This window comes from Lactuca serriola, chromosome 8 (genome assembly GCF_051521515.1).
Source record: "Lactuca serriola cultivar US96UC23 chromosome 8, Lser_US96UC23_V15, whole genome shotgun sequence".
Classification (NCBI taxonomy): Eukaryota; Viridiplantae; Streptophyta; class Magnoliopsida; order Asterales; family Asteraceae; genus Lactuca; species Lactuca serriola.
In genome coordinates, this window is record NC_136415.1 from 49,041,719 (window position 1) to 49,113,807 (window position 72,089).

At 37.7% G+C, this 72,089-nt stretch overlaps 3 protein-coding genes and 1 long non-coding RNA gene across 20 annotated transcripts; 3 read left to right on the plus strand and 1 right to left on the minus strand.

The window, feature by feature from the left end:
* The first annotated feature begins 4,170 nt into the window (after positions 1-4,170).
* On the plus strand, positions 4,171-8,037 carry LOC145069044 (uncharacterized). Its single transcript, XR_013689245.1, has 5 exons — positions 4,171-4,584; positions 4,704-4,801; positions 5,147-5,239; positions 5,325-5,367; positions 7,611-8,037. It is a non-coding gene; the product is annotated as an uncharacterized LOC145069044 (long non-coding RNA).
* Positions 8,038-37,296: 29,259 nt separating this feature from the next.
* LOC145070405 (putative late blight resistance protein homolog R1B-16) lies at positions 37,297-45,502 on the plus strand. 16 transcript variants are annotated; one of them, XR_013689933.1, is made up of 11 exons: positions 37,302-37,537; positions 38,163-40,629; positions 41,383-42,078; positions 42,347-42,514; positions 42,600-42,700; positions 43,136-43,208; positions 43,310-43,835; positions 43,987-44,250; positions 44,385-44,480; positions 44,578-44,660; positions 45,218-45,502. XR_013689933.1 is itself a non-coding variant. In XM_079017350.1 (3 exons), the coding sequence occupies exons 2-3, from the start codon at positions 38,172-38,174 to the stop codon at positions 45,220-45,222; spliced, it is 2,463 nt and encodes an 820-aa protein (XP_078873476.1). In that variant the 5' UTR covers positions 37,297-37,537; positions 38,163-38,171; the 3' UTR covers positions 45,223-45,502. The 16 variants fall into 16 exon arrangements, 1 of the variants encoding a protein (XP_078873476.1); XR_013689934.1 differs by having other exon boundaries at positions 44,578-44,651; XR_013689925.1 differs by lacking the exon at positions 45,218-45,502 and adding an exon at positions 37,931-38,056 and having other exon boundaries at positions 44,578-44,783.
* Positions 45,503-47,355: 1,853 nt separating this feature from the next.
* LOC145066874 (uncharacterized) lies at positions 47,356-48,511 on the plus strand. Its single transcript, XM_079014126.1, has 3 exons — positions 47,356-47,624; positions 47,737-47,881; positions 48,206-48,511. The coding sequence occupies exons 1-3, from the start codon at positions 47,356-47,358 to the stop codon at positions 48,509-48,511; spliced, it is 720 nt and encodes a 239-aa protein (XP_078870252.1).
* A 401-nt stretch (positions 48,512-48,912) lies between these two features.
* On the minus strand, positions 48,913-53,158 carry LOC145066287 (putative late blight resistance protein homolog R1A-10). Of its 2 annotated transcripts, none has more exons than XM_079013499.1 (3): positions 53,030-53,158; positions 49,401-51,839; positions 48,913-49,199 (listed from the first exon to the last, which is right to left on the minus strand). In XM_079013499.1, exon 2 carries the CDS (start codon positions 51,825-51,827, stop codon positions 49,434-49,436), a length of 2,394 nt encoding a protein of 797 aa, XP_078869625.1. In that variant the 5' UTR covers positions 51,828-51,839; positions 53,030-53,158; the 3' UTR covers positions 48,913-49,199; positions 49,401-49,433. The 2 variants fall into 2 exon arrangements, with proteins under 2 accessions (XP_078869625.1, XP_078869626.1); XM_079013500.1 differs by having other exon boundaries at positions 49,401-51,836; positions 53,030-53,152.
* Positions 53,159-72,089: the final 18,931 nt, after the last annotated feature.

Genomic DNA, 72,089 nt, shown 5'->3' on the forward strand with positions numbered 1-72,089 from the left:
TTACCAACATTGACTAACTGAACTTATTGGTAGCAAAACAAGTTGGTACCAAATTTGCTCACAAGGCATGCAAGAGGCTTAGGGTTCGATTTTTGCTCTTTAGGGACAGCGGAGGCTGAGAGAATGAAGGTTGGGGCAAACATAAGGTCTTTATATATGGTTCAAACCCTAAAATATAGGGTTTGCAACTGGACAGGTTACGCCCAACGTACATTAGGGTACGCCAAGCATACACAAGGTTTCCCCCCGCTTCACACCTCAACCATATACGCCGTGCGTACTCTATGTATGCCCATCGTACGAATCTTCTCCAAAATAAAGCATAAAGCACTTAAATAAACCAAAGGGAAAATACATGGCGACTCGGGTATTACACTATCATCTGATGGTGAGCTCTTTTCCGATCCCAAATTATATCGAAGTCTTGGTAGTGTACTCCAATATCTAACATTTACTCGTCCTGATATTGCTTATGCAGTTCAACAGTTCTGCCTATTCATGCATGATCATCGTGTTCCTCACTTCATTGCTCTTAAGCGTATTCTCCGCTACCTTAAAGGTACGCTGACACACTTTCTCTCCATTCGAATGTCCTCTGTCGACCGTTTGGTTTCTTAGTCTGATGTTGATTGGGACAATTATCCTACTACATTCCGGTCCATCTCTCGGTTCTGCGTTTATCTTGGTGCTAATATTGTCTCCTGGTATTCCAAACGGAACCATGCTGTCTCTCATTCTAGTCTTGAAGCTGAGTACCGGGGGTAGCTAATACGAAAACTAAAACTGCTAGGATTCAGAATCTTCTTCTTGGGTTATTCTAACAGATATCTTGTGTCATTGTAGTCTTTTGTGACAATGTCAGTGCCATGCATCTTTCATCTGACGCTGTTCAGCACCAAATAATCAAGCATGTGGAAATTGATTTACATTTTGTTAGGGAACGTGTTGCGATTGGACATGTGTGTGTTCTTCATGTTCCATCCGCTTATCAGTATGCAAATATATTTACCAAGGGTCTACCTACTCAACTGTTTCTTGAGTTTAGACATAGTTTGAACATTCGACAACCTCCTGCTCAAACTACGGGGGTGTGTTAAATAATAGACTTGTTAGGTTGTTATATTTAGTGGTGTATAGTGTAGGGGGTCTTTTGTAACTTGTATATATATATATATATATATATATATATATATATATATATATATATATATAGCTAATACACACGTAAACCCTACTCAAGGGGTTTCCACAATACTCAACAATCATGTACCACAACACATCCGTTTGCCACTTGACACCATTAACACTTATCTCTTCCGGCGACAGAAATTCTCCCTCAACGCTTTTGCTTTTGTTGTATCTCTATTCTCACGTCTCGCTACTCTATGGAAATAATTTGATTGAACATATGTGAAAGTTAGACTATCTAGATTAACTCGTTGAGAAATCCATGTCGAACATGGCTTGCAAGTGTCTGCATCATTAATGGAGAATATAGTTGATCAAGTTTCTTTTTGGTGCTAAAAAGGGTAAATTGTCAAAGATTTTTTTTGTTAAATGAATGTTTCGACATTCATCTATGTGGGTTTAGTTGGGATGAAAGTGTTATACACCTTCTTTGCCACTTTTTTTTTACTTTGTATGTTGATGCTTTAAGACAGATAGAAGTTGAATCAATTGGGAATTGTCTATTTTTCTTAAATCTTATACAAATGACAGGAAGGACGCAATGGAGATAGTTGTGCAACAAATCACATAAGAATATTGTTTCTAGTATCTACTTTATCACTTTCCCCTTTTCCATGGTCTAATTTTTGTCCTTTGTATACATGAAATCTCATAAGATGTTTGGTATCTAGTTTTTGCCTTGTTTTTGTGCAACAAATCCTTTAAGAATTTTTGTTTCTGGTTTGTAGTTAGATTCAGTGAAGTCCATAACATCCACTTCCAAAGTGTTGTGTGGATGTGGTGTTTTGATTCGATCAGATTGCTTAGAGAAAAAAGGTTGGAGGTTGAAGATTACTAAAAGAAGTTGTCCGATTAGGTGACCATAGGGTTGATCGAAAGAGCAACAATGAAGGGCTGATCAAAATACAAAGTAGGAGGGATATGACCTTAAAGATAAATAATAATAAAATTATAAAGAAAATAATAAAAAATAAATGAGGGCATGTTAGTCATTTAACATGCTTTTAACGAACTTTTTTTAATAGAGTCAAACTGAAGAACCAAAACTGAAATCATTGAGAACCAGATGGATGTGACTTATTAACTTTCAAAAGTTGGACCAAAACTACGAATTTGACCAAACCATATGGACCATTTCTGTAATTTACTGTTTTATTTATGAATTATTACATTATTAATTAATTAAATTTCTTGCTACAATTTATTTGGAATTAATATTCAAATAATTCCTGATTCTACAAATATATATTTATATTTAAAAAAAAGTACAGTGACGTGTGTGTGTGTGTGTGTATATATATATATATATATATATATATATATATATATATATATATATATATATATAATTTAGGTTCCCTTAGGAACACTAAAGTTCCTAAGGGTTTGACGTAATTGGTCCTTCTATTTTGCCTATTAACCATTTTGGAATTGCCCGATTTTTTCTTGAAGTTGCAATTTCATCCCTTTTTATGTAATTTGTATTGGGTCGGTCATTCCTTCTCTGACCTTCTATTTCCCACGTAGGAGATAACACCGACAATATGTTAGCGGTTGAATCGTCTCTCTGCTGCCACCATCAGCATCTTCCGCCACCTCCATTTATCTCTTAACATCTCCTAATTATATTGGTTATGAATCAGACCCTAAGAACTTGAACATCGCCGACAGATTTTCCCCATCAACATAACCGACCGTGGGTAGATTGGAGCCGATTAGTTATAGTGTTCTTCTACTGTTTTCGCTTCCCATCTGTCTTCTTCTTCTTCTTCTTCTTTGTTCACCTATCAATTATTGTCCTTCCAATTTTGGGGTTATCACACCTCAATTCTGTTATTTGGGGGTTATATCATCGGAGAAATAGAGTCGATGTTGATTAGGCTAGATGTATCCTCCACCGATTCCATTCGATATTGGCAAGTGAGAGCAACAACGACTCACTGACTGCCTCCACCTTTGTTGGCCGTCTTCCACCACACCGGCAAAGAGGAAAGATATCGGAGACCTACGGTTGCAAGCGTTGGAGAGGGATCGGATCCATAGCGTTGTGCTTTCCGTAGTCATCGATTGCACCGATATTCCTTGGATCTCCGTCTATTGCTTCCACCTACATGGTCGTTCCTGTTGCAGGTTTGCGTTTCCTTTTTCTAGGGTTTATTTGTGTTCTCTGTTGGCACATGTGTGCCATTGGTCCTTACTTTCTCTTTTCACTGCTTGGGTCCTCGAACACCATAATTGGTGTGTGTATTACTATTAACAGTGGTTTCTTGAAGTGTTATTGAAAGATGTGATTGTAAACACTATAGAAAACCAGGTGACTACTGTAATTTTCAATAGGATATTTTCCAATTTTCAACATGTACAGAACATCCTTTGGATCCGTTATCTGCTGCTGAAATCAAAGTAGTTATAGCAAATGTTAGGGCGGCTGGAGCAACCCCTGAGGTATATATACCCGAAGAGTATTAAACTACTAATGAGATAATGATATAGTATGTAACATCCCGTTTATTTATTAAATAAATAAATAAACTAATGAATGTATAGTAGCCCTAAAATCAATAATTATACACTAAGGTGTTGGTCTCGAGGAGCTAATTGTCACAATTCTAGAGATTGGAGGTTAAAAGTGTAAGTTCTGGATTGGTTTTGTAAGTATTTATGAAGGCAGGGACTAAATGGTAACTTCTGGGACTTTATTTGAAGATATTTTGGAGGCAAAGGGGATGTTTTGTAAATATTGTACCTAGATTGCAATGGATTTTTAATGCTGGGGTTTAAAAGCAGGCTCGGCCCAACTACATGGGCAAGTTGGGCTTAGGCCAGGGTATCAAAAAACAGGGGCATACTTTTTATGTAGCAAGTAATATATATATATATATATATATATATATATATATATATATATATATATATATATATATATATATATATATATATATATGTAATTTTGGCCCAAAATTAAGCCCAAATACTCCAATCCAATAACAAACAACGATCGGCAACATTGGGCATCACCGATTCAACGATTCTTGACTCTTTAGCGCCAAGTTGAGAACGCAATCGTCAAATGAACACAATCGGATAGTGGGGAGATCGAGGAGTCGACCAACGTTCAAATTGGCTGAAGTATTTGTTGTGTGGTTTGATTTGCCGATTCTCGTTCCTTCCTCTCAATTTGTTATTCAATCTTCTCTAAAACTGATAGTCTATACATTCAATCGATCTTTCAACATCTGATTTTTGATTTCTAATTACTGAGTTCGAAGACAAAGATCGATTTCCTTTTCAACAATAACAAACGAAGGGACCCGAGAAATCAAACACAACCCGGTGACTAGAGACACAACCCGATTGCCGATTTCTATTCTTCATTCTCATTCACTCGATTTTTGGGTGAGTTTTCTTCAATTGATTGTGATTTTGCTAAACTAGTAAACTTTTAGCCATCAATCATCATTTCTTTATTCAGAATATGATTAATTGATTATTGTGATTTGTTGTTTGAGTTGTAGACTTGGAATTTTATATTGTTTTCAAATAGACAACGAAGTGAACGAATTCTATCAGTTTCTGAATTCTCTTCTCATCTTCTACTCTTCAACTGATTAGGGTAAGTTCTCTACTTTTCTTCAAATGAATTTTTTTTATTTCTTTTTGAACACCAAACCTGCTGGCTGCTGCATCAATCTATCACCACTAAATATGGTTTTACGGTTTGTTTTAGGAGTCAGGAATGTTTTTTCTTACCTATTGGATCACAATAAAAAAAAGTAATCTTTTGTTTCTGATACAAATTCGAGCATCAAATTCAGCTGTTGGTATATGAGATAGCTGTTGGTATATGAGATTTATGGTTTACTTCAAGTATAGTTTCTGATTACTATGGTTTGTTTATGATACAAATTTCTAAATTACTTTTCTAAAGTTTTGTTCTTGTTTCTGTGATGTGAATCAGGACTTGGAACTTGGAACTTGGGACTTGGGAGACTGATTTTTGTTTATTTTAAAATCTTGAAATCTATTGCTTTGTATTTTAGTCTCTTGAAAGGTATATATTTATTTCATTATAGTGTTATTAGTCAGTAGTTGTTGAAAATGGATTTGTAATACTGATTTTATGTTTTATTTTTCAGATAATCGACATCTTCAAAGTAAGGAATAAAAACGAAAACTTTGGTCAGTTTCTATCTTTCTTTGCTTAGCTTTTATAACTAGATTTATTATTTTTTTTTTCTTTGCTTAGCTTTTATAACTAGATTTGCTGATTTTTAAATATGTTTCCCCGAAAACAACCATCGGGGGCTCAAAATAGAAAACGAAAAAGAAAAGAACAAGAAGAGGCTATTCAATTAAGAGGGTCTTTAAATTAATATTTTGTTAGAAATCAAAATTCTAATGATCCAGTTCATAATTTTATTGTTCCACCTAGTACTTCCAATGATTCAGTTGATATTTCCAATGATTTTGAAAAAAATGATTTTTTTTTATAAAGATAAACCAAGTGATTTTAATAGCTTTGATCCTAGAGTATGGGATGATTTAGATTCAAAAACAAAAGATTTACTAATAGAAAAAGGGCCAAATAGAGAAGTTGATACCAACACAATTTTACCAAAAGATTCACTTGGTAGATATTTTTCTTTTGATTTTTTTTATTCGGAAATTAAGAAATGGTGATTCTTTTGATTGAAAATGGTTAGTGTATTTAAAAGAACTTGATAAAGTTTTTTTTGTTTTAGTTGTAAGTTGTTTAAAACCATTCAAACTAAAAGTAGTTTGGCAACCGAAAGAATTAAAGATTGGAAGCATCTTAGTGAAACATTAAAACAACATGAAAATAGTTCTGATCATATGGATAATTTAAGAACTTGGAATGAAACGCGAATTAGTTTAAATAAAAACGAAATAATTGACAAATAAATTCTAGAAATGATAAAAAAAAAAAAAGATACCGAACATTGGAAAGAAGTTATGGTTAGAATTATTTATGTTGTAAAATGTTTAGCAAAAACTAACTTGGCTTTTCGTGGTACCAATGAAAATTTTTATGAAAACTCAAATGACAATATTTAAGTGTAATTGAATCGATTGCGGAGTGGGATCCGGTAATGAAAGAACATTTCCGAATGATTCAAGACAAAGAAACACATAATCATTATCTTAGTCATAAAATTCAAAATGAATTAATTGAAATGTTAGCATCCGAGGTAAAATGTGCAATTATAAAAAAAATCAAAAAGGCAAAATATTTTTTTGTAATTCTTGATTGCACTCCGGATGCTAGTCACCAAGAACAAATGACTTTGATTATAAGATGTGTAGATTTGGAAAGTGTTCCATTAAAAGCTGAAGAGTTTTTTTAGAGTTTTTAATTGTAGAAGATACATCCGGTCTAGGTCTTTTTAATGTTTTGCAAGATGCCCTAAAATCTCTTGATTTGGATATTAATTATGTTCGTGGTCAAGGGTATGATAATGGGGCAAATATGAAAGGTAAACACCAAGGTGTTCAAAAACGATTGCTTGATATAAATAATAGAGCTTTTTATATGCCTTGTGGATGTCATAGTTTAAATTTGGTTTTGTGTGATATGACAAATTCTTGCCAAAAGGCAAAAGCCTTTTTTGGTACATGTCAAACGATTTATAATGTTTTTTCTAATTCAACCAAAAGATGGAGTGTTTTACTTGAGTTTATTGATGATCTAACACTTAAATCATTATCAGCTACTCGTTGAGAAAGTCATATTGAATGTATTAAAGCAATAAAAACACGATTTTATCAAATAAGAAAAGCTTTAAAAATTATCTAAAATAAGTGATAATGGACAAGTGTGTAGAGATGCTGATTCACTAGTAAATGGTGAGTTTTCTAGTTTTGAATTTATTTTAAGTTTAGTTATATGGTATGATATTTTGTACAAAATTAATTTGGTAAGAAAAAAGTTACAATCCAAAGAAATGCTTCTTGATGTTGTTGTAAAAAATTTAGAGGGGTTAATTAATTATTTTGAAGGATATAGGGAAAGTGAGTTTGACTTTGCTATTAGTGAAGCAAAAGAAATAGCAAATAGTGTTAAAGTTAAACCCGAATTTCCTCAAAAACGCAATTATAAAAGAAAAAAACATTTTGATGAAATTCCAAATACGAAAAGAGAACACCAATCTTCTCAAAAAGCATTTAAAAGGGATTATTTTTTTATTCTTGTTGATATGACTCTTGCTCAATTGAAAAGTAGATTTGAACAAATGAAATATTTTGAATCGATATTTGGTTTTTTGTTTGATGGTTCCAAATTATTTTCTTTAGTTGATGATGAATTAAAGAAATGTTGTTTAAATCTTGAGTCCAATTTGAAAAATGGTGAAGATTATGATATTGATGGAGATGGTTTATTCATTGAGTTAAAGATTTTGCAGAAAATGTTGTCGGATGAAACATACAAAAGTGGAATTCCTTGGACATATATTCAAATAATGGAGTATGCAAGAAGAATGAATATGTTCCCTAATGTGTTGGTTGCATATAGGATACAGTTGACGGTGCCGGTTACGGTTGCTTCCGCGGAAAAAAGTTTTTCAAAAGTGAAGCTTTTGAAATCATATCTCCGAAGTACCATGACTCAAGAAAGATTGAATGAATTAGCAATTTTAAGTATTGAAAGTGATTTTTAAAAAAATATTGATTATTGTAAAACAAGAGATGTTTTCGCTTCAAAAAAATGTGCGAAGACATCGTTTTAGGTGATTATTTTTATATTTTGTTTCATTATATGTTTTTGCTATTGTACAGTTCACATATAAGGGCATAATTTTTTTATCTCGCCCCGGGTAGTAAAAAATAATGGATCGGCCCTGTTTAAAAGGTAAATATGGGATTTATTTTGAAATGATTTCTGGATGGAGGGGCTGATCTTGACATTACGGCACTTAGTTTGCTAGGGCTCAGGTATATAGTCATACAAACCCTAACCCTAACTAAACCCTTTCCAGCCGTCACTCCTTATATCTCCCACCGGCCGTCACCCCCCTTCTTCACCTCCATCCGCCACCCAACTTTATGGTTTCGATCAGATAAGTCCAGCAAGCATGTCGTTTCCCCAACCGACGCCATCCTTCCTCCGCCACCGTGAGGTGGGTGGTCGTGTGCATTCCTGAGCAGGAGTCGTGTTTATGGGTTGTGTAGTCGGAAAACCGAGAAAAACCACCGCACCATGTGCCGCCATGTATGTGTATTTTAGTGAGTGTGTGAGAGTGTGAATTTGGTATTTTTCATTGTAACTTTGTAACCAGTGATTAGAATAATGAAAAGAAACCCTAACCACCACCGTGAAGTGGTGGCTGCCACCTCCTACTGCCACCAACCGCCGTGTCGGGTGGCGGTGTGATTATTTGTGTTTGGATCGCTTTTGGAGTGCTTGGACTCGATTGGACTAGAAACCTAACCGCCACCGTGAGCCGCTATTGACCACCACTACCCGAGGTGGTAGTGGGTGGTGCCCAACTAGTGAAACCCTAATGGGCCTAGAGAAACCATAATGGATCTAAAGACTTAGCTATTGGTCCAATTGGGTTGGGATTGGGTTGGGATTGGGTTGGAAACCCTAATTAGGGTTTAGAAAACCCTAATATTGGATTTATGGGCTTGGACTTAGCGGGACCCACATTTTGGGCCATTTGATTGGAATTGTGTGTTAAGCCCAATCACACCATATGATTTATTTAGAAGAGTGGTGGACTTAATGGATTAAGTCCTTAATGAGTTAAGTTAGAAACACTTAATCCTAATTGTCATTGTATATGAAACCCTAATTTCACTTGGGTTTATTGTTGGGCCTTGATGATTGGGTTATTGGTGGGCCATCCAAGAATAATCATATGGACTAGAATATTTAGATGGGCTTTAGGGTAAGGCCCATATGTGAGGGTTTGGGCCCAATTTGGAAAATTAGGCCATAGTTGGGCCATAATTGGGCCTTCATGGTTAGGAGATGTTGGGCCATTAGAAATGATAAATGTTTGGACTGGACTAAATGGTTAGGACTTAGAATAAGACCATGTAAAGGTTTGGGCTCAATTTGGAAAATTGGGCCATATGTTGGGCTTGGACTCATAGTTGACTTTTGGGCCTTTAGATTAGGCCTTGGGCTTGAATCAAGCTAAGATAGGGGTAAAGCAGTCTTTTACCCAAGCATCGACTTATGGTTATGTGTTAGAACCAAATTATTAATTGGGTGTTATTTTGATGTTGACAGATTCAGGAATCTGTTAGCCAGCAGCCACAGCTTTATCTGCGGGACTTTAGTAGTGCGAGGCGAGTCTCCTCATTGTTTATATGGGTCTAAGGCACCAATGTCGGCCCATTTAGTTTATGTATGATAGGAAGACCTAGGGGTTAGCCCTAGGCAATGTGTATGAAAGACCAGGAGGTGACTCCTGACACACTGTATGCTATTATGTATGAAAGATCAGGAGATGGCTCCTGGCACACTATATGTTGATTAGCTAAGTAGAGTAGTATGTATGCTAGTTGTCTTTGTGATGCTTGCATGTAAGACCAGGAGGTGGCTCTTGGCACTTGTCTGTGAGACCGAGGGGGTGGTACCCGGCTTGGCAAGAAAGACCACGTGGTGGCCCGTGGCATAATGGCAAGACTATGTTTGGCACATAACATCTTTACTGATTATGATATATGTATGGCAAATGGTTATGTATGACAATATGTTTATGCTATGTATTATGTGGTAGTGGTAGGGGTGAAATAGTCCCCGTAACCGGTTGAAATAAACCGGAGGCTAGGTCGGGCACCTAGATCTGCCTGGCAGGGTAGGTCGAGCACTCAGATATGCTTGACAGGGTAGGTCGGGAACCCATATATGCCTGACATGGTAGGCCGAGCACCCAGATATGCCTGGCAGTATGTGATTATGTGGTATGATGGGGGAACTCAATAAGATTCGTGCTTACGGCTTACATTTTTGGTTGCAGGTACTTTGTTTTCAAAGGAAAGGAGCCGGCTCGATCGCAGCACATCACACTATGTTTCCGCACATGAGATCTTTAGGATTCTACTCTGATATGGTTTTATGATAATATGTTTTGATGATTGACACTTTGGTTTTGACATGAGATGTTATTATGGATGTTTTCTTATACTGTTGGTTTATATTAACTTATTTAAAAATGAAAATTTTGGTCTTGAATTTTGGTATGTTACATAGTAACTGTGATGAAACTTGTAAAATTCCTACTTCTTTTTTCAGATGCTAGATGGCATGCGATTCGTGAAGGTGGTTCTATCAGCACCAGATAAAACCGTTGTGGCACTTGCAGATGCATACTTCGTCCCACCTTTCCAACCATCATTGTTACCTAGAAGCAAAGGAGGAGTTGTATATATAATGAAACGTTATGACAATGGATTCATTTTCAAAAGAATAACGGTTGCGAGTGATGGAAAAATATGGGGTGGTTTCTTCATGGACAAAATATAGGTTCTTTAAACTTTAAATTATTTTACCACACTGCTTAAGCTTCATGGCTTCATTTCTCAGTTGATTTAGACTTTAAATCGCATCACCCAAAATTATGTTCAAGTATTTCATTAAGCTCTTGGAACCTTTTAATTTGCATCCATAACAAAGCTTTAATTTGCCTTCAATTGTTCATTATAAAAACTAATCTTTACATATTAAAAAGTAATTAACAATCTTCCGACCTATTTATGTATTTTTATGTTTTTAACATAATATAACTTAATGATATGCTATTAACAAATCCTTCAATAAAGGGTCTTCAAATTTTCACTGTCGAATAGATATTGTATATGCTTTGATAGGATCTAAACTAATATTTTCATTTTTTTTTGTAATCAAATTACATAAATTTTTTAATTTGGTAAAAATAGTTTGAAATATTTCAATTATGTTGTGTTTATGTACGTGCGTCTGTCTTTGTGTATTGGGGGTGGGGTTTGTATAATCAGTAAAAATATACAAGTGTGTTGCCTATAATTGGTAAAGAATATAATAAATTGCCTAAATTTGTATGAAAATTAAAGTAGGATTCTATTGTTTGCAATTTGTTTATATTGCCTATTTCTTTTTTTTTTAGAAAAAATCGATAATAGTTCATTTATTTATGATAGCATCATACTTTCGGGTTATTGCATCTTAATTTGATTTTCAATTTTTCTTAGGTAATTAAAAGAAATAAAAAACACTTTTGGGTAATTGCAAAAATATATTGCAATGCTAATAAACTACAGGTTCAGTAGCAACGGCTTCATATAACTATTCCTTTTCCACTGCTATGTTTTGATTTTTTTTTTTTCAATTTGCAGGTTTTCGTTGTAGACCATGTTGGATCCGATTTTACCTAGGAGTTTTGTTGCTTTCAGATTGTCATTTTGTTTCGGGTATGAAACTTGAACAAATTATGGTGTTCTTACCAATCTGATCATTATATGTTCTAAAAATTCTAATGTCTATGTTGATACTAGATAAAATGTACACATGTAAAATATGATTCTGATTTTATTACTACTTTGAATTTAGGTTATGGTTAACCATTTGGAATTGAACAAAAAAAATTGTACCTACGGTTCTAATTGCAACTCTACTTCTAAGAAATTAATGCCATCATATGCAATTTACTAATTATGGTTACCGTTCCTTCTCATATACTCCATCCTTCGATATTTTTAACTACGACTTGATTAATTACCAAAGTTATAATTCTCTCTTTTAAAAATTTGTTGTATCCTTGGTTTGTAGATTACCTCCAGAGTTTTAACTTATTTTATTGTTATGGCAGACTTCGTCCGTCGGATACCAAATTCTATTTTGTTCAACTTGAAGAGGAAGCTTTCCGACATGTTAGCATCTCCATGGACCGAGAAGAGGTTGAGGACTTCTATAAGGGTTATACGAAGTATGGAAAAGATTGAAATAAGGTTTGTGATGCATGCTCTTATAAATTTAAGTATTGGATGTTGTTATCCTTTTTAATTGCTATGCTAAAGTCCCATATAAAGGAAATTTAATTCTGTGAGTTCTTTCATACATAATAGTTCAGATTTATTTATGTTGAAGGTCAAAATTTGAAGATGAAGATCTCTCCAAAATTGAAGCATACAAGTTTTTTTTTTTTTTTTCAGCTAACACGAACCATCTATGGAATAAGAGTGTCGATTCAGATAGGTTTTCTACAAACTTCAAGTCTCACAAAATAGAGCATCTTACTTTCGTTTACTTATATCACATAAGGTTGATTAGTCAAAGTAGAAGAGTAGGATGTTATAATAAACAAATTGATTAAAGTAGATTGTTGTTTTTCGCACATAACATCAGAGTTCGTTTATTGGGATATAGTAAGCCTGGAGTTATTGCGTAACGCCCGCAGATCCGGGCGAGTCAATTTAGAGATAATAGAGGTCGAAAACGATTTTTCGACAAAAGATTATTTAGAATAAATAATCTTAATCAAGTTGTAGAATATGTTACAAGGTTTCCGTACATATAAAGAACGCCGAAATCCGAGTTCTAACGAAGAAGTTATGACCCATCGAAGTTTCACGACGGAACCGGCACGACACCGGGAAGCGTAAATAGTGAATTTACGATCGAGTGAGTTTTAAACTTAGCAATCTAAACGAAAGTCGTAGAATACGTTAAACCAAGAGCATCCATAAAAAGAATGCCCAAATCTGACTCCGTATGAGGAAGTTATGATTTTTCAAAGTTTCGGATTAGTAGTATACAGCCCGAAATTCGAATAACAGATCGAGCGGTTTTTAGCCGATACGACCTAAATGGGAATCGAAGATCTCGTTAAGATTAGCGCAACGAGAAAAAGATGGGTGAAAACGGACATCGGATGAAGAAGTTATGACAATCTAAGGAGGCGTTGTACGTTGGCAAGCTGCAAACCACCTTTTCAGTGCGTCAATTCCGAGGAGGCGCTGTACGTGGGTCGAACACCTTGGGGAAGACTCTGAGCCCCAATGAGCCCCTGCAACTAACATGGGCAGAGTTTCTGGTGCAATTCAAACGAAAGTACTGCTCAGCTCAAAATCAGCTCGAGCTAGAAAACCAATTCCTTACCTTAAAGAAAGGAAGCATGTTTATTGATGAATACACCCACAACTTCAAAGAGAAGTTGGAGTTCGCCTTGCGTCTTGTTCCGGATGACCTGACGAAAATCGACAAGTACACAAAAGGACTTCCATGGGAGTATGCAGTGCCAGTGCGTCAGGCACCTACTCTGGAAGCAGCTATCTGGGCTGCCAAATCTGTGGAGGACATGATTAAGGAAAGAGCTTCCAGCAAGGTTGAGGTTGGCGAAAAGAGGAAATTCGAAGGATTGGAAAGGCCCGATGAGAAGAGAAATTCCAATACAAGGAAGTTTAGAGGAGGAGGAGGAAGCGAAGAAAGATGGTGTGAAAATTGCAAAAAGAAACACACTGGAAAATGTGGTGAGGAGGTGACTTGTTTCAAGTGTGGGAAGCACGGACATTATGCCAATGAGTGTACATTCAACAAAAGGGTGTGTTACGGATGTAACGAGGAAGGGCACTTCAAGCATGACTGCCCAAAGAGAGAGGGGGCTACAAAGCCAAATGTGCCGCCAAAGCCAAAGGCGAGAGCATTTTAAATGATCCTTGACGAAGCAGATCACAATGCAAGGATCCAGGAGTGAAGGCTTGACATCAAGAGAACGATTTATGAAGTAGTCGTGTAGATAGTACCACATGATGTAGCCTATTAGAGGCATAGTCTAGGGTAAACTTGAACACCTATGTAATCATGTCAAGAAATGATAAAAACCTTCGTTTTGTTATCTGGTGTGTTAAACTGTTATGTGATTTTCTTGTATGGTGACTTGGAAAACTGCGAGACAATACTTGGGACGAGTATGAGTACGTGTGAATGGTAGTAGAGGCCTATACTACTGGAAGCACAGGACTCACGCTTGGATCAGGGAAGGTCACAAGGTTACCAAGAAGCTAGTAATTGATACCGTTTTATTCAAGAATGTCGTTACCAGCGTTTTGGTAATGACTAAGAAGATGATTGTTATTCCGACCCTAGCGGTCCTATCAAATTGAATCAGACTACGATAAGTATGTTAAGTAGTTCAGAGAACCAAGTCTGATGTAGCACCTAACTCAAGCCGGAAGAATTAATCAAAACAAACAGTAGAGGTATCGCGATAGTTTCTTGTAGCTAGGAATGCTACCTTTTAAAATTTGATTATATCGCATTAGAACATGAAGGAAGGTATAGCCTGTTTTGGAATTTAACTCTAAGAGACCTGAGTCTAAACGTGCATCACATGATGGTAGGTTATAATTTGGAGTCTAACCTGAGATAGAGAGCAGGTGCACGATCGAGTACTGCTTACAGTCAATAAGTCTAAGAGATAGACTTGAAGGAATATAGAAGTTATAATTATTACCTAGGATTGAGAGATGACGTATGGAGTCACTATACGAGCCCTGTTTCGTTGATGATTTCGGGACGTAATCATCCTAAAGGGGAGATAATTGTAATGCCCATAGATTCAGGCTAGTCAATTTAGAGATAATAGGGGTCGAAAACGACTTTTTGACAAAATATTATTTAGAATAAATAATCTTAATCAAGTTGTAGAATATGTTACAAGGTTTCCGTACATATAAAGAACGCCGAAATCCGAGTTACAACAAATAAGTTATGACCCGTCGAAGTTTCGCGATGGAACCGGCACGACACCGGGAAGCGTAAATAGTGAATTTACGATAAAGCGAGTTTTAGACTTAGCAATCTAAACAAAAGTCGTAGAATACGTATAACCGAGAGCATCCATAAAAAGAACGCCCAAATCTGACTCCGTATGAGGAAGTTATGATTTTTCAAAGTTTCGGATTAGTAGTATATAGCCCGAAATTCGAATAACAGATCGAGCGGTTTTTAGCCGACACAACCTAAATGGGAATCGAAGATCTCGTTAAGGTTAGCGTAACGAGAAAAATATGGGTGAAAACGGACGTTGGATGAAGAAGTTATGAGAATCTGACGGACCAATCCTGTCCCCGCCTGTTAATAATGTAACTTTTAAAATAAATTCAAAATTAGCCGATGGAGTCTAAAAAGAGTTTTAGATTACGTTCCTGCCTTCGCGTGGATATAAAGAACGTAAAAAACGGAGCTCGTATGCGAAAGATACGAATTTTAGAAGTTAAGTGCACAACTTGCAAAGTTGATCCATGAAATGATGACATGGCCGAACTCCCAGCCATCGGATGAACTCGCTTCGGATGGTGACACCTGGTGCGAGGGTTACGCCCAGCATAGCGTAGAGACGCCCAGCATCCGGAGTACGCCCCGCGTCGGAAAGAAGTACGCCTCGCGTACAGCTGTTCTACTTGGTCCGAGACGAAGCCACGATGCACCACCGAGACGTCGACACGTGCGAGACAGCTGGAGCTCCTATCCGAAGTTACGTCCCGCGTAACCTCCCTATGCCTAGCATACCACCGAGGCTTTGCGCCTATAAATAGGTTGCAAGGGCAGCCAACTTCCTCACTCCAAATCCACCTCTTTCTCTTACTACTTTCTCTCTCTAGCCCCTCTAAACCCTCCTAAACCCTAGATAAAATCCCTAGCACCCAAAGGAAGCCCCGAGGCTCTCGGAGTCCTGAGAAAAAGGGTCTTTTGGTTTCGAAACGCTGCTCCAAGCGAAGCCTAGTTTTCGATAAAACCCGTTGTAAGTGAGCTACGCCTATGAAATTTTTAATATAGCTTCTAATTATATATAGTAACATTATTAGGACCTTAAAATAATTATTTGGGCTATTATTATGAGTTATAGAGTGTTGTTTAACGCTTATATAATAATAATAATAATAATAATAATAATAATAATAATAATAATAATAATAATAATAATAATAATAATAATAATAATAATAATAATAATAATAGTTAGACTAATAAATTAGCCTCGGTGAATATTAAACTAAACCCTAGTGGTATTGATATTAGGTTTTATCGAGGAAAATTGTTTTAAGAGTAACGAAGTGCTGTCCGAGTGCCAACTCACCACCTTACCAGGTGAGTGCATGGTCCCTTTCATCTTACACATAGATATGAAGTATTTTAATATAAATTACGTGCTATGTGTGCATATTGTCTGAATACTTGCTGTCTATGCTGGTGAAAGATTTTTATACATGTTTTAAATGATATAAGTTGTATAAAGTATTTTATATCTACAAGATATGTTGGGTAAAACATGGGTAGATGAATGATGAGGAATAAAAGCTAAAATAGAGGAACATTAGTAGTATGGACCTAGTGCCCTATAGGTACACATTGGCAGCGATGGTACGAGTACCCTATAGATGAGCACTGGTAGCTACGCCACAACCCGTAGATGTTTTAGATCTACGGTAAGCGTCCTAGCAGCTGCGCTCTAAGGACAGTATCGGCAGCTGCGCCTAAAGGGAGCCTTATGACCATGACAGTAGTGTTTAAAGGTCAATACCGGCAGAAGCGCCTCATAGAAAAAGTCCCAATTCTGGCAGTTGCGCCTAAGTGATAATATTAGCAGATGCGCTTGACCACTATGCCATTGGCAACAATGGACTTCATGTTGTTTCCTTAGGATGATCCTTAGGAATGAATGAACAAGGGTTAGCTGATCCTTAGGGTAAATCCTTAAGAAGATAATGGGAATGGGTAATTGGGTTGATTGTTTGGTGTTTAAATATAATAATGATATTATTGTGGGTTGAAAACCTTATGTACTCACCAGGTCTCCCAACCTGACCCACTCAGTTTATTTTGTATCACAGGTGTCGATACGAAGTTACATTACACTGAGACATTAAAGGGATGTAGATCACTAGTATAAATGAATGTAAGTTCTGTTTATGCTTATGTTTCTGTATTAATGATGACATCCCAAATGATTTAAAATGAATAAAAATACATTTATTCGGAAACACTTTGATAATGAAATTATCATGTTTTTCTGGGAACAAATTCCGCAACGTTTTTATTAAAAGAGATACTCTGAATTTTATAAAGCATAAACAAAATCGGTCTTTTTTGACCGTAAAAATGGGGATGTCATAGTTGGGATCAGAGCATTAGTTTAAGCGAACTAGGAATATGGATTTATTTCTAGACTTAAACTTAAAATGCTAAGCGATGATTGTGAGGTGTGAGCACTAGCTTATTTTAGGAATTGTGCCTAAAATGCTTTTATGCGCTAAATGTTAGTGCCTGATATGCTGTTATTTGTTGTAATCTATGGTTTATTGCCGACCGGATTTTGAAACCTTATGTGTTTAGGATTCTAAGTGTTTAACTACGATATTAGAACTAGCATATAAACGTTTCGGAGTGATAAGGATGATTTAAACGTCAATCCTAAATAAAGATCTAGATTCACCTTATTCGGTGTATAGATCAAGATGGCTAGGACCCGTAGCGGAAACATTAATGCAAATGGGAACCAAGATCAACCTCCAATGATACAGCAAATACCAGTCGTAATAGAAGTTGCACCTGAGCCAATCACCATAGCTGGAGTACAAGCCATGATGCAGGCTATGTTAGCTGAACAAAGGGAAGAAATGTGGCGGATGATGCAAGATAATAGGGATGAAGCCACTGTGCCCGTTGTGCAACAGGAGCCGATTCCTGAACAATTGGAGGAAGGAAACTACAGTAGGTCAGTGGGCCAAGCTGATCCGCCGATTAATAGGAGAAACGGCCAAGAGGATGTAGACGAGAGAAACGGATGCAAGTACAAGGATTTTCTGACTTGCAAGCCATCGACTTTCCCTGGAAAGAAGATCCAATCGGGGTCATGGATTGGATATCAGAAATGGAGTTAGCCTTTATGACGTGCGGTTGTAGAAGCAAGCTGCAAACCACCTTTGCAGTGCGTCAGTTCCGAGGAGGCGCTGTACGTTGGTGGAATATCTTGGGGGAGACTCTGAGCCCCAATGAGCGCCTGCAACTAACATGGGCATAGTTTCTGGTGCAATTCAAACGAAAGTACTACTCAGCTCAAAATCAGCTCGAGCTAGAAAACCAATTCCTTACCTTAAAGAAAGGAAGCATGTTTATTGATGAATACACCCACAACTTCAAAGAGAAGTTGGAGTTTGCCTTGCGTCTTGTTCCGGATGACCTGACGAAAATCGACAAGTACGCAAAAGGACTTCCATGGGAGTACGCAGTGCCAGTGCGTCAGGCACCTACTCTGGAAGCAGCTATCTGGGCTGCCAAATCTGTGGAGGACATGATTAAGGAAAGAGCTTCCAGCAAGGTTGAGGTTGGCTAAAAGAGGAAATTCTAAGGATTGGCAAGGCCCGATGAGAAGAGAAATTCCAATACAAGGAAGTTTAGAGGAGGAGGAGGAAGCGAAGAAAGATGGTGTGAAAAGTGCAAAAAGAAACACACTGGAAAATGTGGTGAGGAGGTGACTTGTTTCAAGTGTGGGAAGCATGGACATTATGCCAATGAGTGTACATTCAACAAAAGGGTGTGTTACGGATGTAACGAGGAAGGGCACTTCAAGTATGACTGCCCAAAGAGAGAGGGGGCTACAAAGCCAAATGTGCCGCCAAAGCCAAAGGCGAGAGCATTTCAAATGATCCTTGACGAAACAGATCACAATGTAAGGATCCAGGAGTGAAGGCTTGACATCAAGAGAACGAGTTATGAAGTAGTCATGTAGATAGTACCATGTGATGTAGCCTGTTAGAGGCATAGTCTAGAGTGAAATTGAACACCTATGTAATCACGTCAAGAATTAATTAAAACGAACAGTAGAGGTATCGCGATAGTTTCTTGTAGCTAGGAATGCTACCTTTTAAAATTTGATTATATCGCATTAGAACATGAAGGAAGGTATAGCCTATTTTGGAATTTAACTCTAAGGGACCTGAGCCTAAATGTGCATCACACGATGGTAGGTCATAATTTAGAGTCTAACTTGAGATAAAGAGCATGTGCACGATCGAGTACTGCTTACAGTCAATAAGTCTAAGAGATAGACTTGAAGGAATATAGAAGTTATAATTATTACCTAGGATGAAGAGATCACGTATGGAGTCATTATACGAGCAATGTTTCGTTGATGATTCCGGGACATAATCATCCTAAAGGGGAGATAATTGTAACGCCCGTAGATCCGGGCTAGTCAATTTAGAGATAATAGGGGTCGAAAATGACTTTTCGACAAAAGATTATTTAGAATAAATAATCTTAATCAAGTTGTAGAATATGTTACAAGGTTTACGTACATATAAAGAACGCCGAAATCCGAGTTATAACGAAGAAGTTATGACTCGTCGAAGTTTCGCGACGAAACTGGCACGACACCGGGAAGCGTAAATAGTGAATTTATGATAGAGCGAGTTTTAGCCTTAGAAATCTAAACTAAAGTCGTACAATACATTAAACCGAGAGCATCCATAAAAAGAACGCCCAAATCTGACTTCGTATGAGGAAGTTATGATTTTTCGAAGTTTCGGATTAGCAGTATACAACCCGAAATTCGAATAATAGATCGAACCGTTTTTAGCCGACACGACCTAAATGAGAATCGAAGATCTCGTTAAGATTAGCGTAACAAGAAAAAGATTGGTGAAAATGGACATCGGATGAAGAAGTTATGAGAATCTAACAGACCAATCCTTTCCCCACATGTTAATAATGTAACTTTTAAAATAAATTCAAAATTAGCCGACGGAGTCTAAACAAAACTAGTAGATTACGTTCCCGCATTTGCGTGGACATAAAGAATGTCAAAAACGGAGCTCGTATGCGAAAGATACGAATTTTAGAAGTTAAGTGTACAACTTGTGAAGTTGATGCATGAAATGATGACATGGCCGAACTCCCAGCCGTCAGATGAACTCGCTTCGGATGGTGACACCTGGTGCGAGGGTTACGCCCAGCGTAGCAAAGAGACGCCCAGCGTCCGGAGTACGCCCCGCGTCGGAAACAAGTACACCTCGCGTACAGCTGTTCTACTTGGTCCGAGACGAAGCCACGATGCACCACCGAGACGTCGACACGTGCGAGACAGCTAGAGCTCCTATCCGAAATTACGCCCCGCGTAACCTCCCTATGCCCAGCATACCACCGAGGCTTTGCGCCATTAAATAGGCTGCGAGGGCAACCAACTTCCTCACTCCAAATCCACCTCTTTCTCTCACTACTTTCTCTCTCTAGCTCCTCTAAACCCTCCTAAACCCTAGATAAAATCCCTAGCACCCAAAGGAAGCCCTGAGGCTCTCGGAGTCCTGAGAAAAAGGGTCTTTCGGTTTCGAAACGCTGCTCCAAGCGAAGCCCAGTTTTCGATAAAACCCGTTGTAAGTGAGCTACGCCTATGCAATTTTTAATATAGCTTCTAATTATATATAGTAACATTATTAGGACCTTAAAATAATTATTTGGGCTATTATTATGAGTTATAGAGTGTTGTTTAATGCTTATATAATAATAATAATAGCTAGACTATTAAATTAGTCTCGGTGAATATTAAACTAAGCCCTAGTAGCATTGATACTAGGTTTTGTCGAGGAAGATTGTTTTAAGAGTAACGAAGTGTTGTCCGAGTGCCGACTCACCACCTTACCAGGTGAGTGCATGGTCCCTTTCATTTTACATATAGATATGAAGTATTTTAATATAAATTACGTGTTATGTATGCATATTGTCTGAATACTTGCTCTCTATGCTGGTGGAAGATTTTTATACATGTTTTAAATGATATAAGCTGTATAAAGTATTTTATATCTACAAGATATGTTGGGTAAAACATGGGTAGATGAATGATGAGGAATAAAAGCTAAAATAGAGGAACATTAGTAGTAAGGACCCAGTGACCTATAGGTACACATTGGCAGCGATGGACCGAGTACCCTATAGATGAGCACTGGTAGTTGCGCCACAACCCGTAGATGTTTTAGATCTACGATAAACGTCCTAGCAGCTGCGCTCTAAGGATAATATCGGCTGCTGCGCATAATAGTGTCACACCCCCAAACCAGAACGGCGGAAACGTTCGGGGGCGGAGGACGTCATATTCAGTATCATAACAGTTCATAGAAAGGAAAGTACACACCACCATACATATATAAAGGTTTTAAAAATGTTTACATCATTGTATTCATTACATACTCAAAAGATAAATGCATAAACATCTTTCAAAAGAAATAATTAACGCCAGCGCGTTAATCCCCAAAAGTCGAGTTCCAAACCTGCTTAACGGTTCCCTGAGAATACAAGTTATTTCAAAGAAAAAGTGTCAACAATTAAGTTGGTGAGTTCATAAGTGATTTAGAAACATTGAATGCCATTCCAAAAATGAGTGTATATTTTCCAGGAAAATCCCTTATTTTCTAATAAAAGTATGAAATGCATGAGAGTATTTGTGTTGAAAAATGTAGCTAGTTGAACCAAGAAAACCCCTTATTTTCCTAATAGTTGTTTGGTTTGTATACAGGAAAATCCCTTATTTTCCTAAAGTAATAGTTTGTTTAATGTCCAAGACAAAGAAAAAGTTGAAAGCAATCCACATGCTATAGGCTATTTTAAACATAGATTTATATAATAAACCCATCAGAAGATTTCAGTTTGTTAGATAAAGAATAGTTTTAATAGCTACTCGTTCATCAATCAGAAGTACTATAATAATTGTATATCCGATGAGTTTTATAACCATACTAAACATAATATACCTGTAGCGATGTTCTTCAGGCGTCGTAGCGTTATGCCAAACTGTCACCCCAAAGGAAGGACTGTAGCTTAACAGTCAGGGCGCGGGATCATGACTTCCCGTATAGATCTATACACATTTGACACGTTCTCCGAACGGGAGACTCTGGTTATAGACAGGACTTGTAGCGATACCTTCTAATAAAAAGGCAGTAGTTGAAGATGTACGTATCTCATGGATTCTCAACTAAGTCTGTATTAAAGTAATAGTTTTGTGTGCAAAGTTTATCCTTTTTCACAATGTTTGACAAAGCATAAATCATAAGTTTTTAGAATGTATAAAACGGTTTAGTAATGAAGGATACTTTGGAATTACTAAATACTTTGTATAATTCTAATGCATGTAAAGTATGACAAGAGTTTTCACATAGCAGTACTAAATCACAAGTGATTCATTTGATAAAAATAAGCAAGTTAAATATTATGAAATACACGATAATAACCGTATGTTTACTTGTATCCCCCCTAAAAGAGTATAAAAGCATTTAAAATATATTTAAAGTGTGTTTGAAGGGGTATGAACTCACTTGGAAGTTTGAAGATAGCGAGATGGAAAACCGGGCAGAGTTTCGTCTCGGGAAGCGGATCTTTCTCGGGATTCTCGGGAATCTCGGGAGTAAAATCGACTCTCGAGACTTGAGTAAACTTCAAAAAATTTTGATTTAAATATAATTATAATTTATTTAATAAACTTCAAAAATTCATATCTTACTCATACGAACTCCGTTTTCGATGGTCTTTATATCCACGCGTAGGTGAGACTAAGATCTACAACTTTCGTTTAGACTCCGTTGGCAAATTATGAAATTATTTTTATTATTTATTTATTAAAATGACGTGATTAAGGAATTTCTTTAAAAATTCATAACTTCTTTATCTGACGTCGGTTTTTGCCAGATTTTTTACCGCTAAAATACCATTGTCAAGACCTTCGATTCTCGTTTAGGTCATTCCGGCCAAAAGTCGCTCGATTTCCGATTCGAGTTTTTAGTTGTCTGCTGCTAAGCCAAACTTGGAAAAATCGTAATTTCAATAAACGAAGCCGGATTTGGGCATCCGTTTTACGTACGATCCCGGTTTGTTGATATTAAACATAGTAGGAATTTAAATAGATACCTTTTGGGCATTTTATTATCAAATTTAATTTTATAAACTCCAAGGTGGTTACAATACTTGACTTTTTAGGTCATTACAAAGAGTTGAAATATCGGGTTGTTACATCATCCCCCCGTTAGAGGGAATTTCGTCCCAAAATTTTAATACAAAAGAGAGGTCTTAGGGGCTGGGGAAAAGATGCGGATACTTCTGTTGCATTTGGTCTTCCCGTTCCCATGTGAACTCGGGTCCTCTCTTAGCATTCCATCGAACCTTAACTATTGGAATGCGACTCTGTTTAGTTCGTTTAACTTCTCTATCCATGATCTCGACGGGTTCTTCCACAAAGTTAAGATTTTCATTTAGTTCGATTTCATCGAGTGGAATTACAAGTGTTTCGTCGGACAAACACTTTTTCAGGTTCGATACGTGGAATACTAGATGGACTTTGTTAAGCTCGATTGGAAGTCGGAGTTTGTAGGCCACTGGACCAATTCTTGAAATGATTTCGAAGGGTCCAATGTACCTAGGATTTAGCTTTCCACGCTTTCCAAAACGTATCATGCCCTTCCAGGGTGAGATCTTTAGTAGTACATGGTCGCCAATATGGAATTCAAAGGGCTTACGTCTTTTGTCGGCATAGCTCTTTTGCCTATCTCTTGAGGACTTCAGTCGTTCTCGTATTTGCACGATCTTTTCAGTCGTTTCTCTGATGATCTCCGGACCAGTGAGGGTGCTATTAGGGACTAGCCCCTTTGCTAATTGCGTGTCGCCCACTTCTGTCCAGCACAGGGGTGATCTGCACTTACCGCCGTAAAGGGCTTCAAATGGAGCAGTCTTGATACTAGTATGATAACTATTGTTATAAGAGAGCTCGACCAAAGGTAAGTGGACATCCCATGCCTTACCAAAGTCTATTACACATGCTCGCAACATGTCTTCCAAGGTTTGGATCGTCCTCTCGCTCTGTCCGTCAGTTTGTGGGTGGTATGCCGTACTCATATCCAACCTTGTTCCCATGGATTTTTGTAGTGATTGCTAGAATCTGGAAGTGAATCTGCTGTCTCTATCTGAGATGATGGACATCGGTACGCCATGAAGTCGTACGATCTCCCGGATGTAGGTTCTTGATAGTTTTTCCATCCTATCAGTTTCCTTGATCGGTAAGAAATGGGCTGACTTGGTTAATCTATCGACGATTACCCAAATAGTATCTTGGCCACTCTGAGTTTTGGGCAGTTTGGTTATGAAGTCCATGGAAATCTGCTCCCATTTCCACTCAGGTATTTCAGGTTGTTGGAGTAGGCCTGAAGGTTTCTGGTGTTCTATTTTTATTTTGGCGCAAGTCAAACACTTGCTCACATAAGTAGCAATCTCCGCTTTCATGTTTGGCCACCAGTAGAGTTGCTTGAGATCTAGATACATCTTGTCTGACCCTGGGTGTACGGAGTATGGAGTCCTGTGTGCCTCGCTCATAATTACCTCTCTGAATCCACCAAACTTGGGTGTCCAGATCCGGTTCATGAGGTAGTGTGCTCCGTCACTCTTGATTTCTAAGTTCTTGTCCATTCCCCTAAGGGCCTCACCTGTCACGTTTTCGGGTTTCAAGGCCTCTATCTGAGCTTCCTTGACTTGCGCTGACAAGTGCGAATGGATTGACATGGCTAATGACTTCACTCTTCGGCCAGAGTACTCCTTTTGACTAAGGGCATCGGCCACGACGTTCGCCTTTCCCGGATGATAGCGAATCTCACATTCGTAGTCGTTGAGCAATTCGACCCAACGTCGTTGTCTCATGTTTAACTCCTTCTGGTCGAAGATGTGTTGGAGGCTCTTGTGGTCTGTAAAGATAGTGCACTTGGTACCGTATAGGTAGTGCCTCCAGATTTTAAGAGCAAAGACCACCGCTCCAAGTTCTAAGTCATGAGTGGTGTAATTGACCTCATGCGTTTTCAGTTGTCGTGAGGCATATGCAATAACCTTTCCCCTATGCATTAGCACACAACCCATCTCTTGCTTCGAAGCGTCGCAATACACCACAAAATCTTCGGTCCCTTCCGGAAGAGAAAGGATAGGTGCACTGCAAAGGGCTTGTTTCAAGGTTTGAAATGCAGCATCTTGCTTTTCTCCCTAGTTGTAGGTCACACCTTTCTGGGTTAAAGCGGTAAGAGGCTTTGCGATGCTGGAGAAATTCTGGATGAACCTTCGATAATAACCAGCAAGACCTAGAAATTGGCGAATTTCTGTTGGTGTAGTTGGTGCAAACCAGTTTTCGATAGCCTTGATTTTTGAGGGGTGCACGTGGATTCCTTCCTTGCTGACCACGTGACCGAGGAAGTCCACCTTTCTAATCCAAAACTCACATTTTGAGAATTTTGCATAAAGTCTCTCAGTCCGTAACGTCTCTAAGACTTGTCTCAGGTGCTGACTATGTTCTTCTTTATTCTTTGAATAAATGAGTATGTCGTCTATGAATACTATCACAAATTTATCCAAGAATGGACGACATACCCGATTCATTAGATCCATGAATACGGTCGGGGCATTGGTTAGACCGAACGGCATCACTACAAACTCGTAATGTCCATATCTCGTCCGGAAGGCCGTCTTGGGAACATCACTCTCTAGGACTCGCAGCTGGTGATATCCTGACCTCATATCGATCTTGGAGAAGTAGTTGGCTCCTTGGATTTGATCGAATAAGTCGTCAATTCGGGGTAGGGGGTATCGGTTCTTGATGGTAAGTTTGTTGAGTTCTCGGTAGTCGATGCACATCCTGAACGATCCATCCTTCTTCTTCACGAACAACGCGGGTGCTCCCCATGGCGAGAAGCTCGGCCTGATGAATCCTTTTCCAAGTAGTTCATTCAGTTGGCTGGATAGCTCTTGCATCTCTGCCGGGGCTAATCGATAGGGTGCTTTGGCTACTGGGGTAGCTCTGGGAACCAGATCGATTCTGAACTCGACTTGTCTTGCGGGTGGTATTCCTGGGAGGTCCTCGGGAAAAACGTCGGGAAAATCGCATACGTCGGGCACATCCTTGACGCCCTGGACTTCGCGTTTCATATCTACAACATGTGCCAGAAACGCGTGACACTCCTTGCGTAGGCACTTCTGTGCTTGGATACTTGAGATGATACGAAGAGTGGTACTGGGTTTGTCACCCAAGACAATGAAAGTTTTGCCAGTTGGCAGATTAAGGCGAACGGCCTTATCGTAACATAAAATGTCCGCATGATGAGAACTCAACCAATCCATGCCAATGATGACATCGAAACTCTTAATCGAGACTGGCATGAGATTGATTGGAAAGGGATTATTGTTTAGAGTTAGGGTGCAGTTTAAATATATCTCCTTAGTGCCTTCGGTTTTCCCGTTGGCCATTTCTACTGTGAATGGTTCACTTAATGATTGTGGTATTGGTTTTAGCATGCCTTTAAAGTCGTGACTCACAAAACTCCTTTCCGCTCCACTATCAAAAAAAATGCATGCATACGAGTTATCGAGAAGAAACGTACCCGTAACAACAGTAGGGTCCGCAATGGCTTCATCTTGCCCCATTGCGAAAACTCGCCCCCTTCCGCCGGAATTCCTGTTGTTTGCCTTCGGGCAGTCCCTGCGGTAGTGCCCCGTGTCTCCGCACTCAAAGCAGGCGCGGCTTACTCCGGTATTAGCAGTGGGGGCGGATTGTTGGGTTGGCTCTTTGCAGTAGCAGGCTGTATGACCCTTCCTATTGCACCTGGTGCATTGAAGGTTACGGCAGAGACCGTGGTGGTGGAAGTTGCACTGGTTACATTTCGGAAGTTTTCCATTGTATGAACTTGTGGGAGCAGTGGTGGTAGGTACAGTAATAGCGTGGGTCGCTACCACTTGTTGTTTCTTGGGGTTCTCCTGTATGGTTTGCCCCCTTCTTTTGTTCCAAGGCCTTCCCTGGCCCTGTGCCTCTTTAGATGGATTGGCGGTAGCTGCAATGGTACCTTGTTTTACTCCGTGATCGATAAGTCGCTGAGCCAGGCATTTAGCGCTGTTGTAGGTAATAGGGTTGGAAGCTAGGACATGCCCTTGAATCTAGGGTGACAACCCCCAAATGTACCTTTCGACCTTCTTTGATTATGGGTTGACCATGGTAGGGCACAAAGCAGCGAGGTCGTTGAACCTAGCTGTGTAGGCGACTAGATCAGACCCAGTCATCTTCAGATTCCAAAGCTCTTGCTCAAGTTTCTGTATCTCGCCCCTTGGGCAGTATTCTTCCAGCAGTAGAACCTTCAGATCTTCCCAACTCATGGCGTTGGCAACAGTAAGAGTCACAGAATTGACATGGCTTTTCCACCAGGTGAGGGCTTGGTCAATGAAGGTGCAAGCAGCAAACTTGACTTTGCTTGTTTCTTGACATGAGCAGATCTCGAAGACCGTTTCGGTCTTTTCGAACCATTGCATTAGTGCAATGACTCCCCCAATTCCATTAAAAGATCTTGGCTTAGCGTTAGAGAACTCCTTGTAAGTACATTCTCTTACTTGACCACGACCAATGCCATGACTAGAATGATTCGTGCTGCTTCCTGCCCCTCCATTTCCGTTGGAGTTAATTTGCGAGAGGGCTGCAGTTACTGCTGCTGTGATAGCAGCCTGGACCATGGCTGGGTCATAAGTTGGCGGTGGAGGTGGTGCCATGCCCGGTCTGGGCCTTTGGTTTGGGCGAGGAGGCATCGCGCTGCCAAAAAGAAAATGGAAGATTTATAAGTTTTGATAGTTCAGAGTTGAATTATAATGATTTAACTCTCCTTAATCGTTTAAGTATTTGGTTTGGACAACACAGGGCTTTGAGCTTGATTCACAAATATCGTTTGAATAGATGTACTGATGGATTGAACGGACTACAAATAATTAAAACAAGAAAGAGATATGCCCTATATATATTAAACATATAGTTGTGTTACATCTGAGTCATAGGCTAAAGGTCTCCGATTACAGAAAATTTCAAAGAAAATAATACTTTTATCCGAAGTCCTAATTTATAACAAAATTTGAGAATCAGGCAAGTACTACTTGCGGCTTGGTTTGCGCTTGGAACTTGACTCCGTGTCGGACTGCTTTGACTCCATGAGGCGCCTATCAAACGCGGCTTGTCGTTCCCTTATCTCCGCTATTGTTGTGATTGCTGGATTCATTTGTTCTTGGATGGCATTAGTGCGGTCTAGGCCATACCCTTGCAAGTTGTCCAACCGGCGGATGTCGGAAGTGTGCACTTGCACTTCCACATTGACCTCGCGGATCCGGTTGGCTTGAACTCTGGATTGGTAGCACTGGTTGGCTAGTTTGCCAACCATGACTGGAAGTGCTCGGTCTGCTGATCCCCCACCTCTGACATCATAGAAGTCTCGGCACATGTTGTAGGGAGGGCGTAAGCTTTGTTGTCGGCTCCAATGGTGGAGGTGACTTCCCCACACAGGAGTGGGTCCTTGGAAGTTCCTCACATGGACAGGAGGTTGTGGGGCCGGTGGATTGATAACCTCTGGTTCTAAATCTATGCCAGAGTCATCTCCCCCATCCAATTCTATCGGCTCTTCGTCTTCTTCGGGATCTTCTTCGATCCATCCTCCATTACCTTGGTTGGGGAAGTAGGGGTCATTGGGGTGGTGGAATCCAGCCATTGAGTCTGTACGAGAATAGGGTTAAGAATTTACTATAAGCTAGAGTACATGAAATTTACCCTTAAATTTGACGACAACACAAAAACTCTGTTGGTATTATGTAATGTTGTGCTTTCGGTAAGTTTTAAAATTGGTGTCCACTGCAGACACTCCTTGGCACATGTTAGTCGACTCTCGGACAAATATAGTTGATCAGGCTATATTCTTCCCAGTTCCGATTACATGTCCCAAGGCGTACCTGTAATGCACAACTTATTTATAATACTTCTAAAATTATTCGATATGAAACTGTTATTAGTATGAAATGAGTGCATGCCTACTTTAAAAACTAATTAAATTTAATTTCAAAAGTATGACTCTTCTCAGAGTGTTTTTGCCTAGTTGAGTTTATAGTTGTATATCAAAAAGAAATGGTTTTGATATACTTAATTCCCTATAAACAAAGCTCTGATACCAATCTGTCACACCCCCAAACCAGAACGGCGGAAACGTTCGGGGGCGGATGACGTCATATTCAGTATCATAACAGTTCATAGAAAGGAAAGTACACACCACCATACATATATAAAGGTTTTAAAAATGTTTACATCATTGTATTCATTACATACTCAAAAGATAAATGCATAAACATCTTTCAAAAGAAATAATTAACGCCAGCGCGTTAATCCCCAAAAGTCGAGTTCCAAACCTGCTTAACGGTTCCCTGAGAATACAAGTTATTTCAAAGAAAAAGTGTCAACAATTAAGTTGGTGAGTTCATAAGTGATTTAGAAACATTGAATGCCATTCCAAAAATGAGTGTATATTTTCCAGGGAAATCTCTTATTTTCTAATAAAAGTATGAAATGCATGAGAGTATTTGTGTTGAAAAATGTAGCTAGTTGAACCAAGAAAACCCCTTATTTTCCTAATAGTTGTTTGGTTTGTATACAGGAAAATCCCTTATTTTCCTAAAGTAATAGTTTGTTTAATGTCCAAGACAAAGAAAAAGTTGAAAGCAATCCACATGCTATAGGCTATTTTAAACATAGATTTATATAATATACCCATCAGAAGATTTCAGTTTGTTAGATAAAGAATAGTTTTAATAGCTACTCGTTCATCAATCAGAAGTACTATAATAATTGTATATCCGATGAGTTTTATAACCATACTAAACATAATATGCCTGTAGCGATGTTCTTCAGGCGTCGTAGCGTTATGACAAACTGTCACCCCAAAGGAAGGACTGTAGCTTAACAGTCAGGGCGCGGGATCATGACTTCCCGTATAGATCTATACACATTTGACACGTTCTCCGAACGGGAGACTCTGGTTATAGACAGGACTTGTAGCGATACCTTCTAATAAAAAGGCAGTAGTTGAAGATGTACGTATCTCATGGATTCTCAACTAAGTCTGTATTAAAGTAATAGTTTTGTGTGCAAAGTTTATCCTTTTTCACAATGTTTGACAAAGCATAAATCATAAGTTTTTAGAATGTATAAAATGGTTTAGTAATGAAGGATACTTTGGAATTACTAAATACTTTGTATAATTCTAATGCATGTAAAGTATGACAAGAGTTTTCACATAGCAGTACTAAATCACAAGTGATTCATTTGATAAAAATAAGCAAGTGAAATATTATGAAATACACGATAATAACCGTATGTTTACTTGTATCCCCCCCCTAAAAGAGTATAAAAGCATTTAAAATATATTTAAAGTGTGTTTGAAGGGGTATGAACTCACTTGGAAGTTTGAAGATAGTGAGATGGAAAACCGGGCAGAGTTTCGTCTCGGGAAGCGGATCTTTCTCGGGATTCTCGGGAATCTCGGGAGTAAAATCGACTCTCGGGACTTGAGTAAAAATGACCAGGGCTTCGGGTTTGAACGGGCACAAAAAACGAGGCAAAACGCAAGGGAAATGAGAAGAAATGAGCAAGTTTTTTGGAAACCCTCGCACCCCTTTTATAGGGGCTGAGAGGCCTCGGTACACGGGGCGTACGGGCGTACGCAGCGCGTACCCGTGCATCACGCATGAGCGAGTCCTCGACTGCCCCGGAGCTCGGATGGGACGGGTCGGTAGGTTCGTAGAGGGGCGACGTGGACGGTTCAAGGCCAAGGCCCTCGGGTACACGGGGCGTACGGGGTTACGCGGCGCGTACCTCGGATGAGGACGCTGACTCCTCTTCGGATATTACTAGCATTTTTGATTTAAATATAATTATAATTTATTTAATAAACTTCAAAAATTTATATCTTCCTCATACGAACTCCGTTTTCGATGGTCTTTATATCCACGCGTAGGTGAGACTAAGATCTACAACTTTCGTTTAGACTCCGTTGGCAAATTATGAATTTATTTTTATTATTTATTTATTAAAATGACGTGATTAAGGAATTTCTTTAAAAATTCATAACTTCTTTATCTGACGTCGGTTTTTGCCAGACTTTTTACCGCTGAAATACCATTGTCGAGACCTTCGATTCTCGTTTAGGTCATTCCGGCCAAAAGTCGCTCGATTTCCTATTCGAGTTTTTAGCTGTCTGCTGCTAAGCCGAACTTGGAAAAATCTTAATTTCAATAAACGAAGCCGGATTTGGGCATCCGTTTTACGTACGATCCCGGTTTATTGATATTAAACATAGTAGGAATTTAAATAGATACTTTTTGGGCATTTTATTATCAAAGTTAATTTTATAAACTCCAAGGTGGTTACAATACTTGACTTTTTAGGTCATTACAAAGAGTTGAAATATCGGGTTGTTACAAATAGGGAGCCTTATGACCATGACAATAGCGTTTATAGGTCAATACCGGTAGAAGCACTTCATAGAAAAAGTCCCAATTATGGCAGCTGTGCCTAAGTGATAATATTAGCATATGCGCTTGACCACTGTGACATTGGCAACAATGGACTTCATGTTGTTTCCTTAGGATGATCCTTAGGAATGAATGAACAAGGGTTAGCGGATTCGTAGGGTAAATCCTTATGAAGATAATGGGAATGGGTAATTGGGTTGATTGTTTGGTGTTTAAATATAATAATGATATTATTGTGGGTTGAAAACCCTATGTACTCACCAGGTTTCCCACCCTGACCCACTCAGTTTATTTTGTATCACAGTTGTCGATACGAAGTTACATTACACTGAGAGATTAAAGGGATGTAGATCACTAGTATAAATGAATATATGTTCTGTTTATGCTTATGTTTTTGTATTAACGATGACATCCCAAATGTTTTAAAATGAATAAAAATACATTTATTCGGAAACACTTTGATAATGAAATTATCATGTTTTTCTAGGCTGCCAAATCTGTGGAGGACATGATTAAGGAAAGAGCTTCCAACAAGGTTGAGGTTGGCGAAAAGAGGAAATTCGAAGGATCAGCAAGGCCCGATGAGAAGAGAAATTCCAATACAAGGAAGTTTAGAGGAGGAGGAAGCGAAGAAAGATGGTGCGAAAAGTACAAAAAGAAACACACTGGAAAATGTGGTGAGGAGGTGACTTGTTTCAAGTGTGGGAAGCATGGACATTATGCCAACGAGTATACAGTCAATAAAAGGGTGTGTTACGGATGTAACGAGAAAGGGCACTTCAAGCATGACTGCCCAAAGAGAGAGGGGGCTACAAAGCCAAATGTGCCGCCAAAGCCAAAGGCGAGAGCATTTTAAATGATCCTTGACGAAGCAGATCACAATGCAAGGATCCAGGAGTGAAGGCTTGACATCAAGAGAACGATTTATGAAGTAGTCGTGTAGATAGTACCACATGATGTAGCCTATTAGAGGCATAGTCTAGGGTAAACTTGAACACCTATGTAATCATGTCAAGAAATGATAAAAACCTTCGTTTTGTTATCTGGTGTGTTAAACTGTTATGTGATTTTCTTGTATGGTGACTTGGAAAACTGCGAGACAATACTTGGGACGAGTATGAGTACGTGTGAATGGTAGTAGAGGCCTATACTACTGGAAGCACAGGACTCACGCTTGGATCAGGGAAGGTCACAAGGTTACCAAGAAGCTAGTAATTGATACCGTTTTATTCAAGAATGTCGTTACCATCGTTTTGGTAATGACTAAGAAGATGATTGTTATTCCGACCCTAGCGGTCCTATCAAATTGAATCAGACTACGATAAGTATGTTAAGTAGTTCAGAGAACCAAGTCTGATGTAGCACCTAACTCAAGCCGGAAGAATTAATCAAAACAAACAGTAGAGGTATCGCGATAGTTTCTTGTAGCTAGGAATGCTAACTTTTAAAATTTGATTATATCGCATTAGAACATGAAGGAAGGTATAGCCTGTTTTGGAATTTAACTCTAAGAGACCTGAGTCTAAACGTGCATCACACGATGGTAGGTTATAATTTGGAGTCTAACCTGAGATAGAGAGCAGGTGCACGATCGAGTACTGCTTACAGTCAATAAGTCTAAGAGATAGACTTGAAGGAATATAGAAGTTATAATTATTACCTAGGATTGAGAGATGACGTATGGAGTCACTATACGAGCCCTGTTTTGTTGATGATTTCGGGACGTAATCATCCTAAGGGGGAGATAATTGTAATGCCCATAGATTCAGGCTAGTCAATTTAGAGATAATAGGGGTCGAAAACGACTTTTTGACAAAATATTATTTAGAATAAATAATCTTAATCAAGTTGTAGAATATGTTACAAGGTTTCCGTACATATAAAGAACGCCGAAATCCGAGTTACAACGAATAAGTTATGACCCGTCGAAGTTTCGCGACGGAACCGGCACGACACCGGGAAGCGTAAATAGTGAATTTACGATAAAGCGAGTTTTAGACTTAGCAATCTAAACAAAAGTCGTAGAATACGTATAACCGAGAGCATCCATAAAAAGAACGCCCAAATCTGACTCCGTATGAGGAAGTTATGATTTTTCAAAGTTTCGGATTAGTAGTATATAGCCCGAAATTCGAATAACAGATCGAGCGGTTTTTAGCCGACACAACCTAAATGGGAATCGAAGATCTCGTTAAGGTTAGCGTAACGAGAAAAATATGGGTGAAAACGGACGTTGGATGAAGAAGTTATGAGAATCTGACGGACCAATCCTGTCCCCGCCTGTTAATAATGTAACTTTTAAAATAAATTCAAAATTAGCCGATGGAGTCTAAAAAAAGTTTTAGATTACGTTCCTGCCTTCGCGTGGATATAAAGAACGTAAAAAACGGAGCTCGTATGCGAAAGATACGAATTTTAGAAGTTAAGTGCACAACTTGCAAAGTTGATCCATGAAATGATGACATGGCCGAACTCCCAGCCGTCGGATGAACTCGCTTCGGATGGTGACACCTGGTGCGAGGGTTACGCCCAGCATAGCGTAGAGACGCCCCGCGTCGGAAAGAAGTACGCCTCGCGTACAGCTATTCTACTTGGTCCGAGACGAAGCCACGATGCACCACCGAGACGTCGACACGTGCGAGACAGCTGGAGCTCCTATCCGAAGTTACGTCCCGCGTAACCTCCCTATGCCTAGCATACCACCGAGGCTTTGCGCCTATAAATAGGCTGCGAGGGCAGCCAACTTCCTCACTCCAAATCCACCTCTTTCTCTTACTACTTTCTCTCTCTAGCTCCTCTAAACCCTCCTAAACCCTAGATAAAATCCCTAGCACCCAAAGGAAGCCCCGAGGCTCTCGGATTCCTGAGAAAAAGGGTCTTTCGGTTTCGAAACGCTGCTCCAAGCGAAGCCCGAATTTTGATAAAACCCGTTGTAAGTGAGCTACGCCTATGCAATTTTTAATATAACTTCTAATTAATTAATGTAACATTATTAGGACCTAAAAATAATTATTTGGGCTATTATTATGAGTTATATAGTGTTGTTTAATACTTATATAATAATAATAATAGCTAGACTATTAAATTAGTCTCGGTGAATATTAAACTAAACCCTAGTGGTATTGATACTATGTTTAGTCGACGAAGATTGTTTTAAGAGTAACGAAGTGATGTCCTAGTGCCGACTCACCACCTTACCAGGTGAGTGCATGGTCCCTTTCATCTTACACATAGATATGAAGTATTTTAATATAAATTACGTGCTATGTGTGCATATTGTCTGAATACTTGCTGTCTATGCTGGTGAAAGATTTTTATACATGTTTTAAATGATATAAGCTGTATAAAATATTTTATATCTACAAGATATGATGGGTAAAACATGGGTAGATGAATGATGAGGAATAAAAGCTAAAATAGAGGAACATTAATAGTATGGACCTAGTGCCCTATAGGTACACATTGGCAGCGATGGACCGAGTACCCTATAGGTACACATTGGCAGCGATGGACCGAGTACCCTATAGATGAGCACTGGTAGTTGCGCCACAACCCGTAGATGTTTTAGATCTATGGTAAACGTCCTAGCAGCTGCGCTCTAAGGACAGTATCGGCAGCTATGCCTAATAGGGAGCCTTATGACCATGACAGTAGCGTTTAAAGGTCAATACTGGCAAAAGCGCCTCATAGAAAAAGTCCCAATTCTGGCAGCTGCGCCTAAGTGATAATATTAGCAGATGCGCTTGACCACTGTGTCATTGGCAATAATGGACTTCATGTTGTTTCCTTAGGATGATCCTTAGGAATGAATTAACAAGGGTTAGCTGATCCTTTGGGTAAATCCTTAAGAAGATAATGAGAATGGGTAATTGGGTTGATTGTTTGGTGTTTAAATATAATAATGATATTATTGTGGGTTGAAAACCCTATGTACTCACCAGGTTTCCCAACCTGACCCACTCAGTTTATTTTGTATCACAGGTGTCGATACGAAGTTACATTACACTGAGAGATTAAAGGGATGTAGATCACTAGTATAAATGAATGTAAGTTCTGTTTATGCTTATGTTTCTATATTAACGATGACATCCCAAATGTTTTAAAATGAATAAAAATGCATTTATTCGGAAATGCTTTGATAATGAAATTATCATGTTTTTATGGGAACAAATTCCGCAACATTTTTATTAAAAGAGATACTCTAAATTTTATAAAGCATAAACAAAATCGGTCGTTTCTGACTGTAAAAATGGGGATGTCACATATTGATTTTGTATTCTATCAACAACTGGTGGCATACTACAACATATTTGACTATTATGTATTATGTAAATGGACGAATTGTAGACAATAACAACATAATTTACTATGTACCTACCAATTAAAGCAATGTACTATACTTACACACGAAAACGACATCTTCCAAACCCCGCAACGTGGGGAACACGTTTCTAGTTTATAGAAAAAGTTTGTTGGCTCTTAACTAAAAGATTTGTTAAAAAATGGTTGGCATAGGAAGAAGAAAACAAACCTATAACATTTTTTGAACAAAGGGGGTATGAATGTCTATTTTCATCATTTAAAAGAAAGGGTATAAATGTCAATGTATACTTCTTTTTAGTGGAAGAATATAGATGTATATTTGCAGAATCTCCCTATTCTAATAAAAGAATAGTTTTATTCTCATTTTGATATGTGTCATTCTATTAGACCTCCTAATTAATGTATATTTTATTCTCCTTTTGCCATGTGTCACATTATTATATTTTTTAATTAATGCATGTCACTTGTCAACTCCATTTCAAATTTCAAATTTTAAAATTTTCACTCTAATTACATTAATTTAATAACGTTAGAATAAAAATTAAATCTCCATCTTGCTATTCTAATAAAAGAATAATTTTATTTTCCTTTTGATATGTGTCATCTTATTAGAACTCTTAATTAATGCATGTTTTATTCTTCTTTTGTCACGTGTTACAATATTATGTCTACTAATTAATACTTGCCACATATAAACATATTGATTATTATTTTAAATTTTAAATTTTCCACTCTATCTATATTAAATTAATAGCATTAAAATAAAATTAATACAAATTATAAAGTGATATAATTTCACATATTTATTTAAAATCAATAATTATAATTTTATATAACTAAAAAATCTCATAATTAATAATTTATTTAAAATAATTGATTAATAACTTTGAATGTTCACTATAAAAGCTTAATTAATTTTGTAACCGTGGTTCCCACGGATTATAAGCTAGTATTCTAATAAAAGAATAGTTTTATTCTTCTTTTGACATGTGTCATTCTATTAGGTCTCCTAATTAATGTATATTTTATTCTCCTTTTGCTATGTGTCACATTATTATGTCTCTTAATTAATGCATGCCACTTGTCAACTCCATTTCAAATTTCAAATTTTAAAATTTTCATTCTAATTACATTAATTTAATAACATTAGAATAAAAATTAAAATAAAATTAATACAAATTATAAAATGATATAATTTCACATATTTATTTAAATCAACGATTAAAATTTATATAACTAAAAAAATCTTTTAATTAATAATTTATTTAAATTCATTTATTAATAATTTTAAATTTTATTATAAAATTTAATTAATTATGTAAGAATGAGAACCACGGGGTACTCATAGTCAACAAATAAATGTCTATAATCAAACACTTTTATTAACGTCTTTCACTTTTCTCTTCTATTTTCCAACCTCTTCCTTATTTATTTATTTATTTATTTATTTATTCTTTCCATTATTAACTCCGGAACACATGAGCGTTAGTCCTTGGACTTTAGTTTGAAGTAAACGCACTGTTCCTGCATCACTATTAGCTAAAAGACCCAAATGTTGTTTTATCCATCTACTCTATCCTGAGTTAAAAGACTGAAATACTGTTTAAAACTCTAGAATCTCATTGAAGGAACTACATTCGATCTCGCATATTCTGCTCTTCACTCCAGATCTGCCGCTTTAAGGTAATTCGTTATCACCTGCTGCTTTCTCCTTGTGTTTCTGTTTTTCCCTGCTGCTCTTGGCGTGTATGACTTCTGAACCGTGCTGCCCTCTGTGTTTATGTGTTCTTGTTTTCTCTGCTCTTTGTTTTTTCTTTTTTTTTTTTTTCTTTTTTTTTTTTTTTTTTTTTTCTACTGCAGTTTATTTGGTAAGTTGTTAACATACACCAATGTTAGTACTCCTCAGCCCAGGATCGAACCTGAGGCAGTAGGCTAGCCCAAGTTGGCTCTTTGTTCTGTGTTTTGCTGATAAAACTAATTAATGTTCAGCAATGTCTATTACTGTTTCTGACATTCTGCTAACAGTACAACTGTCCAAAATATGTTAACTTGTACAATGTATACATTGATCATTAGGTTCCTTAAGCTTTGACGTGTCATTGACAACAAGTCAGATGAATAAACTTGGAATGCTTTTATCGTGGACCTTGACAACGTTGCAGATTAGGCTAGTTTTTGCTGCTAATCCACTTCACTACTAAGGTCATAGGCTATTGTTGATATACCCATTAAGACAATATATATATATATATATATATATATATATATATATATATATATATATATATATATATATATTCTGTTTCAGGGAAGAACCATGGCTGATCGGGGTCTTATACCTCTCATCAAGAAGTTGAAGAATAGTAATAGAAGAGCTAGAAATGATTTCTTATATGTTGATAGAGTACATTGGCAGAAAAAGATGCGTGTATATTTGGATCATCTGGTGAATCACCTCAAGAAGATGATGCTAGGGTATGAAAATGTGGAAGTAAAAGGCATGATTAATAAAATGGAAGTGCTGGCTAGGGGATTATTTGATTCACATGATGGATTTGAAGAAAGATGGATGGATACGATATTAGAGATTACTGAAGAACTCTGTAACATCAGATATGGATCAAACGTAGAAGGAGAAGAAATCGTGGGGTTCGATGACGATGTAGAAACACTACTTGACCAACTTACTCAAACTTCAATAAAGCGATTCCAGGTTATATCCATCGTAGGAATGGCTGGGCTTGGAAAGACGACTTTGGCTAGAAAACTGCACAACGATCCACTAATTGAATATCACTTTGACATTCGAGCATGGACATGTGTTTCTCAAATATATGTGAAGAGGGATTTGTTACTTGGCATATTGACCTCTTTTATTTATGATCTTACAGAGGAGATCCATAAAATGAGCGATGAACAGTTGGGGGAAAAGCTGTACAGACTTTTAAAGGGTCGTAGATATCTGGTGGTGTTGGATGATATCTGGGATTTTAAGGCCTGGAATGATCTCCAAATTTATTTTCCAGATGACAAAGTGGGAAGTCGAGTTGTATTTACTAGCCGTGACATAGACATTAGTTTACATGTAGGGGCAGCAAGAGCTTCTCATGTTTTGCGTCTTCGTACTACAGATGAAAGTTGGGATATATTTCAGATGAATGTATTTAGATCCGGAATATGCCCTTCTTATTTGGAGCCAACTGGAAGGGAGATAGTAAGAAAATGTGAGGGTTTGCCTCTTGCCATTGTTATAGCTTCAGGTCTTGTGAAAAATCAATCGTCATATAAACCCAGTTGGTGGAAGCAAATTGCTCTTAGTTTGCGTTCATTTATGGATCGTGATCCAAGACAATACATGGACACACTTTCTTTGAGCTACAACCATCTGCCTCCTCACCTAAGATGGTGTTTTCTCTTTGTTGGTGTATTTCCTGAGGACTATGAGATTCCTGTGACAAAGTTGATCTGGCTTTGGATTGCTCAAGGATTCATACATGATCAAGGTGGAAGCAGAATCATGGAGGATGTTGCAAAGGATTTCATGATGGATTTAATCAGGAGAAGCCTCCTAATGATTGCCAAAAAAAGGGATGATGGCCAAATTAAAGCATGCCGCATCCATGACTTGTTGCGGGAGCTGTGCTTGAGAAAAGCCAAGGAAGAAACTTTTTCTTCAGAAGTAGAAGTTTACAGGTATGCTCCTGTTGTGTATTTTTCAACTTCAGGTACCATCAGCTCTGGTTTGTGTTATCCATTTGAGTTGGGCAGAGTTCTCCATGATGGTGGATTAGTTCTTAGTGAAACATACAAATCCCTTAGGATTCTAGATGTCGAGTCTATCCAAATTGCCTTATTTCCTTCTGACGTGGTTCAACTGGTTAGTCTGAGATACTTGGCCATCCAAGCTCATCAAGGAAGTCCTCAAGAATCAATATCCAACCTTGTCAACCTACAAATGTTAATAATATCATCAAGGAAGAATGTTGTTTTACCAAAAACCATATGGAACATGGTCAATCTAAGGCACCTATATATCAAATCAGGGGAAAACATTATCGAAGAGCCTTGTTTCGTACAAGCTTCAACAGGGACTGATGATTGTGGCAGTGGGTTGGGTAGCCTGCAAACCTTATCCCAAGTCAGTCCCGAATCTTGCCACAATATATTTTCAAAGACTCCCAATCTTAGGAAGCTTGGGTTTTGTGGACCCCTAATTTCAAGCCTAGGTGATCTGGAATTTCCAAATACAAGCTGCTTGCAGAACCTAAAAGAACTGAAGTTATTTAATACGGTTACGTACCCTGAACCAACAAGGTCTTGCAATCCTATTATGTTCCCTGAAATGCTAAAGAAACTTACATTGTCAAACATTGGGATGGATTGGGAAGAGATGTGGACATTCTCCTTGCTACCTAACCTGGAGGTTTTGAAATTAAAATTTAATGCATGCATTGGAGAAAGATGGGAGACAAGCGATGCAGAGTTTGCACCACTTAAGATATTGAAACTACAAGGGTTGGAGTTAAGAGAATGGGAATGTTCAAAGGATAACTTCCCCTGTCTACAACGTTTAGTGGTTCATCACTGCTTAAAACTCAAGAGTATCCCACTGGAAGTAGGCAGGATCTTGACACTGGAGCTGATTGAGGTACAGGGGTGTAACGTGTCTGCTAACGCCTCTGCACTAAAAGTCAAAGAAGAGCAAGAGAGTGAAGGGAACTCCTTCTTGAGTGTCCATGCAACCAAAAATGTTTCAGGAAATTTGACATTCCCAGGTTAGTATCTTTTGGATTTGGCCTTTTTTTGGATATACAGATATGAGATATTAGTTGCATAAATTTGAATCAAATACTAATACTAAAATATTCTCGATAATAGGACTCTGAAAAAAGAACTGATTTGAATTATGGACATGGTCGGAAACATACCTGAAAACTGTTTAAATAATTAATACTTGTGAAAACATTCATAATCACTCATTTACTTTAAGATTTTGGTTTTTGTTAGATATATGTATTTCTAGCTTAGGGTTTAGATGCTTTTCTAGTTGCTTTACTATTGTTTCCTGTTTTAGGTTGATATGTGTATATATTTTGAGGCTTGTCCTCACCATGAATAAGCAAGGCCTCATTTCCAGATTTCTAGTTTATTCACAGTTTTACATTACAAACAAAATTTCATTTAGTGGCATATCTTTTTTATGTCACTATAGTGTGTTGTTTTTAGTGGCATATTTTTATATGTCATTATAAAATTAATAGATTTAACGGCACTTTATATTATATGTCACTAGTATCAATCTTTATTAGTGGCATAAATATTCAAAATGCCACTAAAACATCTATATTTCATGTCATTTTTTTATACGCCACTAAATTGTTGTGTTTACCCATCTATTTTTGTGCCATTAAAAACACTAAATCCACGCTTCTTAGTTCTTATCCCCTCTCCAAAATGAATCGACCTATATTATGTGTGGCCTTTGACGTTTCCCCAATTCTTTTGCCCTAATCGATCGCATTTCACAGCTCACAACATCAATAAATCATACATCCGGCTGATGGCGAGTTTGCTAAGAACAGACAGTTGATATCATTGAATTTTTATCTAGATTACGATCAGGAAACTCAAAATCAACATCAGAGAATCAGATCTTCTTATTGCGTTATCGCTCTTCTCCGAACTCCTTCATTTGGAATATACTCAACATAACGCTCTTCTCCGAACTCCTTCATTTGGAATATACTCAACATAACGCTCTTCTCCGAACTCCTTCATTTGGAATATACTCAACATAACGCTCTTCTCCGAACTCCTTCATTTGGAATATACTCAACGAGAACAGAGAACAGAAATTCCTGGATCTTATCACCACCGCCTCGAATCACGAGCGGGAGGAAAGGTTCTTTAAGCAACAAAAGAAATCCGAATATGATTTACGTGAGTTCCAGACTTTCCAGACAATCTATCATTGGCGTCAACACCTATGAAGCAGGAAAGGAGAGAAACACCAATTCATAACCAAGATCTTCCACCTCAGTCAACGGATATGACACACGGTTGCAGTTCATGGCGAGTTTCGGATTCCGGTGGTTATGAGTACGCAAATCAAAGTAATTTGGATTTTTCATCGTCTTTTAGAGCTATGGATTCAGCTAGTTAAAACATCATCAGGAAGAATAGAACTCCAGCTGGATTTTTGTTCTCCTTGACTGTTGAATATGGTAAACAATTCAACCTACTTGTTAATTTCATTATTTTTCTCAACTTGCAGTTGATTTATTAGCAAAAAAAGTTCATATGTATTTGAAATTGACATATATTGGCAGTTGACTTTTTGCTACTGGTTCATACACCCCAAATTTGTCATGATGTATGATGATCTAACGAATTGAAGACTTCATCTTATTTCTTGTTTAAATTTGTTGCTTGTAAGATCGATATCCAGAGTAAGATTATTAAGACTCGATTGCTTTCGATCTTAAAACGTAGGTCTTACGGGCATGAAAATGTGAGAAAAAGCAATTCATCAAGTGATCCGAATAACCAACATCGTAAAGAATAACTTCTAACTGGACAACAGGGAGTTTAGAGTTCTAGACAACATATTTGATTTACCCAAGAGAAAAAGAAGACTCTTCTCTTTTGAATGGAATTTGTGTATGTAAATTGAGTATTTAACTGATAGTAATCTCTCCCTAGTTAGTTGATCCTAATTTCTTATTTTCTTCATTTTCCCTTGTAGTTCAAGAAGTTTGAAAGGTGCACATTTTCAAATGCATATGGAACCCATTTCATTACAGCATTCAGCATCATGAAGTACTTGGAATACACCCCTTTCCAACGGTACTTGTTATCTATATTCTTGTATAGTTAATAAATTCCTTTAATTTTCTCATTTTTTTTTGGTTCTACATTAAATCTAGTGTTATCTGAAGTAGTGTTTTCTTATTCTACAAAATAAATGCTTTTCTAGATTACCTCAACCTTGGACAACGTACCCTAGGGATGTATTAAAGCTTATTCTTGTGAGTAGAATCTATGTTTTGGGATAATTTGTAAATCACAGGTTCTTATGTAAAAAACTTCAACTTTTGAAATTCCCACTTGGTTTTTACCTTTTAATCATGTGAACATACAGGCTTGGATAACCGAATCTCTTATTTTGGAAAATAAGTTATAATTGTAGAATAATAAAAATTAAATAATGGGTCTTTAATAGTGATTCCTAATGTTTGGTTTCTTTTATAAAGTTGTCTGATTTCTGTTTTTAAATTTCAGTTCTGATTCTTGATTATCTTGGTAACTCTCCTGATGCCGAGTCACCAGCTGAATATATTTCTAATAGATCCAGGTGGTGATGCAACCGTTACCTAGGTTAACTTAATTATTCATCTAGTTAGATTGGATAATTATCTGATTTGGTTTTGTTTCAATATCATGTTTGTTAAACAGCTGAAAGATGTTGATATGTCTGATTTTGACTTTGTACCACATGTATCCAGACTATAACTTCAGGTAATAACTTTATTTTGCAACAACTCAAATTTTATTCAAGTAGTTTAGAAGGGGTAAATTAGGAAATCAAATAAATAAAGAGCAAACTATTGGTGGTAGGGGTCTTTTGGGTATTTATGTTTACTTAGTTTGTTGCAACAGTGCTTATAAGAGGGTAGATAGTATGTGGATATCATCATATATCTTGTGAGAAATATGGTATTTCATACATTGGGACAAGATAGGCTCTCGAATCACTATCAAATCGCTAGGTTTATCTTGTTATTTTGAGTCTTATCAATACATCAGTGTAGTATTGGTTTTCTGTTCTTGTTTTGACCTTATATTCTAAATTGATAGAGATATGGAATTACTAACTACAAAAGGACATAAACCAAGAATTATCCATGTTTGTTTAAGAAAGGAAAAATTGGTAAGTGGCTAAAGTTTTGCTGGGGTAAGAAAAGAATAAAAGGAAGAATTGGTAAGTAGCTTGGTTCACGACATAGTTGTTATAATTAATCTAACATATATATATATATATATATATATATATATATATATATATATATATATATATATATATATATATATATTGATTCATTTTCCACCTACCCCTACCCCCACTTTTACAGGGCAGGCTGGGCTCATGATCAATAAATCTAGATTGGTATTTTGGCCAACAACAAATTATCATCTATTTTTTTGCATTTTTGTAAGTTTGTATCAACGACAATGCAATTGAAAAGCTACTGGCTCCTGCGTAAGTTACTAAAATGCTCAAAATCTTTTCATTTTTTACGGAAAATTTGAAGATATAAAGTTAGGCGAGTGGAGCAATTGGAAACATCAGAACAAGCAAAACCGTGGGGGTCTACTGGTGTAAGGGTTCTACTGATGTAAGGGGGTCTACTACTGTAAATTTTGTGACCTAAATATATTTCCATTTATGTTATTATTAAGTGTGATATTTTTTCATTTGTAGATAATGTGTCATTATTTATTTAAATATTATGTTCCTAAATGTTTATAGGTAACCCAAAGAAAACTAGCAAGTATCCTTACACCATCAACCTTGATCAATCGAAACATTGGGCCTTAAGTTGTACATCTTCTTGTTATAAAGGAGGTATATACTTTTGAGTTATATAAGATTTTGTTGTCATTGCCGATATATTAATATTATTTAAATATAACCATATTCATTAATAATTACAATTGTGTAGGGGGTATCAGAAGTCTTGATGATTCAACTACATATGGATTTGCCTTTGTTGATTGTGATGCCTTCGAGTTTTGGGTAGGATCAGTGAGTGATGATGCTTCATGTGCAACTTTAGACTTATTTGGCATTTATGTAGACTATTGTTTAAAAGATTCAAAATATCAACAACGAAACTATTATTATTTTCAACGGATTACAATTAAATTATTTTTTTATGTGTTGCTATAAGTAGCATGAATTTTGAAATCATGTGTAATTAGCGCTTTAAAATATATACCACATTATATTATTGTATTGTGGCAAATAAAAAAGTGCCACTAAAGAGGGGATCAATATTAGAATTTCATGAGTTTTTAGCGGCACAACTTATGTGCCACAAAATAGTTTTTGTCTATCGTGACAAACAAAAAAATGTCATTAAACCCTTAAAAACTGCAGCGACAAAACTGAAAAGTGTCACTAAAGGGCTTTAGTGGGAGCACTTCTAGTGCCACTTTTTATTTGTGCCGCTAATTATCTTTGAGACATTTAGTGGCACTTTTTTTTAGGTATTCAGTGGCACTTTTTGTGTGCCATTAAATGACGTTTTGTTTGTAGTATTATATTATATTATAACATGATTTTTGTTTATTTATCTACAGGATGATTTTAATTCGACTAGTTTGGATTTTCAAATGACTAATCCTGCTTGTATCATATGCTGTGGATGTTATATACAAACTAAATAAGATTTGAAATTAATGATTGGCCAAAAGGTGCACGTCAAGTATGTATTTATGTCGTATTGTTAGCATATTTTGTGCTAGTTATTTGTGAATTAGGATGTCATGTATGGTGGATATTTTCTGCAGCCTGCCTCTATGTTGATATACAAAGTAAAAACAAAATAAAAACATTTTTGAATTTGGAAAACTGAAGTTTACAGATGGATGGATCTCTGCTGGAGCTTTATTTAGGATATTTCAAGCCTTCATTTTCGTACATTTATTTTTAACTGTGGGGATTGCTTATAGTTGGATTTATAATAAAGGTTGTAAGTTGATTGTATATATCCAAACTTACCAATAAACTATGTCTTTTCATTAGAAGGAAGTGTTTGACAAAACTCAATTTCTCCAAATTAACAAATCGATACCAATAAGCTAAAGATATAATCATGCCCGTAACTGAATCAATTAAGAGATTTGATTAGATGTCAATTCTATAAAAAGATAATAAGTAACCTATTATTTAGCAATCTTCTCTTGATCCCATATTATTAGCTCCAAAGGTAAGTTGCTTGACATAAATGAGAATTAGATAGTTAATACTTAATAGTTTATATCTTTCTACACAATCAATTTCCATACTTTGATTATGTTAACACTTAGCATCATCTCTAGTTTAAGCTTAGGCATCTAGAAATGATTTATATTTCTCTTTCCATCAATCAAGTTTAACATTTTCCCTCTAAATCAGTGTCTTACCAATTGACTTTTTAAGTCATCTCACAGTGTCTAACCTTTGACTTACTCTCCCTTTATCTCTTTTATAAAACCTCGTTTTATGCACATGGTGGACGTCTTATAGGTGATGAAGTCCCCTTCTTCCATTTTACTGGGATTCTTGGATCTTGTTGTTATAGTGTCTAACAGATTTCTTGATACCTATTTCCTATACTCAGGTTTTCTTCAGCCTTGTGCTTCTGAAATTACTCGCAAGTTTTACTAACACATTAATGCTATCAAATAAGTAAAATTAAAGTTGATTTAAGTTGACCTATTTAACTTTTGATTCCTCAATTTTAGGTTAACGCCCAACACATGACCCAAAACTAATTTTGCAGCCAATTTTAACCAAATTTGTTAATACACACTCTATACTTGTTTGGTTCTTACATATCTCCCTCTTCCTCGACCTCTCTCTCTTTCTGAACCTTGAAAGAGGATGGAAATGTTATAGGATCTTTAATGTATGACTTGGGCATGCTTTGAGCACCATGAGTAGATTTATATCTTACCAGTGAAGTGGGTTCTTAGATATGTAATAGGATAACTTGGGAGGGTCTTTGTAATTGCTGTGTATTTTGAGAGAGCTCAGAACAACAGATTGTGTAATTGAAAAAGAAGAAAATAAGAAATAATAACAGAGATTGCCAATTTGCCATGAAGGCAGACTAGAGTTTCATCAACCTTAATTGAACCAAGTAAAATCTCGGTTCCTTTCCGTTAGTATGTACTTGACTACTTTCTCATTTATAGATCTCCTTTGAAATGGCATAGATAAAGGAGCTTAATATGTCAAGTAACAAATCCATCTCCACATATACAAAAATCTCACCTTTATAAATACTTATATTGCATATTCAAGTAACTATAAACTATATTCATGAAACCACATTTAAAAAGTATAAGTTTTTTTTTATTAACTTTTTTAAAGTACACTTATTTGGCATAACAACTTATGAATCAGATACAAGCAGAATTCTGATATAAGAGTAGCCGGTATGGGCCAAACGAGGTTCGACGCGTGTGATGTGGCATCTTTCGACGCCGTCGTAACGGGGGGAACACCGCCCCCCCCTGCTCATTGCAACTTGTCGAGGGTGATTCTCGTTGGCGTGGCGACCGGAAGAAACGGAAGAAAATTGACCGTTTGAGTTTTAATTTGCAATGGTTTGAAAAAAAAAGTTAATTATTAAAAAAAAACATTTTATCCTATAAATACCTCTAATTTTATTAAAAATTTCACACACTTTCTCTTCTTCTCTCTACATACTTTCAATTATCTTAAAAAAAATATGGATCCTTTCGACTCGTCCGATGATTCAGATGACGATATTCTCTTTAGGATGATGTATCATTATTACGCTACTGACCTGCTACAACCAGACCCAGCCCCGCTACTAACAAGGCGTGCGATATTAAACAGAAATCGCGAGGAAGGACACGAACATCTATATCGCGATTACTTTGCGGATAATTGTGTATACGGGGCAAAGGACTTCAAAAGAAGATTTCGTTTGAGTAAGGATGTGTTCTTACGAATCGCCAACGCCTTGGAAAGCCGGTATCATTTGTTTACTATATTTTTATACAAAATAAATAAAAATGTATTACATGTTTCTTTAATTTTACAACATATGCAATATATTTTTAAACTGTAGTTAATTTATATTTAGGTACGAATTTTTTCAATTAAGATATGATGCTAGAGGTAGACGGGGGTTTACAACGTTGCAGAAATGTGCTGCGGCCATTCGTTTGATGGCTATGGGGGAGTCACCCGACACCATGGACGACTATATGAGAATGTCCGAAAGAACAGTAAGAGAGAGTTTGTATACATTGTCAAGGGGTGTTGTTGAAACTTTTAGAGACGTGTATTTGCGGAAACCTTCGTTGCATGATTTGCAAGAATTGTATGCGGCACATGAAGAACGCCATGGGTTTCCCGGACTGATCGGAAGCATTGATTGCACACACTGGAAATGGTAAAATTTTCCGGTAGCATGGAAAGGGCAATACGCAAGTGGTCATCACGGATCACCTTCATTGGTGTTAGAGGTTGTCGCTTCTCAAGATTTATGGATTTGACATGCATTTTTTGGGGTTGCGGGTTCCAACAACAACGTCAACATTCTTGATCAGTCGCCAATATTCGACGATCTTTTGAATGGAAAAGCCCCCGATGCTCCTTTCACGGTGAATGGAAACGAATACAAATATGGGTATTACCTTACAGATGGAATATATCCTCAGTATTCCACATTCGTGAAGGCATTCCGCCACTCGGTTGAAGAACGAGACAATTTTTTTAAGAGAAGACAAGAAGGAGCACGTAAGGATGTGGAACGTGCTTTTGAAGTGCTGAAGGCGAAGTGTCATATAGTCGAACATGCAGCACGACCATTGGATTTAAAAACTTTACGATATATCATGTATCATAATGCATAACACGGTAGTAGAAGATAAAGGGCGAAATATTGCACACTATATCCCAACGGAGCTCAAGCACGTTCAGTTTCAACCAGGAACAACAGATTATTTGCATCGCGTTGTTGACATTCAGGACGCAAATAAACACAGACAACTTCGAGAGGACTTGGCGGATTATATCTTCTATGGTAACAATAACGATAACGAATAACGTTGTATTATTTATTTATTTATTTATTTTCTTTTTGAATTTGGATGTTATTTCTTTTTTTGTTTTTGGATATTATGTGTAATTTAGTCTTTATGTTAATTTTAATCTAAAATTTTTTTTAATTGTTTTTTATAATTTTTAAACATTATGTTTTATTTATTTTTTATATTTAAAAACTATTTGTCTCAATTTAAAAAAAAAATCGAAATAAATAAAAAACAAATTATAAAATGGAAAAAAAGTAACACCATTGATGATGTGACACCAAAATAGTGTTACATCTAGTTGCCCACACCTTCTGGTCTAAAGCCTTCTCATACTAGACTAGGCTTGCATCATGTCATAAGCCTAGTTGTAGAACTCACTCCCAAAAGCTAGCTTGAAGGGGAGGGGACACCTACACTTATAACATGCCAATCAAACTTTCATTTGGCCGATGTGGGATCGTAACAAATTCATCATTTAAAAACTCAAACTAGTTCGGTCATCTTCATCCTGAAAGATAAATAAATAAAATCAATACAAGATGTTAGAAATCAATATAGTAGAAAAATCATAAAGTTAGTTAATGAGTTCAAATGCTCGGCACATGATTCAAATCAGTTTGTTTGGTGTCCTATATCCGCAAAACAACCTGATCAACAACTTTTTAGTATCTAAAAAAAAAAAAAAAAAGTAAATCCAAAATATGCTAACCTGGGAACGTTGATGTTTCCTAAATTTTCTCGACTAAAACTCTGTTGGTTGTTCGGTTAAGTCTTCTGAGCGACTACCTGAAACATTGTTGGTTGCATTGACTTTCAAGAAACAGTTTCCTTCTTGCTCTTGTTTTTTCTGAATTTCTAATGCTGAGTAATGTGCAGAACTACTACACCCGCTTACTTCAATCATATCCAGTGTCAGAATCTTCCCTAAACCCATTGGGATGCTTTCAAGATTTAAGCAATGGCGAACCACCAAACATTGCAGCCTTGGGAAAGTATCGCAAGAGCTTACCCATTGCCTCAAGTCCAAATCATGCAATTTCAAGACTCTCAGTCTCTGAAATACCGTGTCGCTTGTTTCCCACTTTTCTCCAACGCAGGCATGAACTCTTAATTTTAGAACCTCGAGATTTGGTAGCCATGCGAAGGTCCACGTCTCATCCCAATCCAACCCAATATTTGACAATGTCAGTTTCTTTAGATTTGAAGGAAACATAAGAGGATTGCACGACCTCGTTAGTTCAGGGTAGGGAATTGTATTTGATAACTTCAGCTTTTGAAGGTGCTTCAAAGAGCGGATATTTGGAAATTCAAGATCACCTAGGTTTGATATCAAGGGGCCACAAAATCCAAGCTTCCTAAGATTGGGAGTCCTTGAAAATATATTGTGGCATGAGTGAGGACTTACTTGGGATAAGGTTTGCAGGCTACCCAACCCACTGCAACAACCATTCTTCTCCTCGATAAGATTTTCCCCTCCTTTGATACATATGTGCCTTAGATTTGCCATATCCCATATGGTTTTTGGCATAACAATATTCTTCCTCGATAATATTATCAGCATTTGTAGGTTGACAAGCTTTGATATTGATGCTTCGGGACTTCCATCACGAGCTTGGATAGCCAAGTATCTCAAATTAGAAAGCTGTGATACGCCAGATGGAAATATGGAGATAGGGACAGACTCCATATCTAGAATCATAAGGGATTCATATCTTTCACTAACTAACTGATCCAGCAACTTGAACATGGCCCAACTCAAATGGATAGCAGGAACCAGAGAGGGTCTTTGTGATGGTACTCTCATATATATCTGTGGCAAAAAACTTTCTTCCTTGGCTTTTCTCAAACACAAATCCCGCAATAAGTCATGGATACGACATGCTTTAATTTGGCCATTAGCCGTCTTTTTGGTAGTCATAAGCAGACTTCTCTTGATTAATTCCCTCAAGAAACCATCTGCAATATCCTCCACCACTCTGTTTCCAACTGGATGTATGAGTCCTTGAGCAATCCATAGCCAAATCAATTTTGTCACCGGGATCTCATAGTCCTCAGGAAATACTCCAAGAAAGAGAAAACTATGCCTTAGGTGAGGAGGTAAATTTTCATAGCTTAACACCAGCGAGTCCATGTATTGACTTGGATCACGAACCATTAACGAATGTAGATTTCTAGAAACTTCTATCCACGAGAAAAGTGACCATTTATTCTGCAAACAACCTGCAGTTATAACAATTGCAAGAGGCAAACCTTGACATTTTTTTGCTATTTCCCTTCCAACCACCTCCAACCGAGAAGGGCATATTCCGATTCTAAATACCTTCTTCTGAAATATGTCCCAACTTTCATTTTCAGTACGGAGACGCAAGATGTGAGCAGTTATGGACGCCCTTACATGTAAACTCACATCAATGTCACGACTGGTAAAGACAACTCGGCTTCCAACTTTGTCATCTGGAAAATAAATTTTGAGATCATTCCAGGCCATACAATCCCAGATATCATCAAAGACTACCAAATATTTTCTACCCTTTAAGAGTCTATATAGCTTTTCCCCCAACTGTTCGTCTCTCATTGTATACGTCTCGTCTATACAATCATGGATGAAAGATCTTAATATCCCTAGTAACAAATCTCTCTTCGAATATACTTGAGAAACACAAGTCCATGCTCGAATGTCAAAGATGTACTCAATTAACGGATCTTTGTACAACTTTCTTGCTAAAGTCGTCTTACCAAGTCCAGCCATTCCTGTGATTGAGATAACTTGGAAATGCTTTGTTGAAGTTCGAGTAAGTTGATCAAGTAATGTTTGCACTTCATCATCAAAGCCCACAACAATTTCGTCTCCATCTATGTTTGAGCTAAATCTGATGTCACAGAGTTTTTCACAATTCTCTATGATCATATCCTTTGGTGTTGATTCTGGTTCAAAATAATACCAATGACGAATGGAAGTTTTCCATTGTTCTATTTTTGTAAACAGAACATACATTTCATTGTTTTCATACCCACGCATCATCTCTCTGAGGTAATTCATGAGAACATTAAAAGCTTCAATTAGTTCTTCCATGTGATCTTGTGATTCCAACAGCTTGAGCAACTCAGCTAAGTGAACAGCAAGAGCATCGGCCATGGTGCTTTCCTGCTATAGTAAGTAAGTTTATAGAATCTGTTGTATATTGTATGATCAATTATGTTTTTTAATAGGAAAATTAAGTAATCTAACCATATTGTAATGTGTATTTAAAGAAAATAACCGAAAAATTATTTCTTTGGCAAAATAACCAGCAAGTCCGGTATGGGGCATTCCGGATCAAACAAAAACACTTTTTCTGATAAAAAGTACATTTTGGACTGACATTCTGGATTCCGAATTAAAATTTCAGATTCGGAAAAAGAAAAAAAAACTTTGGATTTTCAAGAACTAGTCCGAAATCCGATAAACGTTTCCCGAATTTCGAGAGAAAATTTTCGCTTTTACTAAAATCTAACAAAAAGCTAGACCATAATAAATGTGAAATATATACCATATTAAGGCATAAAATCAGACATTTGATAGAAAACCGTGACATTAAAAACTTTGAAATAACATTCGGACATAAATAGAGAGATATCTTTGAAAACAATTGCAAAAAGGAAAAAAGAACTCTGGAATTCGAACAATGGTCCGTAATGGAACATTAGGAGAAGTGGTCATTTTTCAAAAACCGGAAAAAAAAAAGTTCTTGTTTTTTTAATAGCTTATAATGGTTAGTTTAATGAATTTTTGTTTTTAATAATGTAAATTAATTTGAAAAAACCCGATGGTTAAGACTTCATCATAAGAAGTTCTCTTTTAGGGAAGTAATATGAACGCGCTGAAACAAAATTCCAAGATCTCCCTTTAGTCAACCCAGATTGATTTGCAGAAACTAGGAAACTATTGTAAATTGTAAAAAAAGAAAGAAGATTTGCAGGTCTTCATATACTATAATACTATATACACTCGATCACACACTAATTAATACACAGTTTAATGCAGTCTTATTAGATATTATTCGAATGTCTCCTTTGTGTAACATCTTCAGTTATGATATTAACACCAATTTAGCTCCCTTACAAGCTTATCAGTTATCACACTAGTACAAATAAATTGAACTAATTTACCAAAAATTAGGGCATGATGCACAAAAATCGCGAAATTAAATGCCATGTGTTGGAGTTCGGGTAGATCCGACATGCATGATTAACAAGAGAAAGTCTGGATCCAGACCGATTAAGCTAGATGAGCATAGTTAAATACACAGGAGAAATTGCTTAAAACCTAACATATGAATATGAAGCGGAAGAACTCACCGTAGATGATGATCGGAATCTGATGATAGTGTCTGTGAGAAGATACTACGTTCTATCATTCAACTCAACGAAGTCACGAGAAATATGGTCCTCATGGATAAGGAATCTATGACGCGAAAGTGAGTGAATTGCAAGATTTATCCTCGATTTATTTCTGACCCAACATTTATAGTACTCTTGAAAATTAATTTGCAATAATACTACTATATTTCTTCTTTGTTCTCCATGTCTAAGATAGCATTTGGTTTGTAGAATAAGAGAGGACAGTAATGTTTTAAAAACCGGTTTGAACCGGTCGGTCGAATCGGTTGGAACGAAAACCGATGGAGGGAGTGGTTTAACTAGGGGTGAGCATCGTAATCAGGTACCTGCTTTTGGAACCGAAACCGCCTTGGAACCGCCGGTTCCAGAACCGGAACCGACCTAAGCGGTTCCGGTTCCGGTTCCTAAAGTCTTGGAACCGCCTTAAGCAGTTCCGGTTCCGGATCTCAAAATTTTTGAACCGCTACCCGTTGGGTACTCGCCGAAACCGGTTTATATATATATATATATATATATATATATATATATATATATATATATATATATATATATATATATATGTTTTTTATTTCTTTAATTTTAGGCTCTTGTCTATTATTACCTAGCATTTTATCCATGAAAAACAACTCCTCATATATAGTATTTATATTCACGAATGAATTTTGAATTATTCATAAACAAACTTACAGTGCATTAGTAGATATTTCTTCCTACAAATTAGTTCTAGTTTATGTGAGTGTGCAAAGAAGCAAATAATTAATTATTTTTTCTTTATTAAAATATACATATTATTGCTCATGCCCTTTGAAGTGTTAATGGTGTTAAGATGATTTTTTTTGTTTCTTTTATTTTGTGTGATTTATATATGTTTGTTCAGGTGAATTCAATCGAAATTACGCACTGTAATTATGTTCTTGTTTTTATTCCATCATTTCCCTTGTAAAATATTAAAAACTAACCATGTGTGTGAGTTTAGGGAAATAATTAACTACAAAAACATGGTGGATTTTTGCGATTTTTTTTACGTTAGCTTTTTGTGAATAAGAAAACAATTAATGTCTTAAACACTTAAAGTAATGAGGACATATGATAAGTTTAATTTTATCTACAATCAACTAAAAAAAGAAATAAGTATTATAAAATAGAAGATAGAATGTGATGCTAGCTATCCCACATCGAAAATGTATAAGGAATCAGAGGGTGAGTCCTCTCTATATAAAGGGATCTCACCGACTTCTACTAACGTGATATTAATATTCGAAGTTTGAAACATAGAGGCTAATAAGCTTAATCCGTTGTCTATTAAACGAATCTTAGTTTTACTTAAAAAGTTCAAGTTTAAAAAGCATAGTTAAAATTTTGGTTTTAAGGGTTGAAAACGGGTACCCGGAATTGGATTGGAACTGGCGGTTCCGGTTCCGGTTCCAAAATATTGAGAACCGCTACAATCGGTTCCGGTTCCAACATCTTTGGTTTCGGTTCTGTTAAATTTAGTCGGATACCCGCTTATGCTCACCTTTAGGTTTAACTATTACTAGTTTTACATTGATTTCCGAACTGGATTGAACTGAATGGTTTTTAGAAAAAACCGTTTGAACTGGTTAAATAAATCGGTTAAACCGAATAAAAACACATGAAAAATAACAATTTACATAATAAACTTTGGTGATTTTTTTCATATCTATTTAGTTTTCTCTAAATAAAAACATATGATAAATGTTATAAAAGTTTTTTGATGTGTTTGTATTCATTTAAAACTATATTTCGTTATGGTATTATATTTTATTTTCTTTTAACGTATATGGATTGATGTAAAACACTAAAACCAATGGTTATGTGTTATTTTAATGTATTTGGATTCATCTACAACTTATTTTTATGTGTATCTTTAATGTTTGAATGTGTAAACATCAAATTCATGATTTATATATGTATGTATTTATAGGAAAATAGGTATTGTAAAAACCAATTTACAAATTCAGCCTTTTTCTATTCAGATGATTTGGTTAATTAACAAAACTTTTTGTTTCTTACGAGACTCAACGTTTTTCCAATAAACCTTTTTCCTTGCTTTACACATCAAAATTCCTTCATCTTTTGAAATCTATTGAATTTGTTCATAAACTATTTGAGCTTTTGTGTTTTGAGTTTGAGAAACTGGTTCATTTGAAGGTTTGTCATCATTGAATTTTTCTTTCTTTACTTCTCGAACTTGTTTTGGTTTTTATCTTTGAATAAGGGATGAGTTTTTGTTAAGATTGTTTGTGATGATACTTCGAATTGAGAAAAACCCTTCTTTCAAAACTACTTTGTTGTCTTCAACAATAATTTTTCCAGTTTTACTTTGTCACCATTTCTTGAGGTAACAAATACTTGATTTGGAAAGACAACATCATCTGTGTATTTGAAGTTTGGAAACGTCAGAGTTCGATTCGAGATAATGAGGACCATTATCTTTCGTTAACTTTTCGAATTTCTCTGTATCCTCATACACTTGATCAACAACAACTCTTGGAATAGTTGTTTCACTTGGAACATCCTCATTATCATCATCACTATCAGTTTGACTATCTTCAACAGTCACATGATCATAGTAAAAAACTTTTGATGTTGAGGGTTGGTTAAGATCAAATTTAACCATAAAATCATCACAAATTTCTTTACCTTTAGCCATTGAAGTGACATTAATGATAGATAGCTTAGAACAATCAACAACTTCCTCCTCCTCAATTTCACTTATATTGTCAAAATCATCTTGGATATCAACAAAATTGTTTTGAGAGACAATTGTCGAATGCTCAGTCCTTTGCAAAATTTTCATTTGTTCGTTTTTGGTCAAGGTCTTATTTACAATATTAACCAGATCATTTGCATCTAAACATTCATCTATATTAACAATACCATATGTATATGAGTAATTCAGGACCTTGTCAAACTCAAAAAATCTTTTTCTCACAGTCATAGGTAGTCGAATCTATCTTTTCCTTTTCGAAAGTCAAGAAAGGTAAAAGTTTCCTATGCCATTCTTTGCTTATGTCCGATGAATGATGTAAATCAGTCAACTTAGCATAATGTCTCATAGCCGAATTACAATATATGTTTCTTTGTTTAAGCAAAATACAATTGTCTATTCTTAACCCAACCCTATCACAAGTAACATTATTAAGCTCTATTTCTAAATGATTTACTCTACTTCGCTTCGACTCCAATATTTTCTGACATTCTAGTAGTAAGGATTTTGATTTCTTAGCATCACTACTAACAAAAATAAGCATGTCATTAAAGCAAGATAAAGTATTATCGAAGTCAGACAAGATAGCATCATATGAACTAAAAGGAATTTCAAAGGATTCGAGAAGAGTACGTACCTTCGAAGTCATTAGAGACTTGTCAACAGTAGTAGTAACGAAGCATTTGCCATTCATCTTCTCTTTTTCCTCACTTTACTCCTCATACTCAACAAACATAGCTCCATGCGTGGGGTTTCGCATTTCCTCACCATCTGATCCAGATGACCATATTTGATACATTCCAACCCTTTCGCCATTTCCTCTTGCAACCAAAGACATCCCTTTCGTCTTTGTTCTGACTTTTTCTAGCTTTGCAGCATAATAAGCCTCGTCCTCTACTCTTTCTTTCTTCTCTTCTCTCTTCCTCAATATGAAGTCACTTGCCATATGGTTCGTACCATTACAATAATGGCAATTGAAACCACAGTCACCTTTCAATTTCTTCTTTGGCTTCACAACCTCAAACTTGTTACCTTTCTTTTCCACCTTCGTCTCCTCTCTCATTCCCTTAGCAGTAGATGAGTTTCCCTTAAAATCTCCTTTTCCTTTAAACTTCGAATCGAATGGCTTCTTGAAAAATTTATTCACTTTATTGTTTGAGTAAAAAGCCACCACTTCATCATCAGAATTAACAATCAGACCTTCATCTTCTGATCCATCATTCTCAGCTTACTCGACCTCAGCTTCTCTACTTGTCACCTTCGATATCAAAGCTAAAGGAATACCCAATTTCATTTTTTTTCTTCAGCTATTTCATTGATTTCACTTTCACGAGCCTTTAAAACATTGTTGTAACATCTCAAAAATTAAGACCAAATATTTCGTTTTAATTAAGTTATTTTAAAACCAACATTATAAGAAAACATTCATAATAGCATATCATGTCAAAACCAGTATGTCAATAATCAAAGCATGTCATCATAAAACAATATCAGAGTATAATACCAAAGATCTCATGTGCGGAAAACATAGTGCGATGCGCTGCGATCGCCGACTCCTTTCCTTTGAAAATGAGGTACCTGAAACCAAAACTAAAAACTGTAAGCACAAAGCTTAGTGACTTTCGCAAATACCACATACCATATATATCAACATACTGCCTAGCATATCTGGGTGTTGGCTTACCCCTTCGGTCTCTTTCAACCGGATACTATCTAGCATATAAGCACATAAATCACATACTGTCATACATAACCATGAGCCACACATATATCAGAATCAGTAAAGATGATATGTGCCAAACATAGTCTTGCCATTATGCCACGGCTGCCAACGAGTCTTTCTTGCCAAGTCGGGGGCCACCCCTTCGGTCTCACAGACAAGTGCCAAGAGCCACCTCCCGGTCTTCCATGCAAGCATCACAAAGAAAACTAGCATACATACTGCTCTACTTGCCAATTAGCATACAATGTGCCAGGATCCACCTCCTAGTCTTTCATATATAATGCCCAGGGCTAACCCCTGGGTCTTCCTACCATACATAATAACATAAAGTGTACCAGGAGCCGCCTCATGGTCTTTCATACATATTGCCTAGGGCTAACCCTTGGGTCTCCTTACCACGCATTAAACAAATGGGCATTGGTGTCTTCGACCCATACAAACAGTGAGGAGACTCACCTCACACAACTAAAGTCCCGCGGATAAAGTTGTGGCTGCTGGCTGACAGATTCCCAAATCTGTCAACATCAAAATAACAACCAATTAGTAACTGGTTTCCAACACATATCCATAAGTCCATGCTTGGGGTAAAAGACTGCTTTACCCCTATCTTACCTTGATTCAAGCCCAAGGCCCAATCCAAAGGCCCAAAAGTCAACTATGGGTCAAGGCCTAACATATGGCCCGATTTTCCAAATTAGGCTCAAACCTTTACATGGTCTTATTCAAAGGCCCAACCATTTAGTCCAGTACAACATTTGACATTTCTAATGGCCTAATATCTCATAATCATAAAGGCCCAATTATGGCCCATCTATGGAAAATTGGGCCCAAACCCTCACACGGGCCTTACCCTAAATCCCATCCAATTATTCTAGTCCATATTAATATTCTTGTATGGCCCATTATTGGCCCAATCATCAAAGCCCAATAGAAAGGCCCAACTTAAGGCCCAAGTGAAATTTGGGTTTTCAGATAAAATGACGATAAAGGTTAAGTGTTTCTCACTTAATCCATTAAGGGATAAATACATTAAGTCCATCACTTACTAGATAAATCATATGGTGTGATCGGGTGTAATTCACAATTCCATTCCAATGGCCCAATATGCGGGTCCCGATAAGTCCAAACCAATAATTCCAAAATTAGGGTTTTCTAAACCCTGATTAGGGTTTCTAACCCAAGCACAACCCAATAGGCCTAAAAGCTAAGTCCTTCGATCCATTAGGTTCATTAGGCCCATTAGGGTTTTACTTGTCCCATTAGAGTTTCACTAGTCGGGCACCACCCACTACCACCTCGAATAGTGGTGGTCAACGGCGGATCACGGCGACGGCCACCACCTCACAGTGGTGGTTATGGTCCTAGCTCATTTTATCCAAGCATCCCAAATGAATCAAACACAAACAAGGCACACCGTCACCCAACACGGCGTCTTGTGGCGGCAGCCACCACCTTACGGTAGTGGTTATGAGTTTCTTTTCATTATTCCTTTACCAATTACAACATACAACACAAAAACCCAATTAAATACACACACACAGCCACCCTTGTGGTGGTCGGGGGTGGTACATGGTAGCAGCCACCACCTCACGGTGATGGTGGTTGCTATTCTCGTGAATTCCGACCAAACATCACCACATACATCACATACAAAAACTGTATTCATTCGCAAAGGAACCCCGCCACCCATCTGGTGGCGTATGGTGATGGCAGCATCACGAGAATGCGGAAGAAGTGGCGTTGATGGTGGTAATGCACCAGTCGTCGATAGTGGTAGTGAATGGAATCGCAGATGGAGCGAAGAGGGTGGGCACCTCCCATCGGAAACTGCCGCAACGACGACATACCACAAACGAGTCCTCTCCGGTCACCCACTGCCATGATGACTAATGCTGGCGATAAAGAGACGGCCGTAGATAGCAGAACGAAAGGAAGAAGGTAAAAGAATGGTGATAGCGAACAGTAGCCATAGTTGTGCCTACAGCCGGCGGCAACAACACGAACAACGATAATCCCGACTACAACGACGCCTCAATGGCGACTTTCAGATTTGACGACGATGGTGGTGACTGGTCACGAGTGACGGTGGCAACAACATTCTCGCCGACATCCATGGTTTGCGGTGGTTGGCGACCTCAATAGAGAGAGGTGGTGGTGCGGCGTCGGAGGTCGAAGAAGTGAGTGGCGACTGTAGCTTCATTTACGGTTAGGGTTTCGGGGGGTGATGACGGTTATGTACCCGGATCTTAAAACTTAATCCCATAATGACATAATCAGTCCCTCCCTTCAGAAATATTTTCGAAATAGGCCCATAATTTACCCTTTCAACCCTCAACATTAAAATCCATTACAATTTAGGTACAATATTTACCAATTACACCCCTACTTCCATAATTCTTCTCAAATTCGATCCCTAATTTACGAAGCAGCCCCTTAGCCTCCAAAATTTCTTCAAATGAAGTCCCAGAAGTTATGATTTAGTCCCTGCCTCCAAAATTTCTCGAGATGGTCTGAATCCCTGACAGACCACTCATACTGAATCATTATGGTTGAATCCAGTCTGTTTATCCCTCAACCAACTACTCAACTTTTGATAACCTAAGGCTTCCACTAGAAAACTGAAATCACAGAACCAATTATCCCTACAAGTCATTTAGAATAACCCAAGCAATCTGTTATTCCGTCCGTACTTGCAACCTAAACCATAAATACTAATATTGCCCAAACGCTGAAACTGCCAGAAGCGCTAAACTGCCTGAAATAGCATGCTGCCACATGGCTGCTTTCAAAAATCTACCGAGACCTACCTGGTCTCAATTCGTTCGCCAACCATTTGAAAAATCGGGTTTCAACCCGGTCGCTGAGCTACAAAGGCTCCCACACGACCTTCGAACAGAATTCTCTTATGTCAATAATTACCATTAGTTATCTTACCACTATGGTTCTAACAACCTCTTGACCCAACTGATTGGGTCCATATGTCGAGTTTGAACATTACCAAATCCAAGGCTAAAGTGATTGCTACCTGACCAATGGTAGCCTTATATCACGAACAACCATAAGCAATCCATTGCTTCCTTGATCTCGTATTCGTGGTGGCGTTCCAACGGTCATATCGTTGGCTTAACCAGATCTAATCCATCTGGGTAATTCCGAAATCCAATCCATGGATTTCCATATTCTCACTGCTACACCCGAACAGGTGGGTACTACTATTCCTTCCGCGTCCTAATAACATGCTCATGCTATCTAGCAACCTAGTGAATGATACGGCTACACCCACAGGCTTACATCACTTTAGCACTATATGCTAACCTTGTGAATGCTATAGCTACACCAGCAGACTTATAATACTTCTCACACTATCTGCCAACCTGGTGAATGCTACAACTACACCCGCAGACTTACAACACTTTAAGCACTATCTACTGCTAGTGAATGCTACGGCTACCCCGTAGTCTTACAACACTTTCCATGCTATCTGACTGCTAGTGAATGCTGCGACTACCCCCGTAGTCTTACAACACTTTCCATACCGGGTCGAACATGCAATCGACCTAACACTCAACTTAACTTGAATTCTAATTAGACCTCTAACCTGGTTCCCTAAACCTGTTATTCGTTGACAATGAAAAACATGAACCAAATGTTGAAACATTTTCTAAACTCCCAACTTACCTAATCCTCAACCTAGACGACCACTCGACCACCTTTCCCCCTGATTGGGATGTGAAACTCATCCTAGTTTCACACCTATTTCTGTTCTTGAGTACCCGATCGATTCTCCCCCACTTAGGTTCAGCTAAGTCTTCACGGCACGTGAGAATTGAAGGATCCCCAATCCTTCTTGCTTTCCAATAATCCGTTGATGACAATCTATGATTACCAATGCTAGCAATCAATTACCGATCAAACCTTAAGATTGCCCATCCTCTAAAATCTTGAAGAGTACTCTTGAAATCTGGTCTAGTCTGACACCTCAATCCACCTCCCATGCTGACAACTGGAGGCCTTAATCTTCATCCTAGCTAATGAATCCTCGTTCCCACTTCCAATCTTGCAGCACCACTTAACTCTAACCGAACATAGCCTATACGAAAATACAATTCTCTTGAACATCCAAAGACTAACCACTTATGCATCTAACACCCGCAACTGACTCCACTATCTTCCTGCTACCAATCCTTTCCTAGCAACTGTAGTGCCTTGAACTCCAAAGTTCCTCCATAGGCAATTGTCAACCATACCCGAAAAAATGATAGAACCATGGAACTCTGACTTCACTGGAGAACTATCGCTCTAACCCTAACCTAATATCCTTTAGATAATACTCCTACATAGATCCCGACAAAGATCCGAAATAATAACGGTACACGCGGAACCCACTCCGCAAGGTACGTCCCTCTGTGGGTTCATCAAGGACTTTTCAACATGTAGGATGACATATACGATCCATGATAACCCAAACACTAGCAGAAAACCGACCCGAGATCTGACGTATCCAAAACTCACTCACAATTCCAACGCGATACGTATTCCCAACATCCATCTAGTAGCAGTAAAAGATGACATACCTACTGATGGGTTTTGGTCATAAGACATCCTATGTGCTCATACAAACCCTAATGCTTGGATCTAGGTTTCTCTATTGTACATGCTTTGAATCCAAGACTATAAACCCTAATTCTAGCATATGGAAATCAATATTAACATATAATTAGGTGTATGATATTACCTTGATTGTTATGTAGCAATAACAATCCCAATTCCTCCTTGAATTGACTTTGGAAGGCTTAGAGTCACAAGTGTCACTCCTCTAATGGCTTACAAACACCAAGAGCAAATGGAGAAGGTATAAAGAGAGAGGAGAGAGGTAGGAATTCGTCCTTAGGACTTCTAGGGAAGGCTTAGACGAATTCATGAGCCTTAGGGGGTTTATATAGGTGTAAAGATTAGGGTTTTAGTCATTATCCTTATCTAGTTGCTTGCCCACCAAGCAACCATAAGATAAGTCTTAGAAATCCTTATCCTAGTCGAATTCTAAGGCATTATCACCTTAAATTCGTTCACCCTATATTTAAGATAATCCTTACCTTATTTTGTAACTATCACATAATTACAGTTCAACCCCTCTAGTTTAATTAATTACACTTGATCACAAAATTAATTCTTAATTAATTATTGACCAATATTAATTAAACAAATATGATTTCTCCTTTAATATATTATTCTTAAATCATAATAACCTCTCTCTCTCTATTTATTTCTCCAATCAAGTTGCGTTGGTGAAGGCAATCCAAAAGGACCATGCACCATCGGATCAAGTACATACCAAAATAGTTATGGACTTAGACACTAATCCAACACCTACAACATCTGGAGGAATGCTGATCACCTTTTGCTGACATAAACAACCTCGCTACCCTTGTAGCAGCCTAAACCCTTGGAGCGACAAACTCCCTTGTGCACTTCCCGTACATGCTGCACTGACTCCGACCCTGCTGGCCTTTCACCTGATGATCAGAAGTCATGGGTCTCTTCCCGGGACCCTCTACTATTCGCACCTGGCACGACCCTCTCTTCTGAAAGTGTTCCAAATCAATCTCGCATTCTCGGACTTAAAAGTCATATCCTCCAGGGTCTGACACCCCATCATGCTCACTAGCTCACTTGCCAATGGCTAAGCTGCAACAACTGCAACATCCTCTGTACCCAAATCGGGTCACAAACTCCTCCCCGAAGCTTCTCAGATTCTCCAAGACTCTCACTGATTCGAGTATGGATCCTGTGCTTTAAGTAGTATGGGCCTAATACTACATTCCACACCTACCATACTTTCCTCAACAATCCTCCCGAATCCTCCAAGCCACTTCCTCAAACTGATGCACCCAAGTCTCACTAATCCTCACTACTAACCCTACTGAAACATATCCTAGGCTTTACTAGGTTCCCATACCCACCCAGTCCTCAACTGTTGAAAGATTCCCAGTAATGTCAACTAGTTACCTTATGAATATAGCCACATGAAACAGACATCATAGAATCCTTCAAGTAAAAGACTCATCCCTAAAACGGTTAGACTCAAACGAGAGCTGTGCAATATGATCAAATCTATCACTCTAAGATTATCCAGCCAGTGCCACATGTGACTTAGCATATTCACTTAATAACTAGCTCACATTACTAAGAGTCCGCAAAGCACAGAGCAAGGAACATTAAGACAATGGAAAATCTAACCAACATATTCCAATCAAACCATTTTATCCTCTAATCAGGAATCTGTTCATGCAATTTAAAGGCTCATACAATCAAGTATAACCTAAACAGGCTATCCTATCACTGACTGGTCAGTACTATCATGCAGGTCTACAAGCACATATGATAGGCATATAAGGCATCCTTCCTAGATCCTTAGCCCTAATCTAGCATGTTGTTTTCATAATAATATTATATCATAACATAACATGTATATGTATCTTCGGGAAAACTTAGTTGAGCTTGGCTGATTGCACGCATCACACTCCCTGTTCTTTACCAAAAACTCTTTATTTTTAATTTTTAGAAAAATTATTTTCTTATAAAAATCTTTCAAACCCTAGATTTGAGTCTAGACACATCCGAGAGTGTGTCCGAATCCCTCAAACCAAAGCTCTGATACCAACTTGTAACATCCCAAAATTTAAGAACAAAAATTTCGTTTTAATTAAGTTATTTTAAAACCACAGTATAAGAAAACATCCATAATAATATATCTTTTCAAAACCAACAAGTCAATAATCAAAGCATGTCATCATAAAAAAATATCAGAGTATAATCCCAAAGATCTCATATGCGGAAAACAAAGTGTGATGCGTTGCGATCATCGGCTCATTTCTTTTGAAAACGAAGTACCTAAAACCAAAACTGAAAACCGTAAGCACGAAGCTTAGTGAGTTCCCCAAATACCACATACCATACATATCAACATACTGCCTAGCATATATGGGTGCTGGCCTACCCCTTCGGTCTCTTTCAACCGGATACTATCTAGCATATAAGCACATAAATCACATAGTCATACATAACCATGAGCCACACATATATCAAAATCAGTAAAGATGCTATGTGCCAAACATAGTCTTGCCATTATGTTACGGCTACCAACGAGTCTTTCTTGCCAAGTCGGGGGCCACCCCTTCGGTCTCATAGACAAGTGCCAAGAGCCACCTCCCGGTATTCCATGCAAGCATCACAAAGACAACTAGCATACATACTACTCTACTTGCCAATTAGCATATAGTGTGCCAAGATCCACCTCCTGGTCTTTCATACATAATGCCTAGGGCTAACCCCCAGGTCTTCCTACCATACATAATAGCATAGAGTGTGCCAGGAGCCGCCTCCTGGTCTTTCATACATATTGCCTAGGGCTAACCCCAGTTCTTCCTACCATACATCAAACAAATGGGCCGGCATTGCTGCCTTCGACCCATATAAAAAGTGAGGAGACTCACCTCACATTACTAAAGTCCCGCGGATAAAGCTGTGGCTACTGGCTGACAGATTCCCGAATCTGTCAACATCAAAATAACACCCAATTTATAATTGGGTTCCAACACATATCCATATGTCCACGCTTGGGGTAAAAGACTGCTTTAACCCTATATTAGCTTGATTCAAGCCCAAGGCCAAATCCAAAGGCCCAAAAATCAATTATGAGTTAAAGCCCAACATATGGCCCAATTTTCCAAATTAGGCCCAAACCTTTACATGGTCTTATTCCAAGGACCAACCATTTAGTCTAGTCCAACATTTGGCATTTCTAATGGCCTAATATTTCATAGTCATAAAAGGCCAAATTATGGCCCATCTATGGCCTAATTTTCTGAATTAGGCCCAAACCCTCACATGGATCTTACCCCTAAAGCCCATCCAATTATTCTAGTCCATATGATTGTTCTTGGATGGCCCATTATTGGCCCGGTCATCAAAGCTCAATAGAAAGGTCCAACTTAAGGCCCAAGTGAAATTTGGGTTTTCAGATAAAATGACGATAAGGGTTAAGTGTTTCTCACTTAACCCATTAAGGGCTTAATCCATTAAGTCCATCACTCTACTAGATAAATCATATGGTGTGATCGGGTGTAATTCACAATTCCATTCTAATGGCCCAATATGCGGGTCTCGATAAGTCTAAACGAATAATTCCAAAATTAGGGTTTTCTAAACCTAATTAGGGTTTCCAACCCAAGCACAACCCAATAGGCCCAAAATCTAAGTCCTTCGATCCATTAGGGTTCATTAGGCCCATTAGGGTTTCACTAGTCGGGCACCGCCCACTACCACCTCAGGTAGTGGTGGTTAATGGCGGCGACCACCAACTCACAGTGGTGGTTATGGTCCTAGCTCATTTTGTCCAAGCATCCCAAACGAATCAAACACATACAAGGCACACCGTCACCCAACACGGCGGCTTGTGGCGGCAGCCACCACCTCACTGTAGTGGTTATGAGTTTCATTTCATTATTCCTTTACTAATTACAACATATAACACAAAAACCCAATTAAACACACACACACACACACACTAAACTAAACACACACACAACCACCCTTGTGGTGGTCGGCGGTGGTATATGGCGGCATCCATTACCTCACAGTCATGGTGATAGCTGTTCTCGTGAATTCCAACCAAACATCTCCATATACATCACAGACAAAAACCCTATTCATTCACAAAGGAACCCCGCCACACACCTGGTGGCGTATGGTGATGGCAACATCACAAGAATGCAGAAGAAGCAGCGTTGACGGCTGTAATGCGACAGTTGTCGATAGTGGCAGTGAATGGAGTGGCAGAAGGAGTGAAGAGGGTGGGCATCTCCCACTGGAAACTACTCCAAAGATGACATCCCACAAACGATTCCTCTCCGGTCACCCACTGCCATGACGGCTGATGGTGGCGATAAAGAGGCGACCATCGATAGCAGAACGAAAGGAAGAAGGAAAAAGAATGGCGACAGCAAATGGCGGCCATAGTTGCGCCTACAGCCGGCGGCAGCAACACGAACAACGATAATCCCGACTACAACGACGCCTCAATGGCGACTTTCAGATTTGACGACTGGTCACGAGTGATGGTGGCGACAACATTTTCGCCGACATCCATGGTTTGCGGTGGTTGGCGACCTCAACAGAGAGAGGTGGTGGTGCGGTGCCGGAGGTCGAAGAAGTGAGTGGCGGCTGTAGCTTCATTTAGGGTTAGGGTTTCGGGGGGTGATGATAGTTATATACCCGGGTCTCAAAACATAATCCCATAATGACATAAATAGTCCCTCCCTTCAGAAATATTTTCGAAACTGGCCCATATCTTACCCATTGAGCCCTCAACATTAAAATCCATTACAATTTAGGTACAATATTTACCAATTACACCCCTATTTCCATAATTCTTCTCAAATTCGATCCCTAATTTACCAAGCAGCCCCTTAGCCTCCAAAATTTCTTCAAATGAAGTCCCAGAAGTTATGATTTAGTCCCTTCATAAATACCTACAAAACCAATTCGTAACTTACACTTTTAACCCCCAACTTCTAAATTATGCAACTTAATTCCTCAAAATTAACACCTTGGTATATAATTATTAATTTTAGGGCTATTATACATTCATTAACTTTTTTATTTGGTTTTTAAATAATCGGGGTATTACAACTCTCCCTCACTTCATTTAGTTTTCATCCTCGAAATCATTCCTTACCATATCTTACACGGCCAACCACTCTAGGAACATGGTCACCTTCCTAGGCACACCCTAGCCTTTGCACGGTAGCCATGACCAATCTTCGTAAATCCCTAAGATCCGCAGGTGAATGAATTCCTCACAACAAGATCACATCTACTCAGTCCTAAATCTGCTGTCTCGAGATGGTATGAATCCCTGACAGACCACTCATACTGAATCATTATTGTTGAATCTAGTCCGTTTATCCCTCAACCAACTACTCAAATTTTGATAACCTGAGGCTCCCACTAGAAAACTGAAATCACAAACCCAATTATCCATACATGTCATTTAGCATAACCCAAGAAATCTGTTATTCCGTCCGTACTTGCAACCTAAAACACAAATACTAATATTGCCTAAACGCTAAAACTGCCTGAAGCACTGAACTGCCTGAAATAGCATGCTGCCACATGGCTACTTTCCAAAATCTACCGAGACCTACCTGGTCTCAATTCATTCGCCAACAATCTGGAAAATCGGGTTTCAACCCGATCGCTGAGCTATAAAGGCTCCCACAAGACCTTCGAACGGAATTCTCTTATGTCAATAATTACCATTAGTTATCTTACCACTATGGTTCTGACAACCTCCTGACCGACCTGATTGGGTCCATACGTCGAGTTCGAACATTACCAAATCCAAGGCTAAAGTGATTGCTACCTGACCAATGGTAGCCTTATATCACGAACAACCTCAAGCAGTCCACTGCTTCCTTAATCTCGTATTCCTGGTGGCGTTCCAACGGTCGTATCGCTGGCTCAACCAGATCTAATCCATTCGGGTAATTCCGAAATCCAATCCTTGAATTTCCATATTCTCACTGCTACACCCGAACAGGTGGGTACTAATGTTCTTTCCGCGTCCTAATAACACGCTCATGCTATCTACCAACCTAGTGAATGATACGACTACACGCACAGGCTTACATCATTCTAGCACTATCTGCTAACCTTGTGAATGCTACAACTACACCCGCAGACTTACAATACTTCTCACACTATCTGCCAACCTGGTGAATGCTACGACTACACCCGTAGACTTACAACACTTCTAGCACTATTTTGCTTCACCCACCTCTTCCCAAAATTGATTTGGTTGTTCACGAGTTGATTGCTGAAGAAACTCATATCAAGTCCCATACTGATAAAGCTCCCAAGAAAGCCAATCCTGTTGTCTTTGCTGTTCCACAAAAACCTTAGTCTTCAAACCAAAATCATCCTAGAGTTACATTTGATGAGTGTGTTTTCAGTAAGAAAAAAGAACCATTGGAAGGCAAATTGTCCAATGCTTACAAGAAAGGGAAATCAGTAGCAATAGTAAACAAGATCACCAACAGAGTCTCAGCCTTCACAATAGAACAGGTCTTCTGGATGGTCACGTCCCTCATTTCCATATTTTAAGCCACCAAAATACGTTGCTGCTACACCTTTAGTTGAGAAAGAAACATATTTCACACCACCATCAACTTTGGATCCACAGAATGTTGAGCAACTCAGATATTAGATGCGAATCCAACTTCCATGTCAGATTCCATGTCTCATTCAGGTCTGTCTTCATCCAACATGACAGGCATTCCTTCATCCTTGTGGATATTGGATTCTAGTGCATCTCATCACATTTCACCATATTTGTCATCTTTTGTTTCAATATCTTCTCGTACACCTGTCTCTGTTATGTCTGCTAGTGTTACACCCATGTCAGTAGAGGGTGTTGGTTCTATTATCACTCCTTATGTATCTTTAACATATGTGTATTACATTCCTACACTTGCTTTGAATCCTGCACCGGTCAGTGAGCTCTGTAAATCTGGTTGTTGGGTCTTTATTTCTGATTTATTCTGTTGTGTATAGGAGATTCAGTCTCGGAGGGTGATTGGGATAGGCAGTAGATTTGGGGAACACTATGTTTTAGAGAAGCTACATGTTGCTAATGTTGTTGCATCTAGTGTCGATTTGTAGTTTTTTTGTTTAAACCCTTTGTCGTCTGTTTTTTTTTTTTATCTTTGGCACTGTTGTTTGGGACATATATTAGCTTCTCGTTTATAGTTTTTGTTTACCACTGGTGTGTTCGGCTCTTTAAAAACTGATGATATTTCTGATTTTTGTGGTTGTAAATTGGGAAAATTTTCTACTTTACTGTTTAACAAAAGTGTCACTCGTTCTGTTGTTCCCTTTGATATCGTGCATTCTGATGTGTAGGGTCCCTCTCTGATCACTTCTAAATTGGGAGCTAACTATTACTCCCTCCATCCCAAATTGATAGTCCAATTTTCATTTTTGAAGTCTTTTTTCTTTAACTTTGACCTTAAATATTTTTATTTGTGTTATATATTACTTAATAAAACTTATAACAATGAAAAAAACAATTAAAATACAATCCATTCATATATTTTGCATCAAGTATTATCTATCAAAATCAAAAATATTAAAGGTCAAAATTGAAGAAAAAAGACTTCAAAAATCAACAGTGGACTATCAATTTGGGACAGAGGTAGTATGTTTCATTCATTGATGATTACACTCGTTATACGTGGATTTATTTTATGAAGTGCAAGTCTGACTTTTTCGCCATATATAATGAATTCAGAGCTCTTGTAAAGACTCAATGCTCTGCTGTCATAAAATGTTTTCGGTGTTATTTGGGAGGATAATTTACCTCAAATGATTTTAAATAATTATTGGAATCTGATGACACTATATATCAATCATCTTGTACAGACACTCCTCAACACAATGGTGTTGCAAAAAGAAAACATCGACATCTCCTAGAAAATGCCAGATCCTTGCTACTTTCTGCTAAAGTTCCCAATATGTTTTGGGGAGAAGCTGTTCATACCGCCACTTATGTTATTAATCGCATTCCTAATACGTACACTTTGATGAAGTCTCCTTGTGAAATGTTGTTTGGAAAACTTCCAGATAATTCTTCATTACAAGTATTTAGGAATACATGTTTTGTTTTGAAGCCTCATGTAGAGACAGATAAGTTGTCTTCAAAATCAACTCTTTGTGTTTTTCTGGGATAGGGTACTGTTCAGAAAGGTATGTCTCTCGAATGTCACTTTTTGGGAGCATATTCCAATCTATATCATTCCTGTTCAATCACATGATGCAACCCAGGAGGAGCTTCATACTTTTAATCTATTTAGCATTGAAACTGATGATCCACCACATGTCACTAATCTACCACTTGCTGTTGATACACCACCTATCGCTGATCCTCTTCCTGGAGATCATCAAGACCCCCCTCTATTGAGGCCTTATCGTAATAAGAAGTCCACAAAGATCTGATACGATGTAAACTAACAAGTAAAATACATATAACATCCCAAATCTTATTAGGCTAACAGTGATAATAACGTTTATGTTGAATTTGACAATTTTGGTTTTTCTTTGAAGGACCTCTCGACTGGAAAGCACCTTTCTTACCATAATAGCCCTGGAGATTTACATCTATTAACCGTTCCCATCGGTACTCCTACATCCTGCCTCACCACTTCTCACACATAGCATACAAGACTTGTACATACTGACCACCATATTTTTTATTTAGTTTCTAGTCGTAGATATATTTCATGTACTAAAGACAAAATTTCTCATCTTATCCATTGTTGTCAACTATATAATAGTAAACGTACCTTTTTATGAATCTCATTCATTCACTTTTCATCTGTTAAATGTGAATCGAGCATTTGAAGCATTTAGATCATGCTCATTGAGCATTTGGAGAACTTCGGCCTCAATGGAGCACTTGGGGTTCATGGAGCCTGTGACAAAGGAACAGATCTCCTAACAAAGGAATGAATCATCATACAAAGGAACGGATCAAGTGCCAAAGAACGGCTCGCACAGAAGGGGCTTTGGAGCATCTGGAAGAGGTTTGGAGCACTTAAGACTGATATGGAGCAACAAGGTATCCTTGTTGCACCATATGATAAAGGGATGGGCCAAGATTGTTGTTCTTGGGCCATCATGGCACTCCTCTTGCACCATCATGTCCAATCTTGTGCCATGATGCTTCTTGTTGCACCATGCATGTGCATGTTGCTCCATGGTGATGCTGTTGCTCAAAGCTTGATGTTCTTTTGGCACTCTTGATGCCTATTGCACTATCCATACTCCTTGTTGCACCATATGGAGATGATGTTGCACCATAGAGAAGTTGTTACGCCATCATGAACCATCTTGGTACATGATGTGCCATGTTGATTCCTTTGTTGTGCCATGTTGACCCAAGTATGCCTAGAAGTTGATAATGCTCAAGAATGTTCCAGAAGTTGCTGCATGGCGGATTGTGAATGGTTGACACCTTTAAAGGGCCAATGGGCTTGGTCCATTAGGGTTTTAGGCCTGATCCCTCAAGTATAAGTAGGGATGTATGCTAGGTCATTTTGTATCTTGACTTCTAGAGTGATAGGCAAATATATGTGTAATTGTACTTTTAAACTCTATTTGAGAGCTCTGAAATAAAAGAATACTCCCTTCCTGCTCGAGGGCGTTGGTCACCTTGACTGAACCACGTAAATATTGTGTCTTGTAAGCTTATAGTTTTGCTAGTTATCCACTTTACTTCCTAACAAATGGTATCAGAGTTGCGGTTTGTATTCTTGTGATTGAAGAACTGTACTCACAATTTTAATTGGGGGAAGTTCAATGGATCAAATGACTTCACTTTATTGAAGGTGAAGATGAGGGCACTTTTTGTTCAACAATGATGTGCAACGTCACTAGAAGGAGAGGCAAAACTGCCAAAGGACATGGCGGCTGATAAGAAGGTGGATATTCCGACGAAAGCACATAGT

Excerpts from the sequence above, each read along its gene's own strand:
- LOC145070405 (XM_079017350.1), top strand. The coding sequence starts at position 38,172 with ATGGCTGATCGGGGTCTTATACCTCTCATCAAGAAGTTGAAGAATAGT.
- LOC145066874 (XM_079014126.1), top strand. The coding sequence starts at position 47,356 with ATGGATCCTTTCGACTCGTCCGATGATTCAGATGACGATATTCTCTTT. Across the intron at positions 47,625-47,736 it reads GCCAACGCCTTGGAAAGCCG|GTACGAATTTTTTCAATTAA; the intron begins GTATCATTTGTT and ends ATTTATATTTAG. Across the intron at positions 47,882-48,205 it reads TGAGAATGTCCGAAAGAACA|TCGCCAATATTCGACGATCT; the intron begins GTAAGAGAGAGT and ends ATTCTTGATCAG.
- LOC145066287 (XM_079013499.1), bottom strand. The coding sequence starts at position 51,827 with ATGGCCGATGCTCTTGCTGTTCACTTAGCTGAGTTGCTCAAGCTGTTG.